At 46.0% G+C, this 71,208-nt stretch overlaps 2 protein-coding genes across 2 annotated transcripts; both read right to left on the bottom strand.

Annotated features, from left to right (window-relative positions):
- Positions 1-46: 46 nt before the first annotated feature.
- Positions 47-9,562, bottom strand: LOC149871413 (uncharacterized). The gene is made up of 5 exons (XM_090032471.1): positions 9,436-9,562; positions 7,475-7,573; positions 5,165-5,254; positions 3,261-3,445; positions 47-3,051 (listed from the first exon to the last, which is right to left on the bottom strand). Exons 2-5 carry the CDS (start codon positions 7,569-7,571, stop codon positions 2,194-2,196), a joined length of 1,230 nt encoding a protein of 409 aa, XP_089888597.1. The 5' UTR covers positions 7,572-7,573; positions 9,436-9,562; the 3' UTR covers positions 47-2,193.
- A 24,233-nt stretch (positions 9,563-33,795) lies between these two features.
- Positions 33,796-63,718, bottom strand: SYT8 (synaptotagmin 8). Its single transcript, XM_090034926.1, has 10 exons — positions 63,645-63,718; positions 62,597-62,708; positions 53,364-53,495; positions 47,755-47,912; positions 45,373-45,468; positions 44,815-44,982; positions 43,799-43,966; positions 41,610-41,727; positions 40,531-40,664; positions 33,796-36,524 (listed from the first exon to the last, which is right to left on the bottom strand). The coding sequence occupies exons 3-10, from the start codon at positions 53,476-53,478 to the stop codon at positions 36,291-36,293; spliced, it is 1,191 nt and encodes a 396-aa protein (XP_089891052.1). The 5' UTR covers positions 53,479-53,495; positions 62,597-62,708; positions 63,645-63,718; the 3' UTR covers positions 33,796-36,290.
- Positions 63,719-71,208: the final 7,490 nt, after the last annotated feature.

Raw genomic sequence — 71,208 nt, 5'->3', positions numbered from 1 at the left:
TTAGCAAAGATGTTAACATCAACCACACAAACCACATTCTCCCTGTATAAACAAATCTTTATTAACATCTCCAAAGCCTCTATAGCAATTTCTTCAGCTAAGAACATTCGTGCTGTGTGCAGAACTACCCATTTCAGAAACTGACTGCATACAGGTCCTGTGCAGACATCAGGCCAACCCAATGCATTCCTACACTGCGGGAGGATACTTTTTATGCACCACCCATAGCACCTCAAGGATTCCTGTGTATACTACAGGCCAAGAGTGCCTTGCATCTTGGCCAAGCCATAAAAACAATACAAGAGTCTGGGTATACAGCATAGGAATAGACTTTTAATTAAAAATATAAAGACAGTTTTGTTACCATGTTGCACCTTCAGACATTGGCTTGAAAGGATAAGGAGGACTGAGGTCATAGAAACAGATTTTCCCATTACTTCAATGTTTTAAATCAGGGATTCTCAACCTTTTTAGACTCAAGGTACCCCTCCATAACTTTTGCAAACTACAAATATTGATTTATTTATTATAGGACTATCTGCTCAAAAAGGGGCCAGGAAGGAGGAGGAGCAGCCAGAAGGGAGGAGCCTGCTCTGCTCTTTGTTGGGGGAGAAAGTGCAGCTGGAAGGGAGAGCCCATATTTATATCCTCAAACTTACTTAACTAATCTGGTCTCTAGCAGTGAAGACAAAGAAGGCCCTCACAGGTCATCAACCTCTGTGCAGGTTTCCTCCTTAAAAAAAAGACAGCCATGAAGTGTGAGGTGGAACTCTAAGATGCTCTGGATATATAAAACGACACTTAAACCTGAATCCAAATACAAGATGGAAATCCAACAAGCATCAGAATAAAACAGACAACTGATCAGAAACCAACACTGTTCAAATCTGAGAAATTCTGGCACCAAAAAAAGCAAGTGCTTGCCAAAGTGTGAACAAGGAAAAGCTTGTTAAACCTTGCTGAAAACATAAGTGAACTCCAAACAGGTCCTTTAGAAGAGGAGCTTTGCTCCAAGTTACTGGTGAAGTTACCAACTGCCAAAAGAGACAAAAGCCAACCTAACAAGAAATGGATAGATGAATTTTTAGGAACCATGTTTAGTTTCTGTGGAGCTGCTGAAGGTATGTTGCATCTCCAGAATAACAGATATACCACAGGCATTCAGGATGGACATGACAGAGGCTCCAATAAGATCTCAGTCCTGGCTCCACCAGTCTGAGACTCAAACCAGGATAAGACCTAGAGATACACCTCTGTCGCCCAATCCAGTAGGTCTGATAATGGCATTAATAAACCAGGTGCTGGGGAATTCACATGCAGATGTTGCTGGGAGTGGTGGGAAGTTAGGCTGACTGGCACACATTAGGAAATCACCTGTTGCTATTGCTATAACTCTTCTCTTCCTGCCCCTAAGCCTACTGATTATCTCATCTTCTGCATCCTATCTTATCTACTGTTTAGGGGACAGGGCCTGTATCTTCTACCTGTCCCATAAAGCACTTCACACACTCTAGGCACTTAACTTGGGGTCATATAGTAAAAGCAATGAGGCACCATAGGACACTCTTGCGACATCTTTCATAGCCTGAGGGAAGCCTGCCTGCCTGCCTACACAATTCCAGAATACCAGAACTGAGGCCTGTTTTCAAGTGAAGCACATCTAATTGACCAGAACTATGTATCCACCCCGCCTAGTCCTGTTGGGAGGCTTTGCTCTGGGAGCGGGGATGATGCCCTCTGCAAGAACCAGGATTTCCTGAGGAATAGACGGTATGATCATTAAAAAGGTCTACTCAGGATCACCAAGCAAACCTGTGTGCTACCTCTGTCTGATTTACAGAATCACCTCATGGCTAGGCACACCAACTTCAGAATCTTATTGGCACACAGGCCCACTGGCCTCACCATGAGGCTCTCTTCGTCCCCTGCATTGTCCCCATCCAGAATTACTGGAGAAGCGTTTCCCTGAGAGATCTCCCTCCTCACAATCCACTTCTGCTCACTATGGCTACTGGAGGTCCTGCCAGGGATGGTCACAGCTTCTGAAACCCATCCCAGCAGTATCCTCTAACAATATCCCACAGCTACTGTCATCCCATTAAGTGAGAAGACATTTAAGCTATATATTTCTTTTCAGTTCCACTTCAGGGCTAGTAACAGGTAATACAACATTTCCTTAGCTTGACTGTCCTCTTACGTCCAGGCCATCTTCCTGGACATGGACTGCTTCAAGCACTCTACGTCGACATCACCAGGCTGCAGGGACCTTTCCAGACCCACCAGCAAATTTTGATGGCACTCGCGGATGTTCAGGGGATACCTGGCCCTCACAAACTCATAGGCTGCCATCAGTCTCATTTTGTGCTTCACCATCAGGTACTGGATGACACATGTAGGGGCTAGAGAGTAGCCATCTGTGCAGTGGATCAGAACTCGCTTCCTCTTCTCCAGTGAGGCATCAATACATTCATTGATGTCTTGGAAGCAGGACTCTGTCAGGACAGGATATTTCCCATCCAGAAGTCCTTGGATATCTACCTTCAGGCGGGACCAGCTGTGCCTAAGTCCTCCTCGATTGCACGTGCATGGGATGATGCTCAGGCTGCGATCGCTGGGCAGGTTGCTCATGTCGATGATGCTATCTATATTATTCTTACACAGTGCCCGTCCACTGTAGGCTGCATTAAGGTTCCCCAAGTAGATGCAGTCCATCACCCTGGCAATGACAGGCTCTGAAAAGTGAAAGTACTCTGGTTCTTCTGGCTTCGGGCTGCCAAGTACATTGGATTTTGGACTCACCCTGCAGACATAGCTGCAAGCTTTCTTGGAGCCAGAGAAGGCCAGAGGGTTGGAATCTGCTTCAGAGCTGCTGTTCCAAGATGGTGACGGAAACAGGAAGAACTGGCTGGAGGACTTGGCCTTGGGGAGCTGTTCTACTGGACTGGGAATGGCAGACTGTGCTGGGGAACTGGACCTAGAGACACAGAAGAGGGATGCCCGCTCCAGGGAGCCTGTGCTGCTGGCTGCCCCTCCACTGTGAGCCTGCTCCATCTGCAAGACAAGAAGTAATTGGTGAGACTAACAGCCCTCTGGTGGCAGGTGGGACAGCAGTTGAGCAGGCCTGGGACACCAAAGCAGGAACACATTACATGAAAGGCCCCAAAAGATTCAAATGCTACCAGTCCCAATAATGGGAATTGCCCCACCTCCCTGGCACCAAAGATCTAACATGCCATGAATAGGCCCAAGTCACTCTTCACCTGAGCCTGCAGACCCTTCCGCCAGTCCCGTGATGCCAGGCTGTCATACTGTCCATCCCCATCTGATGAGAGCGACAAGCAGAGCGTCCGAGGTGTCCTGACAGGCAGCTGGGGCACAGAGGCCACGTTCCTTGGCCTCTGTTCAAGTGCTTCACTCCTGTTCATCATTAAGTTTGGACAGGAGCCTGTAGGAACAGAACAATCCTCCTAGACACAGCTCTCATTATAAATATCTGCCTTGTACAGAGACAGGGCTCCAAGCATTTTAATGAGCCTATTCTGTAGGAGGAGACAATTCCTTTTAGTGTGCTGCCGTTAGTGCACTGCAACTCATCGAGACGAGTTGGACCCAGTCATAAGAAGGGCATTGAAGCTGAAGGCAGAAAGGGACTCAGCAGAGCTACAGACAAAGCTTTCAGTTTGTTTCTCAATGCACTTGCTGTTTCCTCATCTCTACATAGCTCAATATTTCACTATTATGCCCATGAGACTATTTGTATCTAGAATGTCTTTTAGTGTGGGTTTGCTGGCTCCCTGCTACTCTGATCTGCAAAGAGCACAGCACTTAGTACTGTTATTGTGCAGGGTGTTATATATATGAGAGCACTAGCATTCATCTCTAGTCTCAGAGGCCTTAGAAAGGCTCCATGAGCCAGAACACAGTACCAACAGGGCTCCTCTGCCTCTAGCACTGAAAAGGCAATAAGTGCAGCCAAGAAAACAATTTCACTCTTCCCATCCCAGGCAAAGCAAGGGAGGTAAAGTGAAGGGAAGCAGGCTACAGATGACATACGAGGGTAGAAGCCCCCTCCCATTCCCTCCATCTCACTGTGACTAACCTGATTATGCTAATGCAGTCAGGTTTCTGTTTCCATTTGGGAAGAGGGCTGGGAGTCAGGGAAGGAGCAGCCTTTGGAACCGCTAGTAGTTGAGAGGGTGAAGTTCAGAGCATCACTCAGAGGCAGGATTAGAAGCCTCAATTTTCTAGCTCATAGCCCTAGGCTCAGATTTTAGTTCTCTAAGTTGGATTTTCCTCTTTTATGGTAAGCTCTTTTAATATAGGGCTCCTCAGAAAGCAAGCACAAAAAAATCCCTCTCCAACACAGAAACAGCTTTGCTAGTCCATGACCTTAAGAAGCCTGGATCATGAAACCAAGCATCTAACATCTCCTCCCTGGTACCAATCTGTGATCCCAACTGAGACTTTAAGAGACTGATGGATCAGGAAGCATAGCCCTCAGAAATTCCCAGGGACAACCTGGATCTTGTTACAGGAGTACTAAAGACCCAACCCAGACTGTACATGTTTGTGCAGATACTTGTATGTGCCTGAGAATAAGAAGTAGACTCTGCTTCAGAAACCTCTTGTTCTAGAAGAAAAGCATCTGAACAGAACATGTAGGAAGTCCAGACTGAGGCAACAGGCCTGTCTCCACCCACACTAAATCAAAGCCTACAAGGCTCATCACACCATTAATAAACAGCAATAGCAGGTCAATTATTAACCTCAGAAGCCTCCCCAATCACCTTTAAATTGTGGGCAATAGCTCATCGCGATTCCACCAGAAACTCCTAAGCCAGTCATTTCCCTGCTAACAAGAGGTCACACCACATTCATTTGTCAGAGGTAATCTTTTTACTTCATACCAGTTTTCCCAGATCCTATGGAACTACAGAAGCCAGATTTAATAACAGGCAGAACCTCTGCATAGTTTATAGAACCAAGGCTACCATTAGGGCAGTGAAACCATGCCACTGCATAGCACCTCAAGAGGAACAAGGGCCCTTCTACATTAACAGACATGAAATTGCCCAATACTGATGGCTCAATACTGAACCCACTACCCAGCCTTTGCACAGGGATCCCGAAAGGCAAACCTTTTCATGCTTCCATCCATACCTACCTGTGCAGCACTGGGAAAGAGCCTTGGATGAGGAGAGCTGCAAGGAGATGGGCATCTTAAAGGTCTTCTGAAGGTGTTTTGCAATTAAGCCTGGAAACAGAAGGGGAAATGTAAATCAAGGGCACAGCCAGAGCTTTAGAGCATACTGCCAAGTATCCTTCAGTACAGACCCATATGGCAACTACTCACGAGCAACCCATCATGGCTGCTATTACTAAACATCATCCAGATAGGCAGAGGACACATTGTTAAGCCACTGGCTGCTGGTTATGCTCTGCTGGCTGGCACTGAAATCCAGAGTGCAGAAGCCTCTAACTCAGAGCTTCTTAACCAGGTGCCGCAGCACCCTGAGGTGCTGCCAGATCCTTTTAAAGGGTGCTGCAAGGTGCCACACAATATTGGCACCATCCCGTGTGCAAACACCTACACGTGATGCTTAAAATAAAACCCAGAGATTTCAAATTGGAATCTACAGTGTCAAAAACATTCCAACCTGCTGTGGTCTTTCTGGATTCTTTGCAACAGAAGAAATGCTTTATTATTTTTCCATAGTCAAAGAACAAGTGAAAGCTAAGAGCTAGCCTTTTCCAAGAGGCATCTTAAGTCTAAAAAGGTTCAGAATGACTGCTGTAGCTAGTGATGGCTTGGCAACCTGTCTCCACCCTGAGTAGGGCTTAGGAGACCGAGGGCACACAATAACGGAGCTTGCTGAGTCAATTCTTCAAGGAGCGGACATACCTTTTCCCTACTCAGAGAGACCTTAAGATAATCAGGCTTGTATCAAGTTTATTCAATAACTTAACAGTTCCAGAAGCCCTAGAGCAATGCTTGTTTGTTCTGCAGTCCCTTTCCCAAAGCAGACATTTAAGCCATTGCCAGTTTCTACCTCAACTCCCCATTCAACCATTTTAGAAACACAATCAAGGTCAGAGGCATGCCAAGCCTGGTACTAGTATGGCTAAGGCATGTGGCTTCTGCCATCAGTAGCACACACAAGGGAGTGAAGAGGCTGGCAATACATCTGCCTCTGACTCACCACCATGAACAACCAGGTACTTATTTACAAGAGGCCTTCAGCACAAGTCCACATGAAGACTCAAACTGATATCTCCTGGAGCTGAGATACTTTAACTGCTCTGCCACCAGCATGGCTTTTCAGACAATCTTAGTGCCTCTCCTGAGGCCAGGAAACATAACTTCCACTCCATCCATGGCAGATCCCTTTATACCTAATATTTCAAGGGCTTAGAACAGCAACAGATCACAGACATCAGGTATGATGCATTTCATCCCTGGGCCTAGGTATACCAAGATAGGAGCACCAGTATGGTCTTAAAGAAAAGTGCCCCCTTGGTGTCTCCATGGCTGTTCTGAGATTTAACAGTCATACCACCATATGGCCATGTCTCCCACTGTTGTCACAGAAATCACACATGTTGGAAGTTACATGTGGGCAGAACACAGAAGCCAAGTAGTCCTGTGCAACTCTGAGGGGAGCACCTTCCCTGTAAAGCGAAATCTTGAACTTAACATATGCCCTAAATCCCCTGGCAAACAATGTCCTCAAGAACTGCAGGATAGAGCTCTGAACATAACTTTTTCTGGCTTTTGTGGATATGGGGAATATTTCTTACTATATCCAAATTGGAAGCTCCCAACCAGTTATAACACTAATGCCAAAACTGTCTAATGGTGTGACGTCCCTACATTAAACTTAGGCACCTACCTACATATCAAGAAACTGATTTTTTTAGGCATTGAGCAGTTACAGCACCCACTGACATCGGCAGAAAGTGCTCAGACCTTCTGTAAGGCCAGGATCCAGGACCCCGCCTCCCCACTCCAGAGTCATGCTAATCCATTTACACAGCGGTAGCTTCCTACCTGTACACACTTATGCCACGTTTCTGCTTTTGTGGTTACTTTTACTGCCCTGAGTAATGCTGCCAAAGTCCATGGGACTAATCCTGGTACTTCAGGTTAAGTATAGATTGAACTGTCTCACATCTACATGCATGAGTGTCGTGTGCCTCCTGAACCTGGGGGGCACCTGCAGAAGCCGCCGACCGCAGTGGCCCTGTTGGGGGGGCGCCAGCCCTACCGGCAGCATCAGTGTCGGCCGCCTGGGAAGCACTGGCCCCATCGGGGGGCACGTACACCCCCTACTAGTCGCCTATATCTACATGGTATAAGGTAGTTCTGTGCCGAGATACATGACACTGAGTTCACACAACCCCACTTCCACACTGAAACAAAAGCAGCCACAATCACATGACTGGGTCTGAAGCTTGCTTCCCCTCTCTCACTCACCTGTTATCCCATTCTTCTTTGGGTTACACTTTTTGTCTGGAAGCTTGCAAGTAAACAGATCCCTAAACGGCTCCTCCAGTGACTCCATGGTGCTCATGCCTGAAACACAAGAAATAAGAGGCTGAGACATGCAGCCTGACTGCCTGCCTTTCACAGTGGAAGATCTAACCTAAAAGGCAGAAGAACCAGGCTACCCATCCACAGACCCAATGTGAGGTTTTCTTCTAAGGGAATGAATTGAAGCCATGTGTAAAAAGGAGACAGGCTCAATGCTTGCAAAATTGGAAACCAGATATGAATCCCTCCCAGATCTGAAACACCTAAGTTTTTGGAAGCCAGGAACATAAGAGCACAAGAACATAAGAGCTGCCATTTACTGGGTCAGAGTATTCTGTGGCCCAGTATCCTGTGCCCCACAGTGGCAGAGGGTGGATGCTGAAAGGGTGAGTGAACAGAGTCTAACCACCTTTTCTCTCTGGTGAGCTGGAAGTTTCTGGTGAAGACAACTCTACTCCTCCTCGGAAGAGATCAGTGCCTAAAGAGTTGCACGCCTCTAGGAATCTGATCCCAAACAGGGAATCAACTTTGGCTCCCCTTGCATTTTACCACCATGGGACTGGTGTTTAGGCACAAGGAGGGATGGACCCACGGTTCATTCTGCTGGCTCACACCGGGCCCAATCCACCCCTTCAAACATCATCCAAGGCCCTGAGCCTGGCACTAGAAGAGGAGGAGTTTTTGTGTTCCAATCCAACCCAGCCAAATCAAGTCCAAATCCGTGAGTCAGTCCAGAACCATAAGCAAGTGGCCCTACTACCGGCAAACATCCTCCACTCCACCTGGACCTCCAGATGTTCTCAAATCCTTTTGGCGGGCATCCTATGTGCAGGGCCAAGCCCAGAGGCTTGGGGTTCAGATGTTCCTGAGTTTCGCTTGCCCTCAGCCATATGGCTGCAGGAGCAAGTTAGGGAGGAGTCCCCGCTTTCCATGAAGTGGGCATAAAGCCAAGATCTTCCACTAGAGCAGCAAGCAGGGGGTTTACTATCCATTACGTCCATGGGTACTAACCCGTGCCAGAAAAGTGGTTAGCCCTGGGTGCAACTAGGAAAACCACCCTGGTAGTGATAGTATTTCCCCTGCCAGGTAAGTACTAGAGGATGAAGAAGCCTCCTGTTATTGGCATGGTGGTTAAAATGAGGAGGAAGTTTAAATGAAGGGTGCACAAGTCCAGCTGCTCTGAGGCGAGGGCAACACCTGGAGCAGGGTGCATCCCCTGATGATCATCAGAAGAGGGTTTATTTGAGGAGGAGGGGGAATGGAGCCTTGTGTTTTCTGAGCCAGCCTCAAGATCTGGGCTCGCAGAGGCTGCTCGAGGGGGAAAGGGCCTTTTTTCTCCTCTCACTGTTACCTCCAAATGTAGAAAATGCCCCCCTTCTCCCCACGCTCACCTCCGTGCCACGCTGAGAAGCCGAAGGAGGGAGGGGAGCCCACAAATCCAAGGCCAGGGCAGGCATGCACGCTGCCAAGCCAAACAACTGCCCCCAGCCCCTCCCTGTCCAGAGGCCGGCCCAAAACAAAGAGGCAAGCAAGCCAGGGGCTGGAGCCCCCGAACACCCCCCGTCCTCCACCGCGCTGAGCAAAGAGAGGCAGGGGTCCTGGCAAAGGAGGGAGCCAGCAGCAGGTGCCAAGAGGCGGGCGCAAGGAGGAAAAATCACCCCGCAGGCAGGGACCCAGCCTGGCTTGGTGAGCAGGGGCAGGGGCATGCCCCAGTGCCCGGGGGAGAACAGCCTACTCCCCAAAAGACAGCGGGGGGTGGGGGAAGACATGGGCATCCCCTGCCCTGCTTCCCCTCCAGGAGCATCCCCTGCATGCAGTGCACATGCAGGCCTGGCGCCCCGACCTCAGCCAGCCCCCCCTTGTTGCATAAAGCGGACCGGACAAGTTTCCCGCAGACGCTTTACCTGAGGCGGGGGCAGCACGACGCCCCGGGCTGCGCCGCGCGGCCGCCTCCGCCGGGAGCCGGGCCGGGGCAGGCTGGGGGATGTAGTCTCCTCCCGCCCGCGCACGGCCGGGCCTGGCGTGCGTGTGCCCCTGTGTGCGGGGCGCGGGGGGGTAAGCGAGCTGGGCAGGCAAAGCTCTCTCTGTGTTAGCTTGTGTGTAGTGAGAGCTGTGTGTGCACACGGGCCTGTGTGCGTGCAAAGTCCGAGCTGTGTGTGTTTTGGCTTGTGGGTGTAGCAAAGTCCGAGCTGTGTGTGTTGGTGGGGGGGGGAGGGGCGTGAAGTCAGAGCTGTGGGTGCAGGCACACGGGTATGTAATTCGGAGCTCTGTGTGGGAAGTCTGTTGTGTGTGAACTGTTAATTTAAAGCTCTGTGTGTGTGTGTGTGTGTTGACTTGTGTGTATGTAGTCAGAGCGCTGTGTGTGTGAAGTCAGCGCTGTGTGTGTGTGTTGGCTTGTGTGTATGTGCTGGCAGTCAAAGGTGTGTGTGTGACATCAGAGCTCTGTGTGGGTGAAGTCAGAGCTGCGCATGCAGGTGCACACGTGTGTAAGCCAGAGCTCTGGGTGAAGTCAGAGTGTGTGTGCAAGTGTGTGTAAACTGGGAAGTTAAAGCTGTGTGTATGTAGTCAGAGCTCTGTGGGTGTGAGTGAAGTCAGAGCTGTGGGTGAACTGTGAAGTCAGTGCTCTGTGTGTTGGTTTGTGTGTATCTGTTGGCAATCAGGTTTGTGTGTGTGAGAGACATTAGAGGGCTGTGTGTGTGAAGTCAGAGCTGTGCATGCAGGTGCACATGTGTGTAAGTCAGCTCTGTGGGTGAAGTCAGTGTGTGAACTGTGAAGTTAAAGCTGTGTGTATGTGCTGGCTCGTGTATGTAGTCAGAGCTGTGTGTCTGTGTAGCCAGAGCTCACTGTAACTGGTTTGGCATCCCCTCATTTGGCCCCTGCAATCCCAGATCCTGAGACCGGCTCAGAAAACACAAGGTCCCTACCCAATAAAACCCACACCCACCTACGCTGAGTTCATAAGTAAGTAGGGCTGGGGTCATCTAGTGCAGTCCCCTGCTAAAGGCAAGATCATCCCTTACTAAACCATCCCAGTCAAGCGTCTGTCCCACCTGTTCTTGAAAACTCCCAAGGATGGAGACTCCACAGTTTCTCTAGGCCTCATGATATTCATGCTCTTACTTTTAGAAAAGTTATTAGAAATGCCATTGTCTGACCGGCTTAATCAAACAGAAGGACGTATACCCACTAACAGAAAGGATGATTGCTTAAATATTGGTTTACAATATTGACGAAGATCAATTCTTGTTATTCACCTCCTTGTTTTGAGTCTCTAGGTGTCATGGGCTCAACTCTTTTCCCCCTTGCTACCTCCATGAGGGAAGGTAACTTAGTGAGGGAGGAGACAGATGCCTAGGGGCTCACATCACCACAGGAGTCTAAAAACACACTCCCTCTTACTCCAAAAAATTGAGCCTTGCCAGGAAACGGGGAGATGTGGCCACACTGGTTAAAAGCCACTAACTACTCCACTCGGTGCAATTTTGCTAGCTCCTGAGGGTCTAAAAATCACGATGCTAGCTCCAATCTTGTTTTTTTTTTTTAAAGCAAGTATTCTGGCACTTACATTTGGTGCAAATTTTTAGGCTTTTCTCTACAAATAGGAGGGCACAAAAGTGAGTGCACATCAAAAGGAAAAGTGATGTTCTGCTTGAGGTGCTGGCTTTTAAAGGAGAAAAAAAATATTTCAAGGGTCAACATGAAATGATGGGAGTCAACAATGATGTCGCAGTCAAACATATTGTCTGCTCACCTGAACACTACCATAATTTTGTCCCTTGATTGTAACAGATATTTCCATACCTACCATCAGCTAAGCCACAATATGGAAATGAATAAGTAACTCAAAGTCTCTAGCATACACATGAAACTAAATAGCAATCGTTGGTCTGTTTCTTAAAAAGTGCCTGTACGTACCCTTATTCCTACACTTACAAGACCCAGGGCTCTCTATTGCTCTGCCTCTTATCTCTACATAGTCAAGGAGAAGGGAGAATGGCAGTCAGCTCTGGTTACCCTTAAAAATCACTTTGGGCTGATATAAATGACTTGCAAATGAAGACTACAGACCTCACCTTTGGACAGTAACTGTACTGCACTAATAGCATTTCCTCAGCTTGGAAACAAGGTAGATAAACTTCTGTGTGTGCTTGTACCTGCCCAGGCTGAGGATACTAAGGGACATTTTGCATGTATACAGTGCCTATATTAAGCAGCACCATTCACAAATGGGAGAAAAGCATAAGCAGATACTCAGTCTAGTGGGTAAGTTACTTAGGTCTGGTCTACATGGGGGAGTTTTACTGTGTTGGTTCATGGGTGATGTCTTTTAGTACAATTTTACTGGTAAAAATCTTGATGCACATGAATTTTTGCCAGTATAAATGTGTCAAATACTAGTGCAGATATTTTAAATAGGTTTAACTGCATGCCCGCTACAGCAAGCTTGCTACTTTAACTACAGCAGAGTAGTTCGATCGGGGTAGTACAGGGTAAGTACAGGCTTTAACTACAGCAGGGTAGTTCGATCAGCAAATCTTTCTAACATAAATCCTTACTAAGGGTATGTCTACACAGCACTACGCAGTTCCATGCAGAGATACCTGAGCTAGGAGTGAAGTGCCAGAAACAGTCTAGCTTTGTTGGTATAGCACTATGGCTAGGCTAATTATCCACCCTGAGAATTGTTTGAATCACATAATTAGGCAGTGCCAGAGCTAGGATTTTGAAGCCATGACTTCCAGCTTTGTGTTAGTTTCCCTAGCCTGTGCCACCTAGGATAGAAAATGCTGTTTTAAAAATATAAGTGGACAATTCTTCTAAATTCTATGAGTTCTACATGCTGTATATTGGAGTGACTATCTATTGCTCTCTGCATCTGGCTTTAAAAACACAATTAAATAGGCTTTCCCAGGAGCATCCCTCCCACCAATACATCACATATATCATAAGCCCACAGCCTAGAACTGGTTGTGATCTTTAAACCTTGGTAATAGCTCTCACCACCTCTTGCTGTTTAGGAAAACTAATCGTGCCCTGAGGGTATCAAACTAGGACAATTTCTGATGGGGAAGGCAGTGAATTCTACACCTTTGGGCTATCACAGAGAACATCCTCTTCTTAGCCTATTGTAAATGAAACTACTGTTTTATTACCCAGCTGAGATTCTTCATGTGGAAAGAGGCCATATTAACAGGTTTGCAGTTACTTTCAGCCCATCTGCTACCATGTCTACAAATAGCCAGATCCTAGGAGGTGCTAAAGTCTGTGGGAGTTTTGCCCAAGTCTAAATTGAATGAGGGCTTTTAGCATATAGCCCAGCACAGCTCCTATCCAGTTCCCTAGAAGTCTACCTATGCTTAGAGGAAACATAAATCTTATTAACCTGCCTGTGAACATCCCCAACACTTTTGTAACTCTCTCTCCAGTGGGCTGAACCGGTTCCTGATCCCCATCCCCATTCAAATACCTTATGCTCCATCTCCAAGTTCATATTCTCCAGCTCAGTCAAAAAGAGCCTAGAAGCACCAGTGCTCTGACCCATGACAATATTGCCTTCCCACTCCCGTCCCCAGGTTGTCTCTGTTGATACAGACAACTCCTTCCAACTCCAGAGGATTCATCTTTCTCTCAGGTGAAACAGCCTACACCCATCCCAAGAAGTGGCACAGTTGCAATAAACACTTATAAGTGCTGAACTGTCACCCAGTGCTCTCTCCCCATAATGGAGCCAATCCCTCTCAAGCCACAGAGCTAGACTCTCACCCCCACCGCTGCCTTTGTTACCCAGCTCATAATAACGTGCTGAAGTACTCCAGTGCCATCCTGGATTTTCATGAACTCCTCAGGAATTTCAGTCTTTGGAAGAATAATAATGTTTTCCTGAAAAAACGATTACCTGGAGGTCGCTTTAATAAATGTCAAATCATGACACATGTCCGATGCCCCTGCAACTGCAACGGATAGCAATGCTGTTCCATTCAGCTCCAAGTGCCAGGACAAAATTGTAGCAAGCATGTAAGGATCACACCTGGTTTCAGCACATAACCACAGAGCTGCAGGATGCCCTTGACATCTCTTCTCAGCTAAAGCTGAATCATGACAAGCTTGTGAGCTACACCATCTTCTGTGAATCCCAGTTTGCACATGTACATTTAAATTATTTGCTCTTCCTCAGCAAGCTGATGCATACGTTCCAATGAAACCTGCACCCACTCACCTTCCTTAGCCTCAATTAATGTGTTTCTGTACAATTCTGAGAAAATCAGGCAAAGACTTACCTTAGAAGTAAGGACCTGCTGTACAGCCAACTGTCCGCACTTAGCTGTTCTCTCCCTCTCACCAATTCCTTCTAGCTCACTTTGCTGTTACTACCTTCCTTAAATGGAATGGGTGAGGGATCACTTATAAAGGGTCTGCTCGTCTCCGAAGCTGGCCTCCAAGAGGCTGCAATTGGTTGATTCGGCTGGTTCTGGGTATCCTGGATACTGCTGTCTGGATATAAATGCACGTCACGACCTGGGATCTAGAGACAGCTGAGTGTTGTACAGGCCCCTAGTTGGAAGGAAGGTGGCGTGGGGTAGTTGAGAAGAGACAGTTCCCTCCCCACCCTGTCATACCATCTGTGAGTAATACTCCTCCTAGAATGGCTCAGCCACAGTTAGGCAGGCGGCAGAGGAGGGAAAGAGCCTGCACTGCAGCGGATGGCAAACTTTACTTTTAAAACATCTCACTTGTCAATAGAAAGGGTTGGATTCTGCTATTGAAGTCCATGGATTTACTCCAGCATAGTTCAGTGATAATCAACCAGCCCAATGCCAGGCTCCAGTAATGTACAGGTTTTTTCCAAAGGGTATGGCATCAGACTGCCAGCATAGATAGCCTTTAAACCAGCCTCCCTGTGGAGATGCTGTCATACTTCTTGGGAAATCAGGGCAATCAGCTAGTTACCTCGGGTGTCTGTACACGAACGCATGGAACCTGGGAAACAAGCAGGATGAACTAGAAGTCCTTGCACAGTCACAGAGCTATGATGTGATTGGAATAACAGACTTGGTAGGACAGCTCACAGGACTGGAGCACTGTCATGGACGGGTACAAACTGTTCAGGAAGGACAGGCAAGGGAGAAGAGGAGGAGGAGCTGCACTTCATGTAAAAGAGCCATCTCATTGCTCAGAGCTCCAATATGAAGCTGGAGATAGGCCTTTGAGGGTCTCTGGGCTAGGGTCAGAGGGGAGAGCAACAAGGGTGATGTTGTGGTGGGGGTCTGCTATAGACCACCAGACCAGAAGGATGAGGTAGATGAGGCTTTCTTCAAACAACTAGTAGAAGTTTCCCAATCATAGACCCTGGTTCTCATAGGGGATTTCAATCACCCTGACATCCATTGGGAAGGCAATACAGCAGTGCGCAGGCAATCCAGGAAGTTTTTGGAGAGTCTTGGGGACAACCTCCTGGTGCAAGTGCTGGAGCAGCTAACTAGGGGCCATGTTCTTCTTACTGCTGTGCACAAGCAGGGAAGAATTGATGGGGAATGTAGTACTGGATGGAAATGTGGGCAGCAGTGACCACAAGATGATTGAGTTCAGGATCCTGAGGAAAGGAAGGATGGAGAGCATCAGAGTAAGGACCCTGGACTTCAGAAAAGCAGACTTTGACTCGCTTAGGGAATTCATGGGGAGAATCCCCTGGGAAGCCAGATGGAGGGGGAGAAGAATCCAGGTGAGCTGGCTGTACTTCAATGAAACCTTACTGAGAGTATAGAAACTTGGACAAGTAACTAGGGAGGAATATAAAAGCATTGCTCAGGCATGCAGAGATGAAGTCAGGAAGGCCAAAGCACAATTGGAGTTGCAGCTAGTGAGGGACATGAAGGGTAACAAGAAGGGTTTCTACAAGTATGTCAGTAGCAAGAGAAGGATCAGGGCAAGTGTAGGTCCTTGACTGAATGGGGGGAGGCAACCTTGTGACAAAGGATGCAGAAAAAGCTGAAGTGCTCAATGCCTTTTTTGCCTCAGTCTTCAAAAGCAATGTCAACTCCCAGCACAGTTTGGGGAGGAGATGAGCAGCCCTCAGTGCTGAAAGAACAGGTTAGGGACCACCTAGAAAAGCTGGATGTGTACAGGTCATAGAACCAAAGGGCTGGAAGGGACCCTGAAGGATCATCAGGACCCCTGGATGAGCAGGAAAGACATCTGGGGTCAGGTGACCCCAGCCAGGTAACCGTCCTGTCTTCTCTTGAAGACCTCGAGGGTAGATGATTGCACCACCTCTGGGGGGGAGCCTGTTCCATAGTCTGGATACCCTAGTTGTGAAGAAGTTTTTCCTAATGTTCAGCCTGAAACTATCTTCCAGGAGTTTGTGGTCATTGTTTCTAGTTTTCCCCCACAGTGCCCTGGTGAACAGTTGTTCACTGAGCTCCTGATGTACACGTCTGATATAGTAGTAAGTCGCAATCAGGTCCCCTCTCAGCCTTCTTTTCTTCAACCTGAAGAGTCCAAGATCCCCCAGCCTCTCCTCATGTGGCTTGCCATGCAAGTCCCTGATTACATGGGTGGCCCTTTTCTGGACCCTCTCAAGCTTTAGTACGTCCTTGCTGAAGTGCAGCTCCCAGAACCGGACTCAATACTCCAGCTGCAGCTGCATCAATGTTGAGAAAAGCAGGAGGATCGCTTCTTTGGGTTTACTGGAAATACATTGATTGATGCATGCCAGAGTTTTATTGGCCCTAGCGGCTACTGTATCGCATTGCCGGCTCATATTCATGCTGGGGTCTATTGCTACCCCCAGGTCCCTTTCATTTATAGTGCTGGTCAGGTTAGTGATGCCCAGCCTGTAGGTGTCCTGGGGGTTCTTCTTTCCCAGATGCAACACTCTGCATTTCTCTACGTTGAACCTCATCTGGTTCTGTTCTGTCCAACATGTCAGCCTGTCTAGGTCTGCTTGTATCTGCAGCCTATCTGTGGGTGTGTCTACGCAACCCCATATCTTGGTATTGTCCATGAACTTGGCCAATGGGTTTTTCACCCCCTCATCCAGGTCATTGGTGAAGATGTTGAACAGCACTGGGCCAAGTACCAACCCCTGGGGTATGCTGCTGTCCACATCTCACCAGGATGACACCAATCCATTCATTTGGGCTCTCTGCATTCTTCCCCGCAACCAGTTTTGCACCCACTTGATGGTCCCATGGTTGAGCCCAATATCTTCCAGTTTTCTGATCAGTACCTTGGGGTCCATGGGGCCAGATGAGATGCACACAAGGGTGCTGAGGGAGTTGACTGATGTGGTTGCAGAGCCTTTGGCCATCATCTTTGAAAACTCATAGTGATCAGGAGAGGTCCTGGATGATTGGAAAAAGGCAAACATAATGCCCATATTTAAGAAAGGGAAAACGGAGGATCCAGGGAACTACAGAACAGTCAGCCTCACCTCAGTCCCTGGAAAATCATGGAGCAGATCCTCAAGAAATCCACTTGTAAGCACTTGGAGGAGAAGAAGTTGGTTAGAAACAGTCAGCATGGATTCACCTGGGGCAAGTGATACCTGACCAACCTGATTGCCTTCTATTAAGATGAGATGACTGTCTCTATGGATGCGGGGAGACCAGTGGATGTGGTGTACCTTGATTTTAGCAAGGCTTTTGATATGGTCTGCCACAACATTCTCCCAGACAAGCTAAGGAAGTACAGGCTGAATGAATGGTCTGTAAGGTGGATAGAAAACTGGTTGAAGCATCAGGCTCAGAGAGAAGTAATCAATGGCTTGATGTTTAGTTGGCAGCCAGTATCAAGTAGAGTCCCCCAGGGGTTGGTCCTGGAGCCAGTTTTGTTCAATGTCTTCATCAACGACCTGGAAGATGGCGTAGAGTGCACACTCAGCAAGTCTGCAGATGTTAGGGCCAGCCAAATTGGAGGATTGGGTCAAAAGGAATCTCATGAGGTTCAACAAGGACAAGTGCAAAGTCCTGCACTTAGGACGGAACAATCCCATGCACCAGGGCAGGCTGGGGGCTGACTGGCTGGGCACCAGCTCTACAGAAAAGGACCTGGGGGGGTCACAGTGGACAATAAGCAGAATATAAGACAGCAGTGTGCCCTTGTCACCAGGAAAGCTAATGGCGTCCTGGGGTCACAGGATCCCAGAAAGATAAGCATCCAATTTACTCTTGAAGGTGTTCAATATAGGTGTTTGTTCCACCTCTGATGGCAGGCTGTTACAGGCCTTGGGGGCTCAGACAGTAAAGAAGTTCTTCCTTATGTCCAGCCTGAAACGGTCTTGGAAGAGTTTGTGATCATTGGACCTTGTCATCCCATGGGGCGCTCCGGTGAACAGGTGTTCCCCCAGATCCTGGTGTACACCCTTTATATACTTATAGGCAGCCACCTGGTCCGCCCTGCGCCTGCGCTTTTCCAGGCTGAAGAGTCCCATAGCTCTCAGCCTCTCATCATAAGGTCTGTTTTCCTGCCCTCTGATCATGTGCATGGCTCTCCTTTGGACTCTCTCAAGCTTCTCCACATCCTTTTAAATTATGGAGCCCAGAATTGGATGCAGTACTCCAGCTGCAGCCTCACCAAGGCCAAGTACAGCGGGAGGATGACATCCTGGGATTTGCTAGAGAAGCATTTATGGATGCAAGCCAGAGTTTTGCTCGCTTTTCTGGCTGCAACATCACATTGGTGGCTCATATTCATCTTATGGTCAATCATGACCCCCAAGTCCCTTTTGGTCATGGTGCTAGCAAGTGTAGTAGTGCTGAGCCTATAAGCATGCTGCAGGTTTTTCTTCCAAAAGTAGAGTACCTTGCATTTTTTGGTGTTGAAAGCCATCAGGTTTTCGTCCACCCATTTTCTGAGCCTGTCAAGGTTGGCCTGGATCACCATCCTGTCCTCGGTTGTTGACACTTTACCCCAAAGTTTGGTGTCATCAGCAAACTTGGCCAGTCTGCTTCTGATACCAGTGTCCACATCATTAATGATGTTGAACAGAATAGGCCCAAGGCTTGGGGGACCCCACTGGTCACAGCACACCATGATGATTGACTTTCATCAACTACCACTCTCTGGGTTCGACCACGGAGCCAATTCCCCAGCCAGCGGACTGTGATGTAGCCGAGGCCGCAGTTGGCCAGTTTTTCTATGAGATGATTGTGGGATACCAGATTGAAAGCGTTTTTAAAATTAGGATATATGATGTCAATCTCTTCTCCCTTGTTCAGGTGGTATGTCACCTGGTCATAGAAGGAGATGAAATTGGTCAGGCAAGACCCGCAACAAACCCATGCTGGCTATCCCTCAGGAAGTTGCCTTCAGCCAGTTTGTCAAAAATGGTCTCTTTGATGATTTTTTCCAAGATCTTCCCTGGGATAGAGGTCAGGCTGATGGGCCTGTAGTTCCTCAGATCTACTTTCCTCCCTTTCTTGAAGATAGGCACCACATTGGCCTTCTTCCAACCTTTAGGCACTTCACCAGAACGCCAGGAGTTCTCGAAGATCTGTGCCAGGGGCTCAGCTATGCTGTTAGCCAGCTCCTTAAGTACCCTGGGGTGTAAGCTGTCTGGGCCAGCTGACTTGAAGGTGTCCAACCTCTCAAAGTGTTCCTTCACATGGTCAACATTGTTGAAAGGTAACAATTCTCCCTCATCCTGGCCATCCTGTACCGTCTTGAGCAGGGCTGTCCCTTGGGACTGGTGAAAAACCAACGCAAAATGCTCACTGAGCAGGTTGGTTTTTTCCTGGGCATCAGTTGTCAATTGACCCATCTGGTTTAGCAGGGATCCAGTGTGACCCTTGCTTTTCCTCCAGCTCCCCACATATCTAAAAAAGGACTTTTTATTGTCCTTGTTACGTGTAGCCAGTTGGAGTTCAGTCACAGCCTCGGCTTTCCCGGTGCACTCCCTACAGGTCCGGACCAGTGAAGAGTATCCATCCATCCTTTGAGGTGGATCCAGCCTTCCATCCATTATAGGTCTTTCTTTTTTTTTAGACACAGGAGGTCCGCTAGTTTCCTGCAGAGCCAAGGAGGCTGCCATGCTCTTTTGCTGCCTTTCCTCTGAGATGGGATAGACATTGCTTGAGCTTCCAGGATTGCTCCCTTGAAGAGCAACCACTCTTCCTGAACTCCCCTCCCTTTGGGTCGAGGTGCCTTAGGGCCTTGCCAGCAAGCCTCCTGAGCTTGTCAAAGTCAGCTTTCCTGAAGTCAAGGACTTCTGCTTTGCTAACTGACTAGCTAGCTTTATGACAGATGGTAAAGGTGATCAAACTCATAGTCGCTGTCTTCCAGCTTCCCTTAGATCATTAGGTTGCTGATTAAGTCATCCCCTGTTGCCAGTACCAGGTCGAGCAGCACTTTGCTTCTTGTCAGTCCATAGACTTCTTGAGTCAGATAGAGCTCATCCATGCACATGAGGAACCTTTACGACTGTTCAGATGTGGTTGAATGCTCTTCCCACAAGATGTCAGGGTAGTTGAAATCTCCTATGACAACCATGCACCGGGAGCATGCAGCCATGGCTAGTTCCCTGGTGAATTCCTGGTCAAACTCTTAATCCCGGCTAGGAGGTCTGTAGTAGACTCCCACTATTGTGTCCCCTGTGCCTTGTTCACCACAGATTTTAACCCAGAGAGTCTCCAATCATACCCCCTGGGTGCCAATGTCCAGCAGAGGGTGACAAAAATCGTGAGGGGGCTGGGTGATATGACTTACGAGGAGAAGCTGAGGGAACTGGGTTTATTCAATCTAAAGAAGAGGAGTGTGAGAGGGGACTTAATAGTAGTCTGCCACGACCTGAAGTAGGGTTTGAAAGAGGATGGAGCTAGATTGTTCTCAGTGGTGGCAGATGACAGAACAAGGAGCAATGGTCTCAAGTTGCAGCAAGGGAAGTTTAGGTTAGATATCAGAAGAATTGTCTTACTAGGATAGTAAAACACTGGAACAGGTGACCCAGAGAGGTGGTGGAAGCTCCATCCTTGGAGGTTTTCAAAACCCAGCTAGACAAAGCTTTGGCTGGGATGATCTATTTGGGGCTGGTCCTGCAGCAGGGGGTTGAACTAGATGACCCTTCCAACCCTCACTTTCTATGATTCTAAATTAGGGAAGGACGGATGAGGCTGGAGCATGCTACTACCATCATGCTACAGTGCTGTTTGACCACAGTAAAAGAGGCTCTGCGGTAGATTAAAGTGACCTCTGCCAGCCCAGCTGCCCCCCAAGTACAAGAAGAGAAGGAGAATAAAAGCACAGTGAGTGTGTCCAGCATGGTATGGGCAGATCTCAGGGGGAGTGTGTTGGTCGTGGTGCCTCGATGAATGTGTGTGCATGTTTGGGATCCAACTGGACCCTGAGGCAGTATCTCAATTAGGGTGTGTGAGGAAGTGTTTGGCTGAGTGTAGATGTCAGGTTTACTGGATGAGGTGAAATAAAAGTGTCCAGATGTGTGCTAGGTGAGAGGGAGGGAGCAAACCCAGTGGGGAAGTGAAGTTGCAGTGGCCCTATAAACATCCAGACACCCCACCCTCTTCATTATAACAATATTACTGGGGCCTCAGCATACTGTGAGCACTATAAGGAGTTCAGGCACAGTGAGGTATTAATGGAGACCCAGGAACCTTTTATCTAAAGAAGCCATTAGACCAAAAAGTGGGCTGCTTATCTTCAGAGAGAGTCGCTCTCCCACTGTCCTCCCTTTATTTCCAGTCTGTTCTCCTCTGGAGGATTTCCTATTTTGATTCCTTCTCAGGGCTTCTACACAGTCTTCAGGGTCTGGCTGTTCTCTCTCATCCCACCCATATCCAAAAGTGGCTGAAGGAAGTCTTCTGAACGGATTTCCCCAGGAGACATTACTCAACCATCAATATGGTCATTTTCAGCTCCCAGAGTGAGCCCTGACTACTCCCACATGCTCCTCTGCTCTTCATCTGGCAACAAAATCCACCCACCAAGGACAGATTGAAATCCAAAAATAAGGAGAAGAAACTTTACTTATGTGGAGCTCTTTGTGAGAGAGGGATGGAAAACAGAAGGGTCACAGCTGATGAATTTCAAACAGAGTAGCAAAAAATGAAGAGCAAGGGCTGGAGTGGGAGTGAGAAGGTATGGTCTCAGCCATCAGTGGGGGAAGAGGACTTTCCATGTAATAGGAGTCTAGGGGCAAGGTAGTACTAAGGTCACCGGGGTTGCTCTCACTTACCCTAAGGCCCTCATGAAGAAGGTTTGTGACTGCACTAACACGGGCATTAATGCTTAAGCCTGACAGCTCACAGAAAATCAAATAGTGATGACATGGGTAATCTGAGTGGGAGTGCAGGAGGCTTGCCATTAGCTGTTAATCCTCAGAGACAGCATCACATGGAGGGAGCTGATCTTACTTTCATGTCCTGTGGATGTTAGGTCATTCCACAAAACCCACAGAGCTTGGTACAACTAACAGGTGTTTTGATGGGGCAGCAACGCTAGAATAAGGAAGGACTCCACAATTCAGGACAGCAAAACTTGGAGTGAGGACAGAAAGGTAGAACAGCACTGGGTAATTGAGATGCAATGCCAGCACCAGGGAACAGACACTCACACAGCTCCTTTCTGTGCTGTACTTAACCCACTAAGAAAATACAAAAGTCCCTGCCATTTATTAGTTCTCAGAGTCACTCCATAGACTGTAAACTGCTTATTCTTGAGGCAAGCGTCACTTATTTGAAGTACAGTGAGTGTACTTGTATATGATTGCTGTTGGCTTTGCAGTTGTGCCTAGAAGCCCTAATCCTAGAACAGGGCCCTGACATGGTAGGCACCGCACACACACAAAACCAAGGTGACCATCTCTACCCTGACACGTTCACATTTCACACTAGTTTTTTTTTATGCCTGTCTTTTGATATATGTCTTATCACTGAGCAACTCCTGTGGTGCTGAATTCCCAAGATTGGTAACATTAACCTATTTCTCAGTGTGGGTTTTTCAGGAGATTAACTTAGAGAGCATTCTCCAAGGAATACTTCACCTGCATACTTATGTCTCAGTGCTCATTTTACAGTCTCTTGAGAACACCTTTCTCTTCTAACATTTCCAGCCCCCTTTAATACATCCAGTACTGTCACACCTGGTCTCTTTTGGTTTGTTGCTATCTGGTACCATGTAAAACAGTACAGCCTGGTCAGGTTTTCAGCAACTAAACTGGTAACCCACCTGAGCTAGCATGGGTGAGGATGGTGTGTGGATACCCAGAAGAACCCAAGATGTGTTAAAGGGCAGATGAGCTCCCTGTGAACCAACAGCTATCCATAGAATCATAGAACCATAGAAGTCGAGTCGGAAGGGACCTTGTAGATCTTCAAGTCTGACCCCCCGCCTGGGCGGGAGAAAAAAATGGACTCAAATGAGTCCAGCCAGGTAGGCATCAAATCTCTTCTTAAAGATCCCCAGGGTAGGAGACAGCACCACTTTCCTAGGAAGGTGGTTCCAGCTCCTAGCCGCCCTAACTGTGAAGTAGTTCTTGTGGATGTCTAATCTAAATCTACTCTCCAATAATTTGTGTCCATTGTTCCTTGTCATGCCAGGGGGTGCTAAGGGCTCTGTGGGTTTTGTGGAATGACCTAACATCCACAGGGCATGAAAGTAAGATCAGCTCCCTCCAAACCCAGTGTCTCCCCCAAACCCTTCTGTTCCCCCCTAGTGAGTTTATAGACGGTCACCAGCTACCCCCTCAGCCTTCTCTTGTGAAGGCTGAACAGGTTCAGGTCCCTCAGTCTTTCAATGTAGGGTCTGCCCTGTTGTCCTAGATCATGCGGGTGGCCCTCCTCTGGACCCTCTCCATGTTGTCCACATCCTTCTTGAAGTGGGGCGCACAGAACTGGACACAGTACTCCAGCTGTGGCCTGACCAGTGTCACGTAGAAGGGGAGGATCACCTCCTTGGCTCTCCTTGAGATGCACCTGTGGATGCACGACAACGTCCGGTTAGCCCTGCCAGCCATGACGTTGCATTGTTGGCCCACGTTCATCTTGGAGTCAGTAATGACTCCAAGACCCCTTTCTGCCTCCGTGCTCTCAAGAAGGGAGTTTCCCATTCTATAAGTGTGCTGCTGGTTTCTACTGCCTAAGTGCAGCATGCTGCACTTGTCAGTATTGAAGCACATCCTGTCTTTGTTAGCCACCCCTGTAACCTATGCAGGTTTTGCTGCAGTCTTTCCCTCCCTACTAGCATGCTTACCTCACCCCAAATTTTGGTATCATCAGCGAATTTAAACAGGTTGCTTTTCACCCCATTGTCCAAATCGCTGATGAAGAAATTGAACAGCACAGGCCCAAGGACCGAGCCCTGGGGGACTCTGCTGCCCACTTCCCCCCAGGTCGAATATGACCCATCCACCACCACCCTCTGAGTACGACCCTTCAGCCAATCTGCAATCCATCTGACTGTGTAGGCATCAATGCCACAGTCGCCTAGTTTTTTAATGAGGATGGGGTGGGAGACAGTGTCAAAGGCCTTGCTGAAGTCTAGAAAGACTACGTCCATGGCGACACCTGCATCCATTGCCTTTGTGACCTGATCATAAAAGGCAATCAGGTTGGTCTGACATGACCTGCCCCTAATGAAACCGTGCTGGTTGCCCTTGAGCATCATCCTTGAAGCCAGCCCATCACAGATGTGTTCCTTGAGGATCTTCTCAAAGAGTTTCCCAAGGATAGAGGTAAGACTGATGGGCCTATAGTTGCCCAGGTCCTCTCTCTTCCCTTTTTTGAAGATGGGGACCACATTAGCTTTCTACCAGTCATCTGGCACCTGGCCCGAAGACCACGAGCACTCGTAAAGCCGTGCCAAGGGCCCTGCAACAACCCCAGCTAGCTCCCTCAACACCCTGGGGTGGAGAGCATCCAGACCCGCTGACTTGAACACGTCTAGCCCCTGCAGAATCTCTCTAACCCGGTCCTCCCCAACCTGAGATCTGGAGGTGTTCCCCTCGAGTCCGTCTGACATACCTGGAAAGGAGATCGATACCACCAGGTCACTTTGCCCAAAGAATCATCAATGAGGCAAAGCAACACAACTAACCTCACGTGGAATGGAGGAAGGTTGTTACAGCATCTAAGGGCCCCAGTGGTTGCAGCAACCTCAGGACTGACTTCACTAAATACATCCAAAGACAGGACAGACAGAGCTCAAGATCTTGCCTTTAACCCTTCTGAGGTTCTTAATTAGGCACTGAAGGAATAGTAGGTGATCCATGTCCACTAAATGAGTTTCCGTATGTCTACAAATGCTGCTCTGTACACCAAGCAAACCCCAGACACTACAAGCCTTTCTACTTGCTTCCTCCGCATAGGCATGGACCTGTTCTCACTACAACAGAATATTCCCATAGGTCCTAGTGGTGTGGGATTGTCTTATGCCTTCCTTCTCCCCCAGTGAGGACTTAAATCTGTAAGGGGCATCCTAGATACAAACAAGAGGTATTAAATCAACTATGCAGTACTCTATATCCTCCACTGGGCACATGCCTGAATTCTAAACCCCTCCACAATTTGTTAGAGAAAGAAGATGTATTAGAGGTAAGCCTTTGCCTGGTGTTCGAGGCTTGCCTGACTACTTGATTCCTGATTGGGTACATCATTGCCCTCTTAGCTGCAAGCAGAAAGAAAGTAGGGTAGAGTTGCACCCTATAGACTAACTAAATCAGGGATGCATATGCTTCCATAAGCAGCAGCTTACAGCCAGGCTTCAAGATATAAGACCACTATTTCCAGAGAAATGTTGGCTGTTTAACATTTTACAGGTGTACCATTATGCTTGGCACAGGTTGCTAGCTTTGGTCTTGGATTCTACCTCAACCTGGTTCACAGCATATAAGAACGCCTTTTATTTGGATTCCTACTCTGTTCCATGCTTTTGTCTCTGCTCCAGGCTCTTCCCTCAGCTTTGTCTCCCATCCAGTTTCTAGATAGCCCTCTGTTTTTGTTTCTGCTCTGGACTGTCCAGTTGAGGACTTCTAGCACAGCTCTTGACTGTGGCTTCTGGCCCCAGACTGCTTCATCCCTGGTTCTGCCTCTTGGCACTTCTCTGCAGGTTTATGACATGACCAGTTCCCCCTAATAGCAAAGGCCATCTCCCCATTCACAGCACAGTGTTGTGGTGAATGCCAAGGCTCAAGCAGTTCTCTGTTTGTCACAATACTACAGGCAATACGTATAAATTAGGACTCTAGCAAATTAAGTCAAATGCTGCTGCTTTTTTCCTCTGTGGTTTATTGACATAGATAGATAAAGAAAGGTGCAGAATCCTCACCTAATGTTGCAAGCCTCGTTTCATTCGAGAAAGAGAGGGAGCCGTTATTCCTATGGGGAACTCCATCTGTTTGCCAGCCCTATGTCAGCTGTAACTTGCAGGCTGCAGGAACACTCAAGTGGTTGGAGTTTAGCTCTCCTGTGGCTTCATTGGGAAGAAAGTCAGCCACCTCTGTGGGGTATCATTTGCATTCAACAGCACAGTGGCTGTACAGTCTTGCCTTTATCAAAAAGTAGAGGAATTTTTTCAAGGCATTTGTGTAGCTTGCAATTCAGTATTTTTTTTTATGCTTCATTGCTTGGCACTTACATACAATAGGAGGTAAATACCACAGGAATGGATGCCTTAGAAATCTGACATGGAGAGATTAGATAGTTTCTGGTGCTTTCTTAAATGCCAGAGAATAAGCTTTCTTTCCCTACCACTTGATTAATAGCAACAACAGCACTTTGCATTTTCATTGTGCCTTCTGCCAGGGGTTCTCAAAGTATCAGGCACGCACCAGTGAAGTTCAGCCCTCTGAGAAAGGAAGGATTAGCATTCCTATTCTGCAGAGTGGACACTGAGGAAAAGAGATTAATTGACTTGCCCAAGGCCAGAAAGAGACTCAGCAGCAGATCCAAGAATAGAACCCAGGTCTCCCAGCTTCCCTCTTTCCTCCTGTTAATAAGATGATGTATAACCTGAATTCATCCAGGCAGTTGGCTCCTTCTCTCATCATACTAGAGGGCTGCTTTGTATTCAGGGAAAATAAAGCACAAAGTAAAGAAGAGCTCCCTGAACTGTGCTCTGGGTATCAGCAGGCAGGTGCAAAAAAGAAGTAAATGCATAAGAACGCCTGACTGAGAAATGCTCAGCACTGTATTGAAAAGAGCCTCAACATAGAAGAGAAGGGAATCGAAAACCATGAAAAGACCCTACAGAATTCTGCCCTTTCATGATTTGGCCCATTGGAGAGATGATGCCAAATTCTTTGTCCTGTTAACCTGGTCAGTGCACTTGCTTAGAAATAAACTTTATCACCTTCCAAGCAGTGCTGTACCAGAAAGGGCCATAGCGACAGCCCCCTCTCTCTCATGCAGGTTTCCTTCATCTTTCAAGATTATTAGAAATGGGGAAAGTAGTAGACAATTGTTGCTGTTTTCAGAACAGCAGGCTCCACAGAGTAACAGACTCCAATTAAATGAAGAGTAAGCAGTTTGGTGGTTGGATGCTATCTGGGTCAAATGTATCTGTTTTCCAGCCTAAACTTCAGCTCTTTCTTGGATCTATGTTGTAGCTGTGCTGGTGTGAGGAAAAGAGATACACAAAGCTCTTGGGTCAGAAGCAGTATCTTTGATTCAATCAACTAAATAGTAGCAAAATACATTACTTTCTTCCCAAGCTTTTGGGCACCCCTCCCCCCTTTCAGGCTGAGGAGAATTCAAAGAATATAAAAGTCCTCCTAGGTAGAAATGAAACTCCATTTTGCACAGGGCAGGTAGAAAGTGGTAATTTATTCCCTTGGATATCTCAGTCCTTTTGCAAGAGTGCTGCTCTGTGATGTGCAGATTAGGCTGTCTTCTCTGGAGATGTCTGATGTCAGAGTCGAACAGGGAGGCGAAAAATCCTTTCTTGGTTAGCAACAAAGTTTACTTTTCTAACCAGCTAAAATACGAAATCTTCCATGTTGCAGGGATCTATGGTGTAGCTGTGTTGTTCTGAGAAAAAATTGGTGCACAAAGCTCTTGGGTCAGACCAACACAGCTACAACATAGATCCCTGAAACAGAAGATATATTTTATGCGGCTAGAAAAGCAAATTTCATTGCTAACCAAGAAAGAAGGATTTTTCACCTCCGTGTCCAACTCTGATATCAGACACCTCCAGGGAAGAAGACAGCCTAATCTGCACATCACAGAGCAGCACTCTTGCAAAAGGACTCTGAGATACCCAGGGGAATAAACTACCACCTTCTACTTGCCCTGTGCAAAATGGAGTTTCGTTTCTACCTAAGAGGACTTTTACATTCTTTGAATTCTCCACAGTCTGAAGAGGGATGTGTGTGCCCAAAAGCTTGCAAAGAAAGGAATGTATTTTGCTACTATTTAGTTGATTGACTCAAAGATATTGCCTCTGACCCAAGAGCTTTGTGTTTTAGCTCTTTCTTTTCACTCAGGCTCTGCAAATCGTTGAGATATTTGTTCACCCCATGGAACATCTAACATCTTCCCATGTCAGAATCCCTGCACGCCGACAATAGGGTAGAGATTAATACCTGTCCTATGTCTTCTTGACACAAATCATGCTCACATTGAAGAGTGACCTTAGTGTTTCTCTCTCACCTTCCAGCTCCTCAGTTTATCTGCTTCCTTTTTCATTGTATATTGCTATGGTAAATGTTATATACATGGTCTTCACTTAGCAATTTTTGTATGAGCAAGTTTTGGCTTTGAGAAGGCATTCTATGTTGTTACCTTTTGGTTATACAAAATAGATAGAGGCAACCTGGGGAAAGAGAGAGCCATCTAAGAAACAGAAGAGTTCGCTCACTCACTGTTCTTGTTTCTGAATTGAGTCAATTCTTGTGGTGGAGTCACTTATTGGGAATTGAACCGTTGTGTTTGGAGTGAGATTTCTGGGGGAAGGAATTGCCTCCTATGTTATTTGACCATTTGTGTTTCAGGACTGGTATGAATAAAGCAAGTTACAAAAAAACCCTACCCATGGGCGGTTTCGTCTGCACTGGAAAACCAACCTGCAAAGGCCTGAATATCTGCTATCACATGACAGAAGAGTGACAGACATGTTAGAAGAGAACATAGCTGCCCAAATCCCCTCATCCCATTCCTTTAATTCAAAGTTCCTTTTTAATGCAGAATGAAACCCCACTAATATTCAAGCTTTGCCCCCAAGGTTACAATATTCAAGTACATTTGAAATTAAGCAAAACAAATTCAACCCTCTTTAGTGTTTCTGCCAATCCCACTGTGACTATAGTTTATGATCCTGTAGCACACCCAAAATGCATTTTGTGCTATCAAGTGTGTTCTGGTTTTAAGCTGCTGTGTATCTTGTTTGTGCTGTAAAGCAGAGGCTTGGGTCAGTGTACCCTCGGCAGCCAGGTGCAGAACAGTATACTCCCAGCAGCCGGACTGAGATGATGCTATTTCTTGATTGGGATCCTGTGATTTCATTGTTTCATAGTAGTTAAGGGTCAGCAAGGACCTAAGTCGATCATCTAGTCTAACCCCCTGCCACTAGCAGGAGCACACGCTGGGATCACACGACTCCAGACAGGTGTTCATCCAACCTCTTTTTGAATTTACCCAAGGTAGGAGTGAGGACCACTTCCCTAGGAAGTTGGTTCCAGATCCTAGCTACCCTAACAGTGAAATAGTACCTCCTAATCTCTAACCTAACCTATTCTTCAGCAGCTTCTGGCCGTTGTTCCTCATCACCACAGGTGCTGCTGGGGGGAATAGGACCCTTCCTACTTGCTGCTGATCTCCCCTAACAAGTTTGTAGGCAGCCACCAAATCCCCCCTCGGCCTCTGCTTAATAAGGCTGAACAGGTTCGGGACCCTCAGCCTCTCCTCATAGGGCCTGCCCTGTTGCCCTCCAACCAAGCGGGTGGCCCTCCTCTGAACCTCTCAAGGCAGGCCACATCCTTCTTAAAGTGCGGTGCCCAGAACTGGATGCAGTACTTCAATTGAGGCTGGACCAATGTCATGTAGAGAAGGAGTGTCACACAATGATGCCAGGGAAATTATTTAAGGCTCAGACCACCTGGGCTGGGTCTCTTTTTTTCCCCGTGGGTCCCCTCTGGGAGCCTTTTGGCTCAGATCAAGTGCAAGGGGCATCTCAATCCCAAGACCTCTGGGCTTGGGCCTGCATGTAGGATGCCTGTCAGTGGATTTGGGAGTATCTGAAGTCCCAGGCTGAGAGTCTGGGATGACAGATGCTTGCTGATTGTAGCATCATACATGGTGTTTAGAACGATTGAGTTCTGTCTGCTCAATTGATACAGTTTTTGGAACGATTGAATTCTGCTCAGTCGGTATGATTTGGAACTAATTTGGCTAATTTGACATGGAACACGAAATATATTATTAAAAAAGAAAAAAACAAGAGGGAACACTGAAATGCTTGCTGGAGCCTGAGGCCAGGTGGTACAGAGAGTCAGGGTTTTGAGTCAGCATGGCCATGTGGGTTTGGATTAAGAATGCAGGGCAGGAGCTGGTAGCACACCCCCACAGCCACTCAGGCAGAAGCCGAGATCCGCGCTTCCCAGAAGCCCAGAGGAGTTGCATCAACTCAATGAAGGACCCTTTCAAAGCAGAGGGGACTAGCACCCCCCCAGTGGCCAGCAACAGCAAGGGCAATGACGCACCCAAATTCCCCGGGACTAACCTCTTTCGGGTCGAGACTCCCCCACACTCCAGCTGCCAAGCCTAGGGTCGAAGGCTCCACAGTAGGGCTAGGGGTGATACAGAGTATCTTTTGAACTGGAACGGTGTTTTGTTTTTTTTTCTTTCCTTGACCATATTTTGTGTTCTAGTGTTTGCCTCTGTAATATATCAGGGGTTTGTGTTCATACTGCTTGCAAGGGAACAGTTGTTGGTTTTATTGGCCACCCTAGTGATTCATTTAGTGTTTCCCAGGGGATCTGGGTGGGTGCTTGAGCTGAGATGGTATATAATTAGTACCCCAAAATTAAACTCAGCCCTTGTTGCTACTGATGGTTGCTCAGGCTCAGCAGAAAGCTTACAACCCTAAATCTCTACCCATGATAGGTTCTCACTGAAGCTGACCTCAAGGTGAATCCATTTATAAAAGATATTACTGTTTGAAAAGCCCCTTCTATCTTATTTTGAGGCTGAGACTTTAATTTGCTGTATAACCTTTCTACAGGTATTTTACCAGTTGATTTATTTTCCCGTGTAGTTCATTAAACATGTAAGTTAAGTTCTGTTTTGCTAATATAGGCCACACTCCATTTGTTGTATTTATTTCAAAATGATTGTCTAGTGTTCTTTTCTTTCCTGCTTTCTCAAATATGTTCTATTAAACCCAGAAAACATTTATTAAGAATCATGCACGGTGGGTTTTCTAACTCATTAATCTCTATTAAGAGTTTCTGAGCCTTTCACATTCTCTTGGTGTTTATTCAGCACTCTCTGATAGTCATTTGGGGTGAACCAGATAATTCCAGATTAATTTTCTTCTACTATGACTCTGTCAGTGCCTTAACTCTCTCCAGTTCTCTGCTACCCAACGACCAGCAGATCACTATCTGGGATTAGACTTCTCCCTACAGCACTCCATAGAGTAACAAGTTCCCAACCCAGACACCGAATGCCATGTTACTGTAAATTAGACTCCATTTGAATTTGGGGAACAGGGCACAATGGTAATGACCCTGGTTCTCTAGCATCATATGGTCTGATAACAGAAGGCAATATCAATCCCCTAAAGGATCACAGGATATCCTCAGGGGATGTTCAGCTACTGTAGCAATTTCCAAGCCAGCCCTCAAACTTGATCCCTAATGCAGCAAAAGAAAAGGGCACAAGGCCAGAGTGTACAGAGTTCAGTTGAACCGGCCTCTGGTAGAGGGCGGAGTAAGCGTTAAGGCTGCTTTTGCTAATGTGGTCCCTCCATACAAACTTTCTCATTAATAGTAATTCATAGATTCATAGTTGTTAGGGTTGAAAGGGACCTCAGTACGTCATCGAGTCTGACCCCCTGCCCTGGGCAGGAAAGAGTGCTGGGGTCAAACAACCCCAGCTAGGTGCTTGTCTAGTCTCCTCTTGAAGACCTGCAAGGTAGGGGAGACCACCACCTTCCTTGGAAGCCCATTCTGATTTGGCCTCTTCTTTTGGCTAAAGCCAGCCACTCACCGTTTCTCTTCTACTTAGGATCTTACTCTGTGCCCATCACTGTGATATTAAAAAACCTGGCAGAACTACACAAGTCACCAGAGGACTGAGTCTGCTTGGAGACAAGAGGGATGCAGAATGCTACATGTAGGATGGTTTTAAGCCCTTCCTATCACTCGTGCCAATTTGAACAATTCAAGGATAGCCCTGACTTTACACTGCTATTGTGAAGTCCTTCCTGGAAAGGCTATTACCCACACAGAACCAAGAGTGCACTGGTTTCACAGGCACAGACAGATTACAATAAGCAAGTCATACAGCTCCACAAGCAAATCAAAGGCTTTCCTGGTGCAGTAGGGATGCTGGCACTGGTACAAATGCCAATGACATGAATGCTGGTGTGTTTCTTCAGTCTCCAAAGGCTTCTTCAGATCCTGTGCTTTGTCTCGGAAGACAGCTTTCCATGCAATGAGCTCTGTGTTTCCTCTGCTGCAATAGTTGACAGCAGATTGCAAAAACCTGGAGTCAAGCATGCAATAATGTCAACAGCTGCTGTAGGCAAATCTCAGCAGACTAGCCCTTCCACCAGTTGATGTTACTGCAGATAAGTGCAGGTAAGAATCTGGCCTAGAACGCTCTCCTCTTATTACATGATAGGACAGTAAAGCAGGAAATGAGTTTTCATGGTTCTCTCAAATTCTCTCTCCTTCTCATCTACAGATCTGATAATGCCTGCACTTTGTTAATAATCAAACACCTAAAGTGGTTGGAAGGGAAAGTTCTAAGAAAAAAAATCTCACTGATTATGCATTTGAATCACTTGGATATAATCAGAGCTCCTTCCATCCCTAGCAAAAATCCACTGAAATCAATGGAGCTGCACCAGGGGTGAATTTGGTCCAGCATTGTTTCTTTGCAGCAAAAACAACAGGGGAAACCACTTTGGCATCTTGGTTTGTGATACTCTGCAGCACAGATAGTTTTTCCAGGGTATTTTTTAAATAGAAATAATTATTTGTATTCTGGTAGCACTTAGAGAGTCCAATCAAGCTGGGAGCCCCATTGTACTGGATACTGCACATAACAGCATCAAAAAGGGTACTCCAAAGTATTTTCTAGTATGCAGTTTGATACACAGACAGTCCCTTCTAAATTTCATTCTTCCTTTATCTAGCATTGGCTCTCCCAAGAGAAGCCCAATCTGGCAAAAGCAGGTATAGATGCCAAGCAGCTTTAGTGGAAAGTTAGTTTAATGACTACCTCTAAACAAGGAACCCTTGAAGAGCACTGCCCCCTAGAAATGCCAGTTCAAAGACTCACTCCTGTGCCCATGTCCCTGTGCTTGAAGCACTGTGGTAGCCATTCCTCCTTCAAGGGTAAGTACAGACAGTCAAAAAGCGTGAGGCTTAACCAGTTCAATTTTTGCAGGTTAGTCTAAGCTGTGTAGATTGAAACAATATGTAAGTGAACAGACATTCACTTTTGATTCTAGAAGTGTAGCCATATGCCTTCAGTGGCCCAGGTCAGAACCTGAGGAGCATTAGAGTATGCCTCCCTGCTCAGCTGAGACAGCTAGGGCCAAGGCTTGCCCACCTACCCTGCAAGGGGGTGGGTTTTGCAGGGGACATGCAAAGCGTGCTGGGATACTGGGGGACTGTAAGTTAACTTGAATCTGGAGGGAATCTGGGATAGAAGTTCAATAAACTGAATTAACCTAAATCAGTTAAGTCTGATACTAAAACCATCCAGATTCATCTTAAACTGGTTTTGGCCATTTTTAAAGTGGTTTATGTGCACTGAACTTCTGTTGTGCCACAGATTTGAACCAGTTTCTGATCATTTACACCAGTTTGTGTGTTCCTTCGGTCCCTAGGCCAGATACCAATAACCTGCTCTTTAGACACAGTGGTTGAAATGAAATCCTTCAGTGTAAACAAGGCCAACAGAGATTTTGGAGAAGCAGATGAGAGGAGAGCTTTGCAATTAACTGATCTGTTAGTTCAGCTGATGAACTGCAGACTTAAGAAATAACAAGTTCATTTTGGCAGAAACTGAAAAAGTGTCAGGTGTTTTCCTCACCAAAACAGAAAACCTGAAGAAAGGCCATTCTGGGTTAAATGCAATATTTTATTTCCAAGTCTTTTTACTCTCCCTTTAAAAATAAATAAATGTGGCTAAAAATTCAGTCTCAAACTGATTCATTTTGAAAATGTCACACCTTTTGGCTTTTTCTATTTCCCTGTTTCCTCCCACAGGAAGGCAGTGTGACGACAGATTAAAACACTGATGCTACCTGTAACAGGTTACAATGTGTGAATCCTGTTTTGCAAAATCTAGCTCAAATTCCCCAGTGTTAGTGCAGTCCCCCTTGGGCACAGGACTGGAGATGGAACCTATCCACAGAGTGCAGAGGGGATAAGCCACCTTGTGTCCCCTTTCCTTAATTATCCATCAAGACAGACACTACGGAGCTCTGTCCTGAATGATAAACGTAGGCATAGTGCAATAACCTCATGTGATAGGAATGAATGAAAATGCAACATCCTTCCCCTGGAAAGTGCACAGTTTAAGCTGCACTAATACAGACCATGAATGGAGCAGGTACAGGGTAAACAAAAGGCTACAGCAACACATAGTGTACAGTAAGCAGATCCTAGTAGTGTAATTAAGGGGGTGGGGGCAACTGAGGCACTAGCTGCAGTCACCAATTTGGGGAGTGCAAAACTAGCAGCTGCCACCACTGGTCTCCCAGATGCCATGCTACCACAGATGGCCTACCAAGTGCACCAGTGCCCAGGGCACAGAATTGCCCAGTCACGCCTCTGAAAAATCCCATAAGAGCTGTTTTGGTTTTGGGGTTTTTTGGGTTTGTTTTTTTTTAAAAGCAGAGGCTGCATCCTGGTAGTAATCCCAGCATGCTTTGAAGTAGGCTTCCCTCTAATCTCTCAGTGATTCTCATTGTGCATCCCCCTAGATTCCGTCTCACCTCAGCAATAACACAGACCTGTTTATAGTGCTTACACTGCCAAGCCCCCCATCCCAGTTGTCCATGACTTTCACCCTGCATTGTTTCATAGATTTGTAGTTGGTAGGGTCAGAAGGGACCTCAATGGATCATCAAGTCTGACCTCCTGCCATGGGTAGGAAAGAGTCCTGGGGTCAGATGACCCCAGCCAGATGCAAGTCCAGCCTTCTCTTAAAGACCCCCAAGGTAGGGGAGAACACTTTCCTTGGAAACCCATTCCAAGTTTTTCCTGATATCTATCTTAAATCTGCTCTGTCAGGAGGTCACTCTGCTTACAGAGCCCCCATAACCAGTGTGCATTATACCTTTGCATTATACTCATTAAACTCATTGTTCCTTTGCAAAGGTATGCAGGGCAGTGAGGCACAGAAAGACAAAGTGACTTGCTCAGGTCACACAACAGGCCCAAAGCAGAGCAGGGCACTTTCTCTTTCCTTCAAGTTTAAGGACCAACCTATTTTGACACTGGGCTCTCTGCCTGGTCAGCCGTTTTTCAGCATGTTTGCCATGTGTAAAAATCTTCCACAACCTGTCCCTGCAAGCTTGTACTCACTACTAATCTACCCTCCAAACTAACCAAAAGGTCTAGGAAGCCTGGATTACTAGGAGAGGTCAGAAGAACTGGGATTGTGCAGTCAGGAGAAGAAAAGATTGGAGGGAGGGGAGGATTCAATAACAGTCTTCAAACACCTGTTGGGTAGTTATAAAGAGGATGAAGATAGACTCGGCTCTGTGGCTGCAGAGGACAGGACAAGGAACAATGGAATTAAGTTGCAGCAAGGAAAATTTCAGCTGGACATTAGGAAGAACTTTCTCACTCTGCGGGTGGTTAAGCAATGAAACAGGATACCCAGAAAAGTTGCAGAATCTCCATTCTTAGACATGTTTAAGTGCAAGTTAGACAGATGCTTGACTGGGGTGGTTTAGGCAGGAATGACCTTGCCCATGCAGGGGGTTGAACTAGATGAACTCCCGAAGTCTCTTCCACCTTTGCTTCTCCGAAAGGATCACTGTGACTCTTTATAAATAAGCAGAGCACCCACTGCTGCCTGTTTGTTAAACTTCAAGATAGATTATTTTAAAATATGGACAAGGACTCAGTTATTGCATTCATTTTTGCTCTGTGTATTTCCGTTTCCCATGTCTCCATATGGTTTCAGATGTCTTTTGTAGTGTCTTGTAAGGACAAGCCAGGATGTTTCCAGCCCCCTACTTTCCATGACCCTTGTGTACCCCAACCCCAATATATAAGACTGAAAAATATTCTGTGCTGTTGTCTCCATTTGTCTGAAGCAAATGTGTGGGTGCAGTGGGGGTGCACTGTAGGTTTTGCAGTTTGCTGTTGCTGTCACATGCCAGTTGCATGGGTTACCAGCTCTCCACCTGATCTGAGGTCAAAGGAAAACTTGGTTCCCTTGCTTGTTGACATTTTTGCTATGGTTGATTGACCCAAACCTTTGTGATGAAAACCCCTCCCTACCCCAGCCCATAGCTTAAGCACTTCTTGCCAGCCTTCTGCATCGCTCCCCTTTCATCCAAGTATGTCTATGGTTCCAGGTTCCTTTGGAACAGCAAGTGGAGAGAGAGATAGGAGGTCCTTTTACGGGATGGGCAGAGGCAGCTTAAAGTGGGTTTTCAGCCCCAAGGCATTGTCAACTTCTTCTGCCGACTGCAGGCTGTGCCACTGAGCGATGGGCCGACGGGGATTAGCCAGCATGTCTGACCAGTGGCGCAGATGGTTGCCTGTGGCTCTGCAGCCCAGGAACACCTTACCAATCTGTTCATTCTTGGTCACCTTGTCATAATCCCACACTGCGATCACCAAGTCTACGTTCTGTAGGGAGGGCACAAATGGAACCGGTGAGGGAGAGAGGCCTATGGAGGGAATGGGGAGCCAAAAGGCAGCAAGGACAGTGAGGAAAGAACAAGAAAAAGGATTCAGAAGAGGAGAGTAGGAAGGAAAAAAAGAAAAAGAAAATAAAGCAGGCATAGCTGGAGGGAGAATGGTTGTTCTCCTTCAGGGCTGGTCATAACATAAGAACTGTCATTTACTGGGTCAACCCATAGGTCCATCTTGCCAGTCTCCTATGTCACACAGGCAGAGAGTGGATACTGAAAGGGTGGAGGAACAGGCTATGGTCAGAGTTTTCTCCACTGCTCCTCTCCCACTTGCAGCCTCTACCATTGAAGGTCTAGGAAGTTCTGATTCAGAAACTGTACCCCTAACTCCCATGCACAATAGCTACTGATGCCCCTTTCCTCCAATCCCTTTTTTGAATTTGGCTAAACTATCAGTTTCCACAACAACTGGTGGTAATGAGTCCACACTTTAATTACACACTGTATGAAAACTTTCTTTTGGTAGTTTGAAACTTACTACCTACAAGTATCATATTATGACCCCTAGTTCTTGTATTGCGAGACAGTAAATAATAAATTCCTATTTACTTTCTCTTCACCATTTAGCATTTTGTAAACTCTTATGTCCCTCCTCAAGCGGATCTTTTCTAAACTTAACAGGCCTAGCCTCTTCAGTCTCTCCTCATATGGAGGCCCCTCCATACCACTAATCATCCTTGTTGTCCTTCTCCATACCTTTTCCAGTTCTTCTATAACCCTTTGTGGAGACCTAAACTGGACACAGTGTTCAAGGTGTTGATGCCCTACAGATTCAGAAAGGGGCATAATGATGCTTTCTATTTCATTTATAATTCCCTTTTTATAATTCCTAACATACTTTTTGCCTTTTTATGGCTGCTAAGCACTGAGCTGATGTTTTTAGCAAACTGTCCGCAGTGACTCCCAGATCTCTTTCCTCTGTGGTAATGGTTAGATAGAACCCATCATAATGTAGGTATAATTTGCCTATGTGCACTACTGCTCTTATCTGCATTGAATTTCATCTACCATTTAGTTGCCCATGCTTTCAATTGTGCCAGATGCTTCTGTAGTTCTTTGCAGTCCATTAATAAACTTGATCTTTATTAATTTGAATAATTTTGTGTCATCTGCAAATTTGGCCATCTCGCAACTCACTCCCCCTTCCAGATAATTTATGAATATGTTAAACAGCGCTGGTTCCAAAAGAGATACGTGGGTGACCCCACTACTTGCTTCTTTCCATCCTAAAAACTGACTATTTCTACTCACTTTTTTTCTATCTTTAAGTCAACTTCTAATCCACAAATGGGCCTTGCCTGTAATCCTATGACTACCTAACTACATTAGCCTCCATTAAGGGACCTTTTCAAAGGCTTTTTGGAAGTCCAGATATACTATGTCAACTGGATCATCCTGATCCACCTGCTTCTTGCACCCTCACAGAACTATAGTAGTTTGGTAAGGTATGATTTCCCTTTGACAAAGCCATGTTGATTCCTCTCCAGTAAGTCATGTTCATCCTTGTGCTGAACAATTCTTATTTTTTATTATTGTCTCTACCAGTTTTCCAGGAACAGAAATTAGACTCATTATATTGTAGTTCCTTGGATCCTTTTAAAAGTCCTTTAGAGACTTTTAAAATATGGGAGTCATATTGGCAATCCTCCAGTTAGGAGGAGTTTAGTTAGGAGTATGCAACTGGAGGATTGCCAATGTGACAAGCTGCAGGAGTTTAGCAAATTCCAGTCTGAGCTCTTTCAGGACCCTAGGGTGAATGCCATCAGGTACTGACGATTAGCTGCTGTTCAGTTTCTCAGTTTCCTCTATGACCTATTGACCTACAATGTATTCAAACCTCAATTTGGGTCACCTCCACTGGCTTGTCCCTTGAAAGGAGTAGATCTGGTGAGGAGATCTTGTTAACATCTTTCATAATGAAGACAGATGCAAACAATACATTTAATTTTTCTTCGGTGACCCTATCATCCTTTAGCACCTCTTTTATAACCTGATCTTTGAAGGGCTCACCAACTCCCTGGCAGGTCTTTAGATTATAGTGTAATTAGAGAAATTTTTATTGTTACCTTTTATGTCTCTAGCAAGTTTCTCATCAAATTCTTTCTCCTGAATTTGCCAGAGTTAGTACCCTTTTTTATTTTTTGCCTCCCATCCCCTTTTAATTTCTGTCTAACTAGCTTCCTCATTCTGGTATTGTCTCCCTTTTTAAAGCTAAAGGCTACAGTGGTAGATTTTATTCTTATCTCTCCTCCTTCACGGATGTCAAACTCAATTACATTGTCATCACTGTTGCAGAGAGGCTTAGTAACACTTTCCATTTGCACTAAATCCTGTGCACTACTTAGGAATGGGTCAAGAATAGCCTTTCCTTCTGTAGGTTCCAGCACTAACTGCTCCAGGATGCAGTCTTTCATAATATCAAGAAGTTTGGTCTCTGTATCCTGGCAGGTTGACCCAGTCTATTTTTGGATAATTAAAATCTCCCGTTATTACTGTGTTTTTTGCTTCCACTGCTGCTTCGCTCAACTCTCTTAGTACTTCTAGTTTTTTGCTGTTGTCCTGGGTTGATAGTATACCCCCAGAACAACTTTTTTCTGTTGAAACAGAAATTCTCAGGCATCTCTCTTATTAGTTGAAAATCTATCCTATTTGATTTGATGCAGTCTTTGATGTACAGGACCACTCCCTCACCAGTATGACCTATTCTATCATTCCCGTATAATTTGTATCCTGGTATTACAGCAATGCATTGATTTTCCTCATCCCACCATGTTTCTGAGATACCTATTATGTCAGTAGTGTTATTTACTGCTAAGCATTTAAGTTCTCCCATCTTGGATCTGGAACTTCTGGCATTAGCGTAAGAGCACTTATACTTTTTATTGTTGCCTGGTTGGCTACTTGTGTGTGACCTTTTAATCAGTAAATCTATTTGTTCATGCTGGTCTTCTCTGTGTTTCACCTAAGTACCACCTCCCTTCCCCCCCGTTTATGGTTTCACCCCTATAGGGTGTGTCCATCCAAACTGTATGCTGTTCTGCACTTGTCAGCTTTCCCCCAGTTTTTAGTTTAAAATCTGCTCTTCCACCTTTTCAATGTTACATGACACCAGTTTGGTGTAATTTTGGTCCAGGTGGGGTCCATCCCTCCTGTACAGGATCCCCCTGTTCCAAAAGATCCCCCAGCTCCTAATAAACCTAAACCCCTCTTCCCTACACCATCGTCTCAGTCATGCATTGAGACTCTGGAGCTCTGCCTATCTACTTGGCCTGGTGTATGGCACTGGAGGCATTTCAGTATGTATAAATCACTCCTGCCCACGAGGGTTTAGGTTACCCAGCTCACCAGATCTCATCAGGTCTCTTGCCAGGTTGGCTGGGGCTGTCTATGGGGTGGCAAGAGTCAGACAGGGAAGGGTAAAGCCAATGCATCTGGCCTTATTAGCCTCACACACAGCTGCCACATAGAAAAGGAGGAAGAAGGCAAACAATGACAGTGCCCAAGATGGGAGAGGACAGGATACCACCTCACCTCCCTTCCGGAAAATAAGTACAGACTTTATTTGGGCTTTGTCTTTTTTCCCAGAAACCAGAAGGGCTTAGAGTTTTGGTTGGTTGGTCTGGGAAAGTTGTGCTCTCATCATAAAGAGACAGAGCCCGGTTCTGGATGTTCCCTCCCAATTCCTGTTCATCATCCTCAGGTCCAGTCTTTAACAGCGTGTTTCAAAGGAGGCCACTGAAAGGAACAAGACCTCACTCCCCTTACTTTTACAGAGCAGCTGAGCAAGGCTAAGCCACTAGGACAGCTCTGGCATTAGTGAGGCTAAATCTCTCCTTATTAGCACTCTATGCTATAGGAGCCACTTCCTAGCCAGTGACCTGGGCTCCTTCTTATAGGTATGTGCCTGCTACTGAATGCTGTCCCTGTCTGGGAAAGCTTACCTGGATCTGATTGAAAGGCACATCAAAAACAAATGCCTCATTGAAATAGGGGCTTAAAGTGCTCTTCTTCACACTTGTCTTCTTCTTCTTCCATTTCTTCTTGTTCAAGATCAGCTGCACTTTGACATAGGGATCTGAGAGAAAAACAGGAGATGAGGGAAGCAGCAGAAGATATAATTATTGTTACATCCTGGGACAAGCTTATCCAAAGGTTTCAAAGCTCACTTACAAAATGGCTTCACAGGACATTCAGGTACAGAATTTTGCTCACCTCCTGGCCTCTACAGACCTCAGCCAAGTTGTTTCAGCCCTGATTTCGAGAACCCGTTTTTATTCTAGCATTCAGCCTCTAGACAGCTTTGCCAATGTATTGGAGTCCTGACCTACAGCAGCCCCTGCTTGTCCAGCCCAGTGCATCTGACAATTCAGCCAATACATTCTTCTGTGCTATAACTGCCTGTAATTCTAGCCTTGGACTTCCAAACAACTTTGCCAACACATGTGATTCCTGATTCTCAGCTTTTCCTGCTATTCCTTACAGTGGTTGAAATGGGAAGAAGGGACAGAAAGAAGAAAGACAAATAAGAGGCACGAGGATGACAGAGGTAGCTCTTCAGAGAGAACATGCAGTGGAATTGCTCCTACCCCTATACACATAGTGGGCTCTCCAGTGAAATCTTGCTTATAGATACAAGCTCCCCCCACCCCCACACACTGGAGTTTCCCCTAAGTCCCTTCTTTTGAGAAGAACTGAAGGAAATGCCAAACTGTGCTGCAAATAGATTGAGTGTGAATGCTGGTAAGTGTACCTAGACCTGCAAAGTAATTCCCTCTCATGATCAAGGGCAAAGTTTGAACTCTTACTGTCATGATTTCCTGTATCTCTGTTTTCTGTGTCCCATTGCTTCAGAAGAACAATGGGAATGAAGTGGAGCCAGAATTTTGCTGGGGGAGAGAGACCTGGGTTTAAAGGAGAAACTGTCTAATAAGAGTTTTTCAGGCAATGCTTGTTCCTTCACTCTGTACCTCAGGCCCTGAGAGTCCACATGGAATAATCACTGTGGCCCCTTTCCTCTTACCTGTCAATCCATGTGAGTCCATCTTCTTTAGCTTCTTGGCCTCAAGGATCACCACAGTTAACTTGCTGGTGGTGGGGACGTATCGAAGCGAGAAACAGATCTCACCTAGGTGCTCTTGCTGTTAGAGACACAAAGCCAGGAGTTAAATGAGTCATGAATACCAGATAGCAAAATCAGTGCAGAAGATACAGTACAGCTAAACCCTGAATTGGTGTTTGAAACCTGCTCTAATGTGTCCTGCTCTAGTATGTAGTTGTAGGGTCACACATTGGAAGGCACAGCTAGTAAAACGTGAGATTCCTCTGGGGGGGGAAAGTTCAGAAGGTCATTCCTTCTTCTCTCTTATGCTAGTGAGGCCAACCATTTTGGCAAACATGCCACAAATGAGCCCTACTCCCTCCCCAAGTATCACCCTAATTCCCTTCCCCTGCCCAACTGGCTGCTCTGCTTCCTGTTCCCTCCTCTGTAGCCCTACCCAATTTCCTGCACCTCTTTCTGCTTCCTGCCCTGTGCTCCCTGCCTCATTTGCTGCTCTGATTTCTGCTCTCTGCCCTATCTGCCATAGTGTTACCTGTCCTCTCCCCAGTCTGCCATGTGCCACAAACAAAGGTTGCCTCTGCCACACGTGCCTTAAGTTGGCCATCCCTGTCCTATGCCACTGAAACTCCTGATGGCACACCATTATGAGTCTAAAGCCTCTAGTACAGCCAGGGTTTCATTTAAAAAATTAAAACTTTTTATCAGATTTTATTGAAATTTTGATAACATTGTGAATATTGCAATTTTCTAACCATACACCTCAACATTGTACTTTTTTTGGCTGCATAAATAATTCAATGACTCATTGATACTCTAAAATGTCATCGCTTTCATTTTCAAATTGCCTACAAACAGACTAGAAATTGTCCAGTCTTGTCACTATAAATTTTCAACAATTGTTATTGGGGAAAAAAAATCTTTTTTAGCCTTAGGGTTGTTGGTTGTAGCTGTGTTGATCTAAGGACATAGGCAGACAAGATTCTTTGGGTAAATGTGACATCTTTTATTAGACCAACAAAATAGTTGGAAAAATTGTTATTTGCAATTTTTCCAACTATTTAGTTGGTCTAATAAAAGATGTCACATTTATCCAAAGAACCTTATCTGTCTTTTTTAGCCTGTAGCTCACTTGTTTTCAACTATCAATAATACTAACATTAATTCACCTGGTAAGTGATATGCCTCATTGATGTTATTTACACATTAGTAACATATTTATTTTGTAACTGTAAGTACAAAAGACATATAATTGAAGCAACTAACCCACAAAGCATGAAATTTGGAGTGGATACTAGATTTCAATCTTCAGTATTTGCAATTCACCCTATGCTGGTTTACATCATCCAAATAGAGATCACAATTTCATGTGAGTTATATCATATTGCCCGCTCTTGTGATTTTATCTCATGGGTATGTGAAATTTCCATTTTCATTACAACAACCCTTGTAAATTAATATTTTAGCTCTGCTGGTTAGAGAGGAACCATGAAAATGTGTGTCTTGAAGGGTCAACAAAAATAGAGGATAAATAAAGACTGTGAGTTTTATTAAAAAAAAGAAGAACCAATGCTAGGTTCTTGTTAAATCAATTTTATCACTTTGGCAGTCTGACTCGTGACTTCACAATGCTGAGAGTTAGCCATACTCTTTATGTAACTAACCAATTCAGCTGAAGTTGCAACTGATCTAGTTTCACAGTCAAACAGATTCTCACCATTTACCGTTAGGGAATACTCCAGATAAAATGTACTTCCCCTGCTTCTTTGGGGAAAGAGTGAGCTAATTGGTCCATGCTCCACAGATGCAGCCAGCCATAAAGTAGTCCATTATCCTTATCAGGTCTTAGTACCCGTTTTGGCTAGTGGGTTGAGGACAGGGCCCTTTCTACTTCCGGTCCCCTCTGCTCAAGGCAAGGAATCCCAAGTGAATAGCCCCTTTTTTTTGGAACAGTAATCTGAGCCGAACCAGCAGGCAAACCTAGCTTCTTTGCACAGTTAAGTAAGGGCTATGCTAATTTAGCCTAGCAGGAATAGCCCAGTGGAAGCAGTGGGACCATGCTTTCGGGGTAGATCCCCAGGATGGTTTGCCAAGAGTCTAGTTTCTCCCAACGTGTTGCACCTTCTCCCCTAGGGTTTGCCTTGGATAATGACCTCAGTCTTACTGGCAGTGACGAGTTCATTCCACTGCTCAATGACGTGCTGCAGGTCAACATTACTGAGAGGCAACCGGACCTCGCCAATGATGTCATGTCTGGCAAAGCGGTTGAAGTCATACACCTGCATCACCAGGGTGGACTCAGACATTTCAGCCTGAGGAATCTGTAAGGGAAGATGAGAAAAAAAATTAAGTAGTGTGTAACAGTGTTCCCACTATGCTCTTCTATTACAGCCTGGTCTCATGAGTTTGAACCAATGCCATTAAAATAGAGCCTCCCTCACATCGCAGCTGCTCCCCTGCTCCTGCTCCTGCATACCGCAGTCAGGTAGTCTTGAAGGTGCCCTGCCTTCTGCCAGAGTGAAAGGAGCTCAGCATCAGGATTTCCAATATACTCTTCTACTGGTCCTCACTCTTCCCCTGGAGGTCAACCGTAATGATGGGCACTTTGCTTCTGTAATCTTTTGCATCTCACCCTTTGTTGTTCCCCTTTTCCTCACTGACTCAACTGAAAGAATTTAGTCTGGCACAGCAATATTTGGCCAAGAGAAGACTTTGATCCTGCCAATGTGTCCCTGGTGTACTACATGGAGAACAAAGTTCCTGGGCTCCAGGAAAAGCACAAATCCAGGCTTCACATAGGGAAAGGAGTAAGCAGATTGGACTTAAGTCTAACATCCTTTTCATGCCTGTTTTCTTCATTTTAAGAGTCCCTAGAGAAGAGAAAGGACACGGACCTTTTGTCTCCTCCTCCCCCCACCCCTTTTGGCCTTTCCTCAGCTCCAGAGTAGAAGAAAGTTGAAGAAAGTAGAAGAAAGTTGCTGGATGTGCAGGAGTCAAGCTCACTAACTCAAGATCAGGTCCTCATGCTTCTCACTGCATTTGACTTTGCTTACCTCCATGCCACACTCCAGACCTGCACCATTCAGGATGAGCCCAAAGTGCCTGATCTGTGATGACCAGTGGTATCCTCAACAGTAGTGTCTATCTTATGGTTGGCAGCATTTCTTACCTGGAAGGTGAAGCTTTCGTTGAAGACAGGATTTAACGTCTTGCGGTAAACCTTGGTTTCATACTTCTTCTTGATATCAGATGTTAGGTAGACAATTACATATGGGTCAGAGGTCCCCCCACTGTCCATAGCCTTTAAATCAGCTGCTTGCTTCACTCCAACCTTCATCTTAAAAATATCAACATGCAAGATTATCCCAAGTGAGGAGAAAGACACTACTCCCATGTGCTTCCTTCCCAGGTAGAGCCAAATACCACATGGGGACCCTGATGCCTAGCTGAAAGACTGGCATCAAACTAGTGCCTTCAGCAGGAATGGCAGGTCTAGGGGAGGATTTCTTCCCGTGTGCCATGTGTACATAGGGGAGAGTCAATCTGTTGGATGACCACAACTGGGATGGGATCTGAAGTGGCCAAGGAAAAGAGGTTTAGAGCTGGCTCTGACAGAAGAGGGCCTGGAGAATGGGGACAAGAGTGGTAGGATATTGAGAGGAAGGTTACATCAGCCTGTGAACCTGGCCATGAATTTCCTGCCACTGCCAGTAGCACCAAGTCCTACCTCTTGGCTGCGGAAGTTATACTCCAAGGAATACTGCAGCCTTCCTCGCTTCTCATCCTCCAGACCACTCTCCAGATCATCCATATCTGGCTGTACCTAGAACAAGAAAGCAGCAACAGGTTTTCAAAATAAGTGTGTTCAGAGAGGTTCAAGATCGGTATCTCTGAGATGTTTCCATGGCCAGAAACTACAGTTAATGAGGCAGCCCTCTAACCATGTCACTGTCTTCCAGACCAGATGTCACCAGCCCAAGTTGCTTGCTCCATCTCAAAAAGATTAGGGTTACCAGGCCTCAGCTGCTTAGCAGTGACTGCCTTTATGTGCACACTGTTACCCATAAGCAGAAAATAAGTTGTGGTAACTTTCCCCTATTTCAATGAGGGCTGATCTACAGTGGATCAGCTTCCACATCCCACAAGATAAGTCTATGCCCATGTCAGTGTGCAACAGGTGACACATAGTAAAAGTCCACTCCCTTTACCCATGCAGCAGATTCTTGTAACAGGGAACAAGAGGTTCCTGTTTTTTCAAGGAGAGAGCTTAGGAGGCCAAGCTTGCTGTGTGGGGCAGGCAGCTGGGCGAAGGCCAGCTGCTAGAAAGCAAGCAGGCCAGAGACAATGGGGACAGGGACAACCCTGGAGCTAGCTGCACTGTAGTAAGCAGCCAAAGGGCAGATCTCCAGGTAGCTAGAGAGTAAAGGCTGCTGCAGAAGAGGGCAGGCTGGCCATTAAGAAAAAGGGGAAAGCCCTGTGTGTGGCTGAAAAGCCAAATAACAGGAAGGGGTGGTGCTTTAGGGCACATAAGCCCAGTGCCTAAAGCAAAGTGGGTAGTCTGGCCTTGCATGCTGCAGGGAGAGGTGCTCCTAGGGAGAGAGGCTGCAGAAAAAAGATTTCAAGCACTCACGCTCCCTGAGAAAGCTGGAAAGAGAGAGCTAAGGGGAGAGTATGGCATTGACCCAGAGTGGGGGGTGAATTTTAGTTTGGAAATGGATTGATTGTACTTGTGTTTAAGTTTAATTAGAGGAATGGATTGTGGCTGTGGGGAAGGATGGAGACCATGGAGGGGCACCTGGTGGTGCACTCCATGTTAGTAGCCTAGCTTGGGGTCAGGGACCCAGAGGCCTGAGGGCTGGAGATAGCTCAAAGCTGAGAGGGTTGAGGCCTGCATAGTGGAACTGGAGCCCAGAAGGGGCCGCAACCAAGTCAGGTCCAGGGGCACAAGACAAGCAGAGGCTGGGAGGGTTAAAGCCTGAGTTGAGGGGCTGAAGCCTGACAGGGGCAGAAGCCAGAACAGGACCACAGGCACAGAGACAGGTTAAAACCAAATGAGCCAAGGACCTGGTGGGCTGACACACAAACAGCGCCAGAGGAGCTGGAGAAATTAATCTGAAGGAACTCTTATGAGGCATGCTATGGCTATGGGGACAGTGGAGGCCACCATTTGATTTGTGCCCCTAAGGAGACTTCTGCCCTAAAGCACGGATAGGGCCAGAAGGGCCATGATTTAGCACCTGGAGGGCAAGACTGGTGCCAGCCAGGCACGAGGAATTGTGAAGTGAACTGTGGCTCGCTCCAGGCCCCTGGAGGCAGCCTCCCTAAATACTATAATTTCTATCTAGGCGAGGCAGAAAGGGAAGGGTGCCCTGCAGCCAGAGTGGGGCAAAAGTAACTTGACCACTAGGGAGTGTCACAGCCACCCCTGGGGGCCAGGTCCTGCTACAGCTGTTCCTGTCCTAAGCTGATGATGTTAACTTATCTATACTGTACTGCCAGGCCTGACATATTACAGACCCGGAAGCAAACACAACCTTGTTTTTAAACTTATGCTTTAAGACCATGGTTTAATGAAAGGATCTCCATTGCAATCTGGGAATGCAAGTCTGAGGACTGGCCACGCTGAAAGGTACTAAGAAATAAGATTTTAAAAAGGCTCCACTGATAAGCCCCAGTAGGTCCAAAAAGGCCATTGATGCTGCTAAAAGATATACTCCTATATGATGCTCCTATACAGAGCAAACATAGGCCTGTCTGGTATTCGCTGCTTCCATGCTCAGATCTTCCTGGACTTCTGTTTTTCAACCTGTTTAGTTTGAAGTGCATGCAAATGAGGAACTGGTGACTCTGGTTATCAAACCACAGGCAGAGCCTGGGAAGTTATCCATATCTGTCTCTCTCAGTATATTTTCATTCTGGCTTGCAGCATGTTCTTCCAGTCCAGCCTTGGGTTCTTTCTTAGCAGAAACCACCCCAATTTATGCCAATGGCAGAGCCCCCTCCATCCCGGCTCCTCAACACAGTGCCCACCCAAGAGAACCAGATGCCTCTGAGGAATGTATCTATCAGCTGTGGAGCAGGATGGTGGGAGGTACAGGAAGGTACATACCAAGCTGGCTGTGGTGGACCCATTGAAGTTAACCAAGTTGAGCTTCTCCTTCTTCTTGCGTTTCTTTTTGCAACAGCAGCACTTGATGATGCAGATGAGAATGAGGATGAGAACAAGGCCCGCTGTGACCACAATGGCAATGAGAGCCCATTTGGGTACTATTGCAACATTTTGGAAAGAGAGAGAAGCAAAAAGGGTTACGTTGCTTCTTCACAGAATCATAGAGAAGTAGGGCTGGAAGGGACCTCCAGAAGTCATCCAGTCGAACCCCCTGCCTGAGGTAGGATCATCCCTATCCAAACCACCTTCTACAAATCCATAATCTAAACTATTTGTAAAACTACTGTCAACCATGATGCAACATAAGACATAACACCCTTACCTGTTGCAGGTAAAGTAGGGGAACCATGGCAGCCAATGTCCTGGTTCTATCAAAGGTTTGTTAGCATACACTGAAAAGATCCCAGGTAGAGGGCCACTGCCCCTCTAGAGAGGAAGGCAAAAATGCCCATAGTCCATTTTTAGGGAGAGTCTATTAAAACAGTCCCTGGTATGCAAGTGAGAAGGTTTGTAGGACTCCTGGGTGCTTATTTTAATCTCCTGATTTTAGGCAAGTCCTTTAGGTCAGGGGTCAGCAAACCATAGCCCATGGAGCTAGTAGGGTATTCAGCAGTATCAAGGGCTTTGTTCATGTCATGACTGATGGCAGAGAGTAGAGTGGACAGCAGCAGGTGGGTCCTAGCACCAGCCTGCATTCTCCCTGAGCTGGCCCGCTGCCAGAAAACATTGCTGACCTCTGCCTTTAGACCGCAACAATCAGCCAAATACCTCTGGATATGGGCACCCATCTAAATGTGACTTGGTTTCCAGAGATGCTAAGCTCCTGCCATTACCTCTGGAGTACTTCAGGGGTTGCAGTTGATAAGCATGTCTGAAAATCAGGCCACACTCGCTGAGATGATGGAATTTAGAGTTGTCTAACACTAGACATTGCTATTTGAGAAAGCTGGCTTCATCCCCCATGACAAAGATCCCCAGCTGTCAGTGTGATAATAATATTCCCCTATCTCATAAGATTGGAGTCAGTGTTAATTTGCGTATGTCTATGTAGTGCTTTGATACCTCTCACTTTCTTCAGCGGTACCATAAAGAGCCATATGGTCTGTATAAGTTGATGTGAAATAGAGGTAGCTGGGCAAGAACACTGACTAAAATTGTCAGTGCAATCTAAGGAATTTAGGTACAGGTCTCCAATTGATTTAAGTGGGAGACCTTTATCTAAATCTGCCAGGCCTCTAAATCTCAGTTTCTGGCTAGGTTAGTAATATGGGCCATTGGGAGAAGGAACCCTAGCAGGTCCCTTCATGTGCCACACAAGAGAAATGACACATGGTAAGGGATTGAGGAATATGGCAACCCATGGTAGCAAACATTCCCTGTCATCACAAATGACAAGTTCTCTTGATTAGTGGAACTTGAATGATGGGTTCTTTTGAAGACATAGGACCCAGTGCTTCTATCTGGAGAAATAATGCAAGATTAAGAAACAATCAGCATCATCTCAAAGCAAGCTAATATTTAGATAATCATGCTGTGAAAGAGCCCCGGCCCCAGACAGCCCCGGGGCTAACAAGGCCAGTTGGAGCGCGCCCGGAAAATGCCGGCAGCGGCGGGACATGGGGCGCGATAGCGGTGGTGTGGCCGGACCTGGGGCGAGAGCGTGCCCCAATTGCCGAGTGGGTTCGGCTCGGGAGGCGAGCCCCGCGCTGTGCCTCGAGGCAGGAGCCCTAATTACCTTCCCCAGGTGTGCCAGGGGGCTGGCAGGCTCAAAAGTGGCGCCGGCGCAGTGGAACGGGAGACCAGAAGAGCTGGGGAAGGAGTGGCTCCCCAGTGGAAGCTCGACGCGGCGGAGGACTGCTGACCCGCGTCCTGCGAGAGTGTTCTGGAGCAAGGGTAGGGCCCTGCAGGGGCAAAACACGAGGGGCAAAAGGTCCCGAGGGCCATTGAACGGATTGTGAAGGCTGGGGGTGGGGAAGCTTCCCATCCCAGCCCCAGGCTGTGTGGCCGGTAGCTGGAAGCAGCCGGGGGCGGACCCCGGCCGCAGAGTACTGGGCAGGAGGCAGAGCCCAGGCGGGAGCAGAGTGCTCTAGCCTCAGACGGCGAACCCCAACAGGGGAACGAAGGCCCCTGAGGAGGCGAACGGGACTCAAAGGAACCCGGGGCCAGCCCCGGCCGGGAGCTGGCGGAGCGGCTCACAGGTCACTAACTTTACGTTTGCTCTCGAGGAGTTACCCCCCCCAGCAGAGGAGAGGTGGGCAACCCAGACTTGTATATGGAGGCCCAGGCGAGGGTGTAGGGGAGGTAGGAGCCCTCAAGGACCTAGGACTGGACCGGACGGGAGGTCCCGCTTTCGGACGTGCACGCGCCAGCGGAATTCACTGAACCAAAGAACATCAAAGTCGTGGCAGGCGGACCTGGTGAGAGCATACCCAGAGCAGGGCCACATCTGGAGAGTGAGGCAACAACCATCCACGGACACCCGCACCACCGCCATTGCTGTCGGACCCGTGGACACATGCATGGTTCTGCCTTGAAGACTGGCTTTATCTAGCTCTCCTATTTGCGATAAGTTTTAGCTTGCAGTTCTGTGGAACTGACCCTGAAACTCTCTGCCTGGCTGCAGAAACAAGCTGCAAAATACTTAAGTTAAGCTTCTGGCCTTTATAGTTTAAAACACGAGTGTCAAAGATCTGGCTGGCACAGTCCCGCCGTCTGGTCCCCATTGCTGCCCCTGGGTCTGTGTTTACCCACACTGGACCAGCCCTATGTGCAGGGCCCAGGACACACTCAGTATGTGGAACCCATGCTACATGTGACTCCTATTTTGGCCAGTCTAAGATCTACACCATAGGCAGGGTCCTCCCCCTCACTAGTCTGGGGTGCTGCATGCAGCATAGGTTCCACACCAGCTGGAGCAGGTATTACATTAGGCACAGTCCTGGACCAGGCAGGTCAGGGGGAGTATGCGGTGTGGATCCTGGACCAGCAGGAATGGGCATCATGTACACTGAATCTTGTATGGGGGGCAAGGAGGGGGAAGAGGTCCATGCCCCCCATTTAGCCCATGGACTAGCCCCATGTCATACACGCAGCCTGCAGGACAATGTGAGGTTGAAACCCCTAGTTTCACACAATAACAATGCAGAGGCCACAAACTGAACATAACAGCAATTCTTTGCAGACTCAGGGAGGCCAGGATGTCTGAAACAATTTCTTAGACAGGTGCAATCCACTGCATCCAGCCATCCCAATAGGCTGCTTAATGGGAAACCTAATGACAACAACATATTTATCTTTTTCCTACCAGATTTTTGTAGCAGAAACTCACATATGCCACCATCCCCAAATGAATGCTGTGTTGATGGCATATGCCTTTGTTTATTTGATTTGGTTAAAGCTACCTATATTTTTTTAATGTATCAGAAGCTGCCACAAGAGTGCAGCAGAAATCAGGAAGCTGGGCACAGAATTTAGAGCCACCCTGCTTGCAAAGCTTACAGGGCCTTGCTTGTACCCTACAGCAGAACCCAGCCTGCAACTGTGGAGCTGCCAAGTGGTACCACTGTCCCTTCCTAAATATTTTCTGCTTTTCCATTTCTCCTTCCCTTGGACACTGAGCCTCTGAGAGCCACCCTCCAGCGTTGGGCAGAGTTGAGACAAAACTATCACATAGAAGCACCTTCTGAGTCCACCTTTAAGTAGTGTTTGAAGGTCACAGGAGGGAGGTGCTATGGGCACTATGTATCAGTTGGCCCTGAGGTTCAGAGGCATGGTCTCAGTCTGTAGTGAATACTTTCCCACCCCCTAGTTGCTTCTATTGCGGGCAGATCATTACAAGGAACTGGGGGCTATCTAGATTTATCCCCTGGAGCCCCACTTGAGGGCAGCCACGTGAAATGAGGGGCTTTGTACTAGTGGCAGAGAAGAGGCACTTGTCAAGATCCATTCCCAGTACTGCCAGCACAGCACCTTCAAAAATACTATCGGGTCCAGGAGTGGATCGTGAGAGAAAGTGGTGTAGTTGCACTCCTCCCCACACCCACACACTTTGATTCCTATTCCACCCAAATTTTAAAATAAAAGGCCTGGTTGGGGCAGCTGCATTTCTATTCAGGCAGTGCTGAGAGAGTCAACTGACTTCATGGCTCATCTTCTTCCTGATTCCTGCTATTCTCTCCACTCCACAGATATTAACAATCCTCTATCCTTTTTGATGGTCTTTATGTTCCACTATTCAAACTATCCTTTCTTTTTTGATGTTGCTGTCTGTTAGCCATTTCTAATGATGTCTCTCATCTATTTCAGAGCCCTTCAGACTGTTTTTAGCTCTATCTAAAAACCTTAACTTAGGTGTAGTAACATTAATGCAGGTGTAGAAATGGCTGACACTAAAGTTTTGTTGGCACCATCAAGACTCTTGGGAAGAATAGGTTTTGTCTTATGAAAAAGATATGTACATTTAACTATAATGACTGTAGGACTAATGATGCAGTATCTTTTGACTATTTTTTGCCTAGCTTCTTGTGTTTTTTAAAAAACTTTATGTATAATCCAGCAAATTAGTACATATTCCAATAGTTTGTTTTTACTCTGACCTTAAACTGAATAATATAATGCTAGCCCCTCTAGCATATTTCTTATCTAAACAAGATAAACCAGCTAGTTTATCTTTAACTAGAGAACAATATGTGTTGTGTTATATGTGATGATCTGCACCCCACTTTTTAAAATCCTAGATCTGCCCATGATCAGGCCATCATGAATCAGGTAACCCATGGGAATTTCAAGAAGTCATACACATGGAATTCCTTTTTAATTCACTGTCTGGTTTCTTAGCCTTTCAAGCTTCTCTTTGGCACCATGAAGGGTGCAAATTTACTTTCCTTTTTCACATGAAACTCCAAATTCATCTCATCCTCTGACTCCCACAGCTGGGGCTTCAGGAAGAGTCCATAAAGTCAGAAGATTTGCAATAATATTGCAAGTAATGGTAATGTTACCTTCATTTTCTTATAAGGTTCTCTCATGTCTTCCCTATGCTAAATAGTCCTGGGCTTTGCAGTCACTCCTTATATAGAAGCTTTTTTGCATGTTGAATCAGATTCACCACCTGTCTCTGAATCCTCTTCTATTTTTGCTGTATGCCGGCACTAAACAGAGCATTTCAGGCCAGGGTGTACAGATTAGTATGAATGGAATTGTTATATTTTTAGTGCTTTTCGCCATCCCCTGACTCTTACCTCCCCCTCCCCCAGTATTATATGGGATTTTTTTTATTTCTGCCTTTGCTGTTATGTTATTAGAGCACTTGGAAACAGTTTGAAACAGGTGGCTTGAACAGAAACACCAAAAGCAGACCAAAAAACCCCACCCCTTTCAACTCAGAGCAGATGCAGAACATTAGAGAAACCTGTTAGACCCAAATCTAGGATAACAACAAGAGAGGTTGGCCCATAAATACCACAATAAGCATGCCATTAGCACTTTTTCATTCTTCTGAGTGACCAACCCAGTATTTGTGCCCACTGTGCCACCTTGAATTTACTCACATGGTATTTCATTAATAATGCCTTCAATGAAGCTGGGCTGAGCAGTAGTGGCTCCTGTAGAGTTAGTAGGAACAGGAGAGGTAATCATGCTGCTTGAACTGGTTTTACTAGCCATGACTACGTGCAGGTGGCCTGAGGAATCAAACAAAACAATGAGAAATTAATTTCCTTTGCACAATGTACACTTTCCTGCTGTATCCAACCCAGGCCTCCAATACAGCCAAAACAAATAACACATGTAGTTTGTGTTTGGCCTCTATAGTGATATGTTAATGTGCAGTATGTTATTCAGTGTCTTATATAGGGTTCTAGATATGGTATGATTCTTACTAAACAACTTGGACTCAAACTGAGTGGAAGCCTGTTGACTTGTGTTTGTCACTGATAGCCGTTTTCTTTCATAAAGAAAAATTATGATACCCTGTATTAACATGGACAGTTTGTTCCTTTGGAAAAGAAGCTGGGAAGGTGTCAAAGGGAATAAAAACTCCACTTCCCTTCAGTTTTCCTGCAGCTCACACTCCCCAGATTAAGGTAGAGCTTGAATATAAAGCAGAATAGCTATTTCTAGTTAAACTTCTTATGTGGACACTTTCACAAGTTACAAAAGATGCTATATTTTGAAACATCCTTATCTGATACCTCATGCAATAAGGGCCGTATAGGTCATGCAATCAGGACAGCACAGCAATTTTCACTTCTGTCTGCACCTTTTTATTTTAAAATAGGGATGCTTTATTCCATAGAAGTTTGATCCACTTTAAAGAAGGAGGTATTTTTTTATCCTGGGGCAAGTGCACCCACAGAGGGAATTAATCAGGAATAGCTAATCTGGAATAATATCAGAATAAACAAATCCTCAGACACTAAATCCAATCCCTAATCAGTGTGTTAGAATATACCATCTTCATTATCATCCTATACAGGCTCAGGGAACAAGAAGCAGTGAGTATATTACTTCTGTTGTATTACATCATGGCATGTTAGAGCTCCTACCACTGAGTTGGCAACTCATAGCATAGCATCTACTGCTAGACCATTAATCACTGAGACATAATCATGTTAGCTCTACTCGCAGACAGCATTGGCTCAGGGAGCCTCCAGCACTAATGCAACACAGCTACATGACCTTTGGGACACTAGAGCATGGAAAGGGAAGAGGAAATACAAGTCAAGTCCACCATGACCTTCCAGGAGCCATCCATCATTCTTTCTTTCCCCCTCACAATCAACTGGGAGTGAGAGTAAATAAGAAGAAAGGCTGAGGGTATGTGTGTGAGAAATTTAATAAGGGGATGAGACTGTGATCCTGTGACTCAATTTGGTGAGTAGTTGCTAGTTGTCCTACTGACCAGAATTATTTTTATTTGTAATATGGAAGCATGAAGACATTCCTGGGCCCATCATGTGGGACAGTCTCCTTACACATCATAAAAGGTAGTCCTTGGCACAAAGAGTTTCCTCTCTAAAGAGATAAGACAGGGAACAGACCTCAGCTCTCCCAACCCCTTGCTCGACACATATGCACTGTCTCTTCGCTGAATCAGCCATGCAAATAACTGCTTAATTGTGCAAAGAGGTCATATGTTGACCCATACTGCCCAAGCAAGAAGTAAATGGAGTGTGGTGGGGGCAGAAATAACTATGTTAGAGTGCCAGTCGGACCTTCTGAGTGTATCCTAGTGGGCAGGGAACAGGATTAGCATTCAGAAGACTTAGGTCCAATTCTTGGTTCTACCATGGGTTTGGTGGGTGATATTTCATAGATTTCATAGATGTTAGCGCTGGAAGGGACCTCAGGAGATCATTGGGTCCAGCCCCCTGCCCAAAAGGCAGGAAGTCAGATAGGGTCAAAGGATTCCAGCAAGATAAGCATCCAAATGTTTCTTAAAAGTGTCCAGAGTAGGTGCTTGCATCACCTCTGGGGGGTGTCTATTTCAGGCCTCGGGGCCTTGGACAGTAAAGAAGCTTTTCCTTATATCCAGCCTAAAACAGTCTTGCAGGAGTTTGTGACCGTTGGACCTTGTCATCCCGTGGGGCGCTCTGGTGAACAGGCGTTCCCCCAGATCCTGATGCACACCCCTTATGTACTTATAGGCTGCTATGAAGTCACCCCTGAGCCTACGCTTCTCTAGGTTGAAGAGTCCCCTAGCTTGCAGCCTGTCTTCATAAGGCCTGTTCTCTTGCCCTCTGATCATGTGCGTGGCTGTCCTCTGGACTCTTTCAAGCTTCTCCATGTCCTTCTTGAATTGGATGCAGTACTCCAGCTGCAGCCTCACCAATGCCGAGTACAGCAGGAGGATGACATCCTGGGTTTTGCTTGAGATGCATCGGTAGACACAAGCCAGAGTTTTTTTCGCTTTGACAGCATCGGTGGTTTATGTTCATTTTGTGGTCAATCATGACCCCCCAAGTCTCTTTCAGTCATGGTGCTAGCGAGTGTATCGCTGCTGAGGCTATAGATGTGATATGGGGGGTTTTTTCCCATGAGGTGAAGCATTTCTCCGTATTGAATGCTATCAGATTTTCATCCACCCACCTTGCAAGCCTATCAAGGTCAGCCTGGATCACCAGCCTATCCTCAAGCATATACAATCTTCCTCCGAGTTCGGTGTTGTTAGCAAATGTAGCCAGTCTGCTTCTGACACCAGTGTCCAGATCGTTTATGAAGACATTAAAGAGTACAGGTCTGAGAATGGAGCCTTGGGGGACGCCACTGGTCACTGAGTGCCGTGTTGAGTTGGTTCCATCAACTACTACTCTCTGGGTCTCACCTCAGCCAAGTCGCTTCCTTTTTCTGTGCCTCAGTTCCCCTTTAGGGACGTGGAGCAGTGGTATTAACCTCCTTTGCAAAGCACTTTGAAATCTACTGATGAATAGACTGAGGTGGTTTTATTATGTCTGCACAATAGGCAAGGACCTTCCCTCAGAGTAGGCATGTTGGCTGCTGGCCATTCAATAATCAAGGCAATGCAGGAGAAGCACCTCCCAAGGAATTGTATCCATAAATGCTGGGCCAGATTGGTATGACAAACACTGCAAAGTATAAGCCTATTTACCTTGGCTCCCAGCAGCCACTCAAATTGAATGCGAGTGTGTCTCTGTTTAATTAGCAAATGCAACTGAATATTGTCTGCCACACTCTGCTACTCAGCACAGGGACAAGTAACATGCACAGCCTCATCTTAATGAGAAATTACCTTTACACTTCCCTTAGCTGAGCTTTTGTTAAGAATATTTCATAATGGTAATAAATGCACACAGAACTATTGTGTCTTCAAAGCGATTCACAAACCTTAACTAATGATTTCATTACATTCAAGGCTATTATTATTTTAATTTCAGTATAATAATTCCTAGAGGGCCCAAAGGAATACAAAGCCCTATTATGTTAGGCATTGTATAGACATATATTAAGAGCCAGTCCCTGCCCTTGTGTCTGATCCAAAGCCCATTGAAGTTAGTGAGAATGTTTTCATTAACTATAATAGGCTTTGGATTATACCCCCAAAGAGCACAGGCAGACAAAGGAACTATTTTTATCCCCATGTTACAGAAGGGGAACATAAACAGAGAGAGATTGAGTGATTTTCCAATGATTGCCTTGGAAGTCTGTGGCAGAGATCTAGAGATCCTGCCCTGAGCAGGGAGCTGGACTAGATGACCTCATGAGGTTCCTTCCATACCCTACTTTCCTATGATCTAGGCCTAGTTTTTCAACCCTAAGATCATCCTCCCTCATAACATTAATGACTGTGAAATGAAACAATGTGCAAGTGTCGTACTGTAGTTCTGAGATGATATATTCCCGCCCCCTACTCCTCAGGCCCATACTGTTCTGATTGGACATTTATCTGGGATCTCTCTGATTTCTGATCCATGCTTCATTGGCTTGTCCCACTGCCAGAGCTAGAGAAATCCACATGGGCTCTGCTGCCTGGTTGTACATCCAAACAGAGTTGTCGCCTGCTTGTGGTTGTGCCTGCTGTAAGCACTGCCTCCATGTTTTTCAGATAGAGATTCACTCACTCTTCATAGTGCTAGAGCAGTTGGGAAACGAAGCACCGAAAGCAGATGAGAGACAGTTTAGGATAGGAAATGAAGAGAGAAAATGTGTGCAGTGAAGACTGCAAGGGACATTTAGGCAGAAAGAGGGGAAGATGGGAGATAGGTAGGAAACTGGTGATTGATACCTTTGATCATTCCAAAAGTGCCATCCAATCACAAATATTTTGCTGCTGAACAAGTTTGATGTGCATAGGCAGGACCAAATCTGAAGTCTGCTGGCTCCAACATTGCTATTATTTTCCACATTGCCCAAGTCCTCTAAAAATACTATTATCTCAGGAGCATGCTTGCTCCGGCAAACGCATCATTTTATGCCCAGCAGGTCACTCAGGAATGCTAGTCAGCCCAGAAGGTGTGTGCATACTCAGATTAATGTTTTGGTGTGTGTACACACAAAGGTGGAGAACAGGTATGATCAGCATCTCCTTCCCACTGATTGCTAATTGCATGGCAACGCTCCTGATTTATCAGCTGTTGCTAGAGGGCAGCAGCAAATACCCTGAAGGCACCTCCTGAGGGAGACTCCCTGGCAGTTTAATTATTTAACAATGCAGAGACCTGGCTTTTGATACTGTTCCCCTCCCAATTTCTTCTCTAGCCCACAGACTCCATTAACCCCCATGGACCAGATCCTCAAGTTGTATTAAGCAGCATAGGCCCATGAAAGCAGGGCTCAGCAGGTATAAGCTCTTATCTTTTCTTTAGCTGTATGGAATTTGTATTACTATGATGTACAGAAAACCTGTCTCCCATGCTTGTTGATGAAAGCAAACGACCCCCCCCCATCCAGTTAAGACACTGCCAACTGGTTCACCAAGTCTTTTTTTCATAAAAGAGAAACAATGGCAAACAGCCTGCAAGCAGATTAAAGAACTGCCAAGAGTATGTGAGATTGACAATGGCTGTAATTCCCCTTTTGCCTTCAGGCACAGGCATGAATGAGTCAGTGACTAGCAAATGTAGAGCCACCTTGCACCCTCCAGAGTAGGAAGGTGGCTGAGATGGTTTCTATGGAGCTGCTTCCTGTTTATCCCATTCTGTTTATATATTTGTAGCACTTGTGATCTAACAACAGATAATACTAAGAGTGCCATCTGAAAGGAAGACTTTCCAAATGGTCCAAGGGTCAACCTTTCCTAGCCCGTCCGCCCCCTTCCCCCAGAACGGGCCAAATTCCTGGAGTCCAAGCCATGTACTCTACTTTGCTTGGAAAACCTTCAGAGAACAACCATAGGATCCAGTAATCACACTCTCAAAGGTTAAGATAAAACAGATAGGGTGGTAAGTGTGCTTCTTGAGCCACCACCATATCAAGAAAGGTTGTCACTCTCCCTGACTAAGTCTGGTCCTAGGGAAAGAAGTGACTCAGACCACCAAGGCTATACCACCCTGGCCTGCCAGATGCCTACAGAAACTCTTCAGTATGAGGTACTAGGCAAAGCAAACAGCACAGTATCATAGGATAGTAGGGCTGGAAGGGACCTCAGAAGGTCATCTAGCCTAACCCCCAAAATCTGTCATTACAACACTGAAGATCACACAGGCTGAAGAGTAAACATCCTTTTCTTCTTACTTTGTTACTGGGCAAGGACACCCCTTCTTCCCCCATTATTACTTCTCTCACACACACTTTTGAGGTAGAATGCATGTGTCTGAACTGTTAGCAGAGATGAATAAAGTTATGCCAACAAGAAGCCAGCCATGAATGTCCCAACTCTTAATCTAAGTCAGTGCTACAGTAGATCACATCATGCCATCCAGGCTTCTAAAAGCACATTAGCAGAACCACTCTAAAAGGAGAGAAACAGCACTGCTGACCAGTCTGTGTCAAAATTAGGAAAATTAGGTCATGAAGACAGCCAGCAGAATAACTCACTAAGGATAAGGATATAATAACTCTAAAGAAGTCTGGTTTCCCCTTCAGGGGTAAGACCCCTTTAAGTTGTGCAGAAAGTTAGGAAATGGACTTCGTATGACTACCATCTGTTTCAGTTTGATGATGTGATCTATTGATGACTAAATTAAATTTCACTCCTATTTCATTCACTTCCTGTCTCCATGCCAACCTTAACCTTAATTTAATAACTACGTCGCTTAATTTGTAGTTTAACAGAAGCCAGTAATCAGCCTTAGCAAGAAGTCAAAATGATTTTGCTTTCTTGTTTACTAATTTCTAATAAAACCTCAAAACAGCAAAAATCCAGTTTTTCTTTCAAAACTACAACTGCACAAGTACAATGGTAATTTAGCTAAGAGACACTAGGCTTAGTTTTATAAGTTCTTCTCTTTGTCCCCCTCATTAGCATGGCATCATCAAAGCAAATGGCAAGAATTCTGACCTGTACAGGGACAGATCATCAGCATGACATTCATTTGAACAGTGCTGTGCAAATTAGCACCAGAAGAGAGCCAGTGCCTATGTGATATACATTATGAGTTGTATGACCGTATTCTGTTCAGTTATTCACATGCAGCCCTATTGAAATCAAGATGTGTTCATTTAACAGACAGGGTTTTGCCTTTGTGCAGACTGTTCACTTTCCTGAATTCCCATTCAAATAAAAAAAGGAAAAAAAATCATAGACACATTTTACTTCCCTGTGCTCTCTCCTTAAGCTTTAAACCCCAGGAGCCCAGTTCTCCTATGATATGCGAATAGCCACCACTGACTTCAGTCAGTTACTTCCATCAGCTAATAGAAGTATTTTCCCTAGTGTTTTGCACTGAATTATTATCGAACACTTCTGTAAGAGAAAGCTAACAGAGATTCTGCTCTCCTAATTACAGCCTGTACCATGATCAGGTAGCAGTAAGTCTTCAGGATTTATGAGGTACCAGTACACCCTTCTATCTTGCTTAAATGAAATTGGAGTGGGGAGAAAGGTATCTCTGCATCTGGGAGAAACTAATACCCAGTTGCGACCATCTGCTTTTGCTGCAGCATTTCCAGCAGTGTTTCACAGCAGACCACATGGAAGTCAAGTGTGGGAGCCAAGCAGGCCACAATGGAAGCCACATGGAAACAGGCTCATTTCAGCAATGGGGGAAGAACTTTTTCTACCTAGGCCATCAGAGTGGATTCCAGATTCACACTGAGGGGTACCCACCAAAACCTCAGGTCCCTCACATAGTGCAGGTGCAGGTAGGTATGAAGGAAGGGGCTGCTCTCCCTCTCCAAACCAGAGTGCAAAGTGACGGACCTTCTGAACAACTTACACTGTACCTGATCCTCTGCCTGCGTAAATCAGTGTAGATCTCTGATGGACCTTCACAGAGCTATGCTGGCTTAGACTAGCAGTAGGTCTGGCTTAGAGGTAGCATCTGCTAACCTATCTAAGCAGGAGAATGGCAAGTTTGAGCAAAGAAGCATCAACCCAACAAGGATGATTCCTTCCTATATGAAAAATATACCAGCTTGTAGCTAGGTAGCAGCCACTCAAAAAGTAACTTGAGATGGCTGGATGTTGCAGAGTATGATCTGCCCTTATCATTATTTCAACTCCTTTCAGAAGAAGTTGCAAACCTTTCTTTTTTATCAAATGAGTATATGGGCTGGTTGGGTAATTCTGATTCAGCAGATATATGATCAGTTGTCAGCTCTATCACAGACTTCCTGTGTGATCTTAGGTAAGTCACACAATTTCTGCACCTCTGATGCAGACACAATCATTCTCCCACCAGTTATCAGATTTCTGTTTAGATTCTAGACTCTGTAGGACTGGATCAGTCTCATCTTTTGTGACTGTACAGCACCTTTAACTACTGGGTCTGAATCTCACCTGGGGCCTCTGGAATACAAATAATTAACAGTGATGGTGGAATAAATGCTTGTGTACCAGACACCATTAAGCAAGTAGTTCAGAATATAGAGCTCTCGGACTGAAATCCATAATTCTGCATATTTGCACAGGACAGGAATATAGCAGGTTGGTGGTTTGTCCAGTCAGAAAATTGTGAATTTGAAGGCTGAATATCTGCTACAGAACCATTCATGAATGGGCTATAGAACAAAACATCCTGGGAGTAATTGCTCAGTGAACCAGTGTAATAATGAATAAACTGAAGAAATTTGCAATTTGTTCACAGACACTTCACAATGGGGAAAGGAGAGGAAATAAATAATAGATGATGACTTCTTTTCCAAGCTGCTCTAGTGACTGCAGTGTGTCTGCTAGGCTGTGCACTGTGTTATGGCCTAATGAAGCAGATCCCATCACAAAATTAGCTAAATCAAGCCCAGTTCACCATCACGGGATTTAATTTTCCATGTAAAGCCCTCCACTCTTATGCACCTGCCAACTGATTTGTGCCATTCTGGCAATACAAAACAGCTTTAGTACTAGTTTCATGGGCCCCTGAGTGATCTCTCCTGCCTACAGGGGATGTTCAGGTGAACAAACTACCACAGCCATTCCTACACGGTTCCCTAACTCTTCGGCAGGTGAAAGTAGGGGAAGGAAGATTTCTAGGTGCTGGAAAAATATTAGTGCCGTGGTCAGATGACATAAAGCAAACGTCAAGTGGCTTATTTGAGCTGTGAGTCTCTTTGCACTCGTTCCCCACTTCCTGATTTGTGTGCTGTGTACCACTGACCAGCCCAGAATATTTACACTGACTAGGCCAGATCTACCTGCAGTAAAATACCGTGTAGCTCCAATCTGTAATGATGTTGATTTACAGTAGCATGTGGCCCCATTGCATTTAAAATACTGAGTGAAACAGAGCATTGTGCCACACCAAATATTCTTAAGTATTCCCCAGAATGACCAATCATATAGTCCTTCACTATTATTTATTGGGTGGATATGCCACCCTACCCCAATAAAGGCTCAGGGCATCTTACTATAGAAACCAAGTAAAATATTGCAATAAGGAAGTACAGTGAAACAACCCTCCCCAAAACCCCTCTAAATTCCAAAGCATACCTTACTGCTCCCCCTGCTGCTGATCAATAAGGTAGTGTTTCCCTCCCATCCCAGGCAAACACACCTTGCTTTCTAATGCACATTTCTTGTCTCCCACATTAGCCTTTACCAAATGTGCAATTCCCTAATCCTGGAGGTGGCGGGTGTTTGGGATGGAACCTTCAAAAGCAAAATCCTATCAACTCAACATGGATGCTCCACATTTTTCACTGAAGTCAGAATTAGAACCAACCTTCTTACCCAAAAATGCCTTCCCCTGGCCCTCGGCAGAGTCTTCTGCACTGAGTAGCTGTTGCCTTTCCTACGCAAGAGAGGTCTGTAGTTCAGCAGGGTTTTCCCTGCTGTACATTGTCTGTATGGGATGATCAGAACAGCGAGCATTACGTTAGCAGGCACTAGTTGTATTCATAGATTTCATAGACATTAGGGCTGGAAGAGACCTCACAAGATCATTGGGTCCAGCCCCCCACCCCAGGGGCAGGAAGTCAGCGAGGGTCAAAGGATCCCAGCAAGATAAGAGTCCAAATGTGACTTCAGAGTCATTTCACCTCTGTACCTCCTCAACTCACCTCTTCTACTCCACTGTGCAATGCATTTGATTGGAGACAGAACTAACAGAAAGAACATTTTTCTGACCTCCATGTTGGGCAGTAAACAACTCAGCTTATCCCACAGCTTGCTGTGACAGAGCTAAAGCTAACAAAACTCCACAGCTGCCAAGAAGTCCCTCAAGCTATCCCCTAATGCAGTTGGTTCTCAACCGTTTTTTGACCCAAGGTATGCCTGAATAGACTTGAGGCACCCCTCAGTTACTGCCAGCTCTTAGTTTTAACTCTTTTTTTTTTTACTTCAGAAAAATAGCAGAACCGTTTTTGTATTGTAGAGAATGCAGAAAGACCACCCCTATGGATTTCTATTTGAAATCTCTGGGTTCATCTTGTGAATCATGTTTGCAAATATTTTGTGCTGCAAATTTGAAAAGATCTCAAGGCACCCCAAGTTACAGCACCCTGGTTGGGAATCACTGCCCTAATGGATAGGAAACAAGAATACAAATGAGTTACACAAGCCCCAGGGCACAGGGCCAATCACATGGGATAAAGGTTGGCTTTATTCTGGGATATCAAAGGAGACAGACACCCATTATCACTTAAGGAGATGCATCAGAGCTCATGGCCAGACTCCAGCTACTGTTTGGATAAAATTCAACACTCAAAGTGGAATCTGGCTTGTCATGTTGTACCGCATAAGCAATTTGGGGCTCTATAAGGGGAAGGAAACTACTTACCTGTTTCCAGCTTCTTGTCTTCCCACCTCAGTGGTAGATAACCCCGCTCTCCCTGACTGTAGGGTCTCCTCTCCCTACCTCTGAACCCGAAAAGAGAATATTATCATGGGGGACTCCAGTCTACAGTGGTGGTGCAGCTAGCAGTGGGGATCAGCTCCTTTCCCTCTACAGTAGAGCCCAAACAGGAAATTCTTCTTTATTAGCTGAGAAACCAAACTGATTGGAACAGCTATGGGAGGCCCCACCTTTAAACTATTCACCTGCACACACACAAAAAAGGCAGCAGCAACTGAGGGAACTCCCAGTTGCACCAGGAAGCAAAAATAAAAATAAAAATCAGGCACTGTGTATGGGGACAAGCTACCAGGTTTAAGAAGCTGGAAGCCACATGTCTCTTTACTGTGCTGTTTGCATCACGGACATCTAAAGTAGGAAGCTTAATTTAATTCACTATGTAATGCTCCTCCCAACCATGTAACACTCCTTCTACCCATCTACTCTGTACTTCTACTCTGTATATCCAACTCCTTTGCCTTCTGTGACAGTGCTTGCTACGTGCTTCTTCTCACCGGAATTTTTTTTTTTTTTTTTTTTGGCAGGGGGGTGGGATTATTGGCAGCAGCCCTGCAGTCAGTATTAGTCCGCAATTCCTTCTGCTGGAAGAAGTTGGAACTGTGGTAAATTTTGGGCTGAATTCCTATATTGATTGTTGATGGGAGCCTGACTGTGGGCCAGATCTGTCTTGTCTCCCTGATCCATTCACTTTGCACAAAAAGGGACAGCAAGATGAGTCCAGTGTGGAAGCTTATTCCTTCAGGACTTTCCTTAGAAAAGCAACATGTGCTCACAATTAGCTTTTTCTTTTTAAATCCCCTTTTCTGAGTCAAGGTTAAGGGTGTGGAGTTTGATCATACTTTTAAGGTGTTGCACTCCTCAGGTCTGATACTATCAGAATCAGTTCATCTGATCCTCCTTGTCCTTCTGCTGCCACACAAACTTACTCGCAAAGCTCATAAATATACTGAGCAAAATGCAACAGCAGCAGCAGCAACAACAAAATACAATGACCTCGTATCACATCAGACTTACGCATTATCTTAAAGGAGGGCGTTTCCTTCCTCTGTCAACTTTATTCTGTATATCAAATGACAAATGCCTCACTGAATTGTATAGTGTTAGAGAAAACAGCCTATTGCAAACTGGACTCTAATCATTAACTCTATATCATAATAACCATGGAGTTCACTAAAACTTTGGACAGCAAGTTATCAGGTAGGATGTAGAAAATTTCACAGCAGCAAACCTGCTGAAGGTTTTCCCCTACTTCAGGGATGCTATGGGCAGAACAGTTGTGTCCCAAGTTTAGATATGTTTTCCTGGCCCAAACAGAGTAAGTCAAGCTGATGTGATGGTTCTCTGTCATGTCCTGCAACAGGCTTGAGCTATGAATTTCAGAGCTTGTTGTCTCCCCTTCCCTCTGGTTCTCACTGCTACACATTTCCATTTTCACAGACCTGCATTTCGCATATTGGCTTATCAAAGAAGCCAATTATGAGCACAGTCTGGCTTGTGTAAACCTGTGCTCCAGCTTTGTCCCCTTTTGTATGCAAGGACAACACCTGTCTGTGTGCAGTCCAGTGTTTCAGACTCCTGAATACTAGACTGCCAGTAAATGTGTTGTCACAGAAACTACACAAAGTGCCGTTACCAAGGGCTGAAATGAGGATGGAAAAATCACCTCTAGAAAGGACCAGCTACAGCCACTGAACCTCCCTATGTTTTAGATTCAGGGTAAATATCACTCAGGACCCAAGGCCTTCTCTTGGCAGTTCACCAAACAGCTAATAGCTTGCCGGATTGGCCCATTTTTAAGTAAGTTTGGTATCTTTGCATCTTATACCATCTTCATTGGTGTGCCTCTTAGTAAATCACAAGATATGGCCCTATATGTACCACAGGAAAAGCTTCCTGAGACTCAAGACATGTTGTACGTAGAAGTAAATGTCTAATTGAGTTTATTTCACATACACAGATCCACAGAAGTTTAGGGCTGAAAGGGACCTTGTGAGATTATCAGCTGCAGCCCCCCTGCTCTAAGGCAGGAAAAACTGCTGGGGTCAAATAACCCCAGCAAGGTGTGCGTTCAGTCTCTTTCTGAAGATCTCCAGAGTAAGTGCCTGCACCACCCCTGCTGGGAGTCTGTCCCAGAGTCTGGTCACATGAACTGTGAAGAAGTTTTTTCCTATATCCAGTCTGAAACCTTCTTCTAGGAGTTTATGACCATTGCTCCTGGTTTTTCCCTGGCATGCTTTGGTGAGTAGTTGTTTGCTTAGTTCTTGATGCTCTCCCCTGATATATTTGTAAACTGTCACCAAATCCCCCGAAAGTCTTCTCTTTTCTAAGCTGAAGAGTCCCATATCTGTCAGCTTTTCCTCACATCCCTTACTCTTCAGGCCTCTAATCTTATGAGTGGCTCTTATCTGGACTCTCTCAAGTTTCTCCACTTCCTTCTTGAAGTGCGGTGCCCAGAACCGGATGTAGTACTCTGGCTGCAGCCTCACCAGTGCTGAGTAGAGTGAGAGAATAACTTCCTTACGTTTTGCTTGAGATGCCTCAGTTGATGCATGCCAGCGTTGTTTGCTCTGCTAACTGTAGCATCACACTGGTGGCTCATATTAATTTTTTGGTCAGTTATGACCTCCAGGTCCCTTTTGGACATGGTGCTAGCATCATCTCCCTGGCTCCACCATGACACCATTGGACTTCCATCATACTAATCTTGAAAGTCATCATCCCCAGGCCAAGCGAGAGAAAGAAAGTCAGCTCGCATTGCCACCTACCCCAGTTTTGATAAAAACCTAAACAGACTTTGGACTCCAGTTCTTCCCATCTTCTTCTCCCTTCTATCTCATTTCTCTTCCCCACCAAACTTCTTCACTTTTCTGTCTTTCACCTTTTGTCTATCATGGCACCAAGTTTTGCAATACCATTGTGAGCTTCTAACAAAAAACACAAATAAAAGCAATGTCATACCAGGATCAGTGTAGAGGGACCCAGGCCAAGTGGCTACACTGGGGTGAGGCCCGGGTGCTACATGCTCAATGAGTGTCTACGTCCCTTGTTTTTGTAGCTTTCCTGCCAGGACTTGGTATAACTAAAGAAGATGTCAGAAGGTGGTACCTGATAATTTAGGGTTCATTGAGATGGTGTGTGCCACCTTGTCTTCTGTGGGTCTCCACCCTCCCTACACCTCACCCCTTTCCACTCAAATGTTCTGTCAGTTATCAGAGTAGGCGCCTGGTCTCACTAGGCATCTGGCTTTGGTTGCTAGGCGGAAGGGTCAGTGATGAAAGGAAGTGTTGTCCTGCAGGCTTGCCGCTTTTCCTCTGGACAGGCTGCGAGTCCACTGCTTGCGGATCATACCAGCAGTCAATGGCCCAGTAAGTGTGGGGCTTGGTTGGGTCTCTGCTACAGTCATGCTGCATAAAAGTTTGTCAGGTCTTGATCAGGTACTTGATTAGATCACATGCTGGGCCTGTGCCTCTCCAAAAGAGAGGTTGCAATGGAAAAAAAAATCAGCACCAGAAATAGAAACAGCATTTTCTATTTTTGCTGTTCTTTCCTGTCTGCTTTTATATGGCTCTCATTTTGTCTTAAAAGACTACAGACTCTAACTGTAAAAATGGCAACATGAACAGTTCCAAACAATCTAAATTCAATTTTCTTTGTTTGGTTGGTGTCATTTTTAATTTCATCTGAAAGATTGTCTAAGTATTTCTCCATAAAAGGCTTCATACAACTAAGGGAGCAGGAATAACATTTGTAACAATGAAAGCCTTACTTAATACTGCAATATTTTGAGCAATTTAACTAATTTGCCTTACTTTCCTGAGACTTAAGTACAGTGGGTTTAATGACAGTGTGGAAGATCTCACCATGCCATGAAAATCAAAGATGCAGTTCCTCTTTCTGGATTTAATAGTCCCCTTTGTGTGTTCCTGCCACACCTTGGATGAAAAGAAAAGAACCAAAGGAAGATATAATCTTAGGAGGTAGATCTGATGCTAAATCCTGCAGCTTAGCAGGATTCACAAGGCCCAGCCATCCCCTTACCTTGTCCTTACCACTCCAAATGTTAAGTGCAAATCAATTGCACATTTCCTATCTTATTAACTCTTCCTTACGGGGATCATATATAAATATACTGCCTTACTTTATGTCCAGGCAACAGGTCCTCTGCCATGGGGCTTCCTATCAAGTTCTCTGCCCCACAAGTCCAAATATAAAGTAACACAATCCCATCCCATTCCCTCCCCGCCATCCCCCCACCAGGGGAAGGAATATCATGGGCCAGAGCCCAGCATCTCTGAACTCACTCCCTCAATCACCATCTTTTTCTTTTTCCAGGTACTGGGAACAAAGACCCCGCACTCACTGGCCTCGAGCATTGTCAGCTTTGGTGTGGCTATTTTTCTTCATCCCTGCTATCAGGTAAGTCTGTCTAAGACCGAATGCTCTGCTGATCTCCAGTCAGTCAAGCAAAACACTGCATCTCTGTGCAATTCCATGAGCCCTTATTCATGCTGCTCTCCTCACTGGGGAAACTAATCATTCAACCATCCCGGGTTTTAACTTCCAGAAGGATGAGCTGGGGATCTGGATATAGCTCTCTATTTGCTGCCCCACCATGTCCTCCAGCTGGTCATTTTAATTGTCATCCAGGGACTCCTGCCCAGCTTTTCCTCCATCCAGTCTCACTGCCACGGCAAGTTTCTCTTTCCGCGCTGTTCTTTTGGCTTTTGTGACAGGGTATACTTATTGCCCTGTCATACATAGGCAGTCATTACCATAAGAGTCAGCCAGGGATTACAGACACAAGAGCTCAAATGAACTGGTTAAAGTTCATAACTGAGCAACGGGCTTATTAATATTTGATCCCTTGCTGGGCCCAAGATGCTGTCTTATCAATGTGACAGGATTTGTTTTTCCTCCTCTCATCCCTCACCCACCAAATCATACCACTATCACAAAAAAATATTCTACATCAGGGAGCTGTCATCTCTCTGTCTGACGTGTGCTATAAAGGGTTATTAAAGTTCAACAGACAGCATAAAGTCACACTGCATACTGTAGAACATAATGTGGTTCTGTTCTGCTCTCCTATGTAGAAAGATGAGAATGAGCTGCATAGCTTGGGAAAGGGACTGTAGCCAGGCTAGACTGAAGCATCATCAATACCAGAGAGGCATAGCTCGGAAAAAAATATGCCCTGGGCAGACTTCTGTCATCCTTCCCTCCCCGTCCTTCCCCCTACTGGGTAATCTCATGGAGTACAAGGCATTCTGGGAATCAAAACTCTCTTGATTGGCAGTGGAGTTTGCCGCTGACAGGGGAAAACCTTCACCCTATTATTTTTTGCCACTGAAGCCTATGTCCAAAGGGTAAAAAAAAATGCCAAGTCTGGCAGCAAAGAATGGAAGACAGTTCTCCGTCCCCCTCCCCCTCAAGTGGCAAACTCCACTGCTGCTCTATAAAACTACTGTTCCCAGAATGCCTTGCACTGTATGAGACACATTGCCAGTGCCTGGATTGTACATTATCTTTGCCTTGATTGCTTTTCCCTAGAGCTGGAAAGTGCAGGCAGAGCAAGGCAAGGCAGCAGATAGGCAGCAAGGAAGCAGGCTGCAGCAAGTAGTCCTGGCATGAGGCACCTTCTACCATCCTTCTAGCACCCCTCCAGTTACGTGGCACCTGAGACATGTGCCTTGCTCACTCACCCCATCTTACACTACTGCAATATTGTGTTTCATTGAAGGTGTTTTCCTCTTGTGGCACATGAAAGGGAGTTACCCTAAAGTGTACCTCAGTTGTCAGTGAAACACAAAAACATGTACAGGTGTAAAATCCAGGGAGAAAACAACCTGCTGACAGGCAAGGTTCCTGCTAAGCTGCGCATGTGCATGGCCTTGCACAATAAAATATCTTGCCGTACAGTAACTTCTTAATGCCGTGCACCCGCCTGGAGAGGAGCTGGGCTGTGGCTTCCTGAAAACCCAGAGTGTGGTGGAAGCACTGGGACCAGTGCAGGACATTTACCCGTGGTAAGTTACCGCTTGGCTGCGCTCCACTCCTCACTACACCAACATCCGCATGGGAAGGGAGAGTGATGTGGGGCAGGTAGCGGCTCCTCCCCGAGGCAAAGCGGGAGCAGGGACGGAGGCTGGGACTGGGGCAGAGCTAGGCACTGCGTGGGCTCCTCCAGCTCTGGGGAACTGCTCCGCTGCCCAGCCCCTTCAGGCAAGCTTCGCCTTGAGCCCCAATGCCATGTGCCTCCTCGCTGCCTGGTCCGCCCAGTGGCGGTGTTAGAAATGGAGTATTGTTAGAAATGCACAGCTTGCATCTTGCACCTGATAAGAAAGAAACACTGCCAAGGACTTTTTTCCTTGCCCAGCCTTGCCACAGCTCTTCTTATACTAAATCGCAGACTCTCCCCCAGCTTCTCCCTAGCCTTTCTTATACAGATTACAGAAGCTGGAATTCAACTGACTGTGTCCTTGAAAGGGGGGGGGTTTAAACTCTTGGTGACCTATAGTAGTCTCTGAGCATGCTCAATTAGCTGATGCATATTTACCTCTCCGCCCTGCATACTTAAGTAGTTAATTATAATATACATGTGATATATGTAGTGATGTAACCACATGTATGCTTGTATGAAACGGAAATGAGCTATAAGAGTTCCTGTTTCTGCACACGTGCCCAGGAGGAAAAAGATAAATACAGCCTGCAAAAAAATTCCTTGGTGGGTTCAGAGTAATCTGAGTTTTTGACTCTGCTCTGACCCTATTTGCAAATACACCTTTTGTGCCACCTAATGTATGTGTGTCTGTGATATTTTGCGAGCCTCCAAGAAACGGACCGCAATTTTTTGCATCAGCGGGACGCACGTGGCACCACGCCGCTTTCAAAGGCTGCAGCGAGGCATGGGGGTGGGGAGCAGGCAAAGCGCAGCTCCCACCCCCCCTTGCTTTACTTTAAAAAGTGATTTTCACCTTAAAAAGGTTGAAGACCACTGTCCTATGATTTCCATAAAGGCTTTACATTCAGTCTAGTAGAGGATGGATTAGGGGTTTATCCAAAGGACACAGAAAAGTGACTATTCTGTCCTTAAGGTAGGGTAGATTTGCACCTTATAAACTAACCAAAGTAGACATATCTACATCTATGGAGATAGTTAAATAAATACTTCGGTTAATCTATAAGGTGCAAATCTACCTTACCTTCTACTTGACTTCAGGCTAACTAGATTTCTCTGTTCTCTCTTTCCCAGCAGCCATGGGATACAAAGTGGGGATTAGAGCAACCCTGAACCTTCCCTAACCAGTCCAGGGAAATGGACTCCCACACAGTCCAAGAAAACATGCAGGCAAAAGGTAGCTTGAAGATGCCTTTGTCTTGTCTGTCCCACAAGCACAGGCATGGAAGAAAGGAAAATTGTGCTTACTGTTGGTTTACTGGATATATTAAAAGACTTCTTCAAGATGAACCAGTTAGTTTTAGGGAGCAG

Source organism: Crocodylus siamensis, chromosome 2, assembly GCF_052110815.1.
Source record: "Crocodylus siamensis isolate JL-2025a chromosome 2, ASM5211081v1, whole genome shotgun sequence".
Taxonomy (NCBI): Eukaryota; Metazoa; Chordata; order Crocodylia; family Crocodylidae; genus Crocodylus; species Crocodylus siamensis.
Note: the sequence above shows the minus strand (reverse complement) of the source record. Positions and strands in the feature narration are given on the sequence as shown.

Bases quoted from the DNA above. Each gene is read 5' to 3' on its own strand.
- LOC149871413 (XM_090032471.1), bottom strand. From the start codon at position 7,571: ATGAGCACCATGGAGTCACTGGAGGAGCCGTTTAGGGATCTGTTTACT. The intron at 5,255-7,474 runs GTGAGTGAGAGA...TTCTGTTTCCAG, and splicing joins AAAGAAGAATGGGATAACAG to GCTTAATTGCAAAACACCTT. The intron at 3,052-3,260 runs GTGAAGAGTGAC...CTTGTCTTGCAG, and splicing joins GGAAGGGTCTGCAGGCTCAG to ATGGAGCAGGCTCACAGTGG.
- SYT8 (XM_090034926.1), bottom strand. From the start codon at position 53,478: ATGGCTAGTAAAACCAGTTCAAGCAGCATGATTACCTCTCCTGTTCCT. The intron at 44,983-45,372 runs GTAGGACTTGGT...GATATTTTTAAG, and splicing joins ATAACTTCCGCAGCCAAGAG to ATGAAGGTTGGAGTGAAGCA. The intron at 36,525-40,530 runs GTAAGCTTTCCC...CCCTCCCTACAG, and splicing joins TGCCTTTCAATCAGATCCAG to AACGTAGACTTGGTGATCGC.